The sequence below is a fragment of the Pipistrellus kuhlii genome, unplaced genomic scaffold (genome assembly GCF_014108245.1).
Source record: "Pipistrellus kuhlii isolate mPipKuh1 unplaced genomic scaffold, mPipKuh1.p scaffold_m20_p_6, whole genome shotgun sequence".
Taxonomy (NCBI): Eukaryota; Metazoa; Chordata; class Mammalia; order Chiroptera; family Vespertilionidae; genus Pipistrellus; species Pipistrellus kuhlii.
Genome location: NW_023425562.1, coordinates 75,055,253 through 75,126,754, shown reverse-complemented (window position 1 = coordinate 75,126,754; position 71,502 = coordinate 75,055,253). Strand labels below are relative to the sequence as shown.

The window sequence follows — 71,502 nt, the reverse complement described above, 5'->3', positions numbered from 1 at the left end:
TAAAGGCATTGATCCAACAAGAGGATATAATCCTGGTAAATATATATGCACCCACTATAGGAGCACCTAAATATATATATATTTTTAGAAGATTTTAACAGAGATTGACAACAATACAGTCATGTTAGGGGACTTTAACACACCACTGACTTCACTGGATAGATCTTCCAGACAAAAAAAATTAACTAGGAAATGGTGACTCTAAAGGACACTCTGAATCAGATGAATTTAACTTACTTTTATAGAACATTTCACCCCAAAGATGCAGAAAATACATTCTTCTCAAGTGTACATGGGTCATTCACAAAGATAGACCACATTAGGACACAAAACAAGTCTCTACAAGTTCAAGAAGATTGAAATCATATGAAGCATCTTCTCAGATCCTAATGAAATGAAAGTAGAAATCAACTACGGTGAAAACACTCAAAAACATTCAAACACATGGAGGCTAAATAGCATATTATTAAACAATAAATAGGTTACCAATGATATCAAGAAAGAAATAATAAAAAAAAACTTCCTGGAAACAAGTGAAAATGAACACATAACCCCAAATCTCTGGAACATAGCAAAAGCAGTCCTGAGAGGCACTATGGGCCTACCTCAAAAAATAAGAAAAATTAATAACAGACTATGTAACCTTACACTTGAAAGAATTAGAAAAAAACAAACAAAGAAACAACAACAAGAAAAGCCCAAAGTACAAGGAATGAAATGATAAAGATTAGAACAAAAATAAATTACCTAGAGACAAACATACACACACACACACACACACACACACACACACACAAACACACAAAAAACAAAAAAACAAACCAAAAAATCAATGAAACCAAGAGCTGGTTCTTTGAAGAAATAAACAAGATTAATGATCTGGTAACCAGGATCATCAAGAAACAAAGAGAGAGGACTCAAATAAATAAAATTAGAAATGAAAGCAGAGAAATAACAATGGACACCATAGAAATACAAATGATTGTAAGAAAATACTATGGACAACTATATGTCAACAAGCTGGATAATGTAGATAAAATGGACAAATTCCTAGAAAAATACAATCTCCAATAACAACTGATGAAATAGAAGCAGTAATTAAAAAAACTTCCACCAAACAAAAGCTCTGGTCTGGATGGCTTCACACTGGAGTTTTACCAAATATTCAAAGAAAAACTAACACCTATCTTCCTCAAACTAGTAAAAAAAATTCAACAAGAAGGAACACTTCCAAGCTCTAAGAGGCCAACATTATCTTAATTGCAAAACCAGATAAAGACAATACAAAGAATCAGAATTACAGGCCAATGTCCCCCGATGAACATAGATGCCAAAATTCTCAACAAAGCATTAGCAAATTGGATCCAGCAATATATTGAAAAGATCACACACCATGACCAAGTGGGATTTATGCCAGGGATACAAGGATGGTACAATATTCACAAATCAATAAATGTGACACATCATATAAACAAATTGAAAGACAAAAACCACATGATCATATCAATAGACGAAGAAAAATCATTTGAAAGAAATCCAACATTCATTTTTTATTAAAAACTCTCAGCAAAGTGGGAATAGAGGGGTCATATCTCAACATAATTGAGGCCATATATGACAAACCAACAGAAAACTACAGGATGTTGAAAAAAGAGATAAAGATATAAACAAGTGGAAGAATATAATAGGTTCATGGATTGGTAGAATTAACATAATTAAAATGTGCATACTACCCAAAGCAATCTAGAGATTCAATGCAATCCCTATTAAAATACCAACAGCATATTTCACAGATCTAGAACACATACTCCAAAAATTCATATGGAACCAAAAAAGTTCCTGAATAGCTGCAACAATCTTGAGAACGAAGGACAAAGTTGGAGGAATCACAATACCAGATATAAAGTTATACCTCAAAGACACCATCATCAAAACAGCTTGGTACTGGCACAAGAACAGGCATATAAATTAATGGAACAGAACAGAGACCCCAGGATTGACCCAAGCTATTATACTCAATTAACATTTGACAAAGGAGGCAACAGCATACAATGGAGTTAAGACAGTCTCTTCAATAAATGATGCTGGGAAAATTGGACAGATACATGCAAAAGAATGAAACCAGACCACCAACTTACACCATATACAAGATAAAAGTCTTAAATATAAGTAGTGAAACCCTAAAAATCCTAGAAGAAACCATAGGGAGCAAAATCTCAGATATCTTTGGTAGCGATATATTTAAGGATACATCTCCTAGGATAAATGAGGAAATAAACAAATGGGACTACATCAAAATAAAAAGCTCCTGCACAGCAAAAGAGCCCATCAGCAAAAGGAAAAGGGAGCCCAACATTTGGGAGAATATATTTGGCAATGATACATCTGATAACGACATATATAAGGAACTCATACAACTTAAAAAAATTAAGACAAACAATTCGATTAAAAATGTGCTAAGAACCTAAACAGACACTTCTCCATAGTGGACATACAGATGGCCAAGAGACTGTGGCGAGCCAGCATGGCCATGGCATACTCAGCCCCATGTTGGGCGCCTTATGTACCGCGCCAGCTTAGCCAGGTTTGGTGACCCTGAGAGGGGGTGGTGAAGGATTGAGAAAAGACAGACAAGAGAAGAAAGCTGGGTCTGGGTGGGACACTGTCCTCTCTGATGGAGAGCTAGCGACAGCGCCACGGACTACAAGCCGTGTCTTTATTTTATAGCCAAATGCCACGAGGCAAAGTAAGGGCTGTGCACAAGAAGTTCACAACATTCCCGTGGGTTTCGATCTACTCAATGACATGCACCTGAACTCGATCAAGCCCACATCACTCAGACACATGGGGCCTCGTGTTCAGACCATAGGCTTAAGCTTACAACTACAGCTGTTGGCTATAATTGTGCTGGGAGGGTTCTGCCCTCCAAGCTGGGACTTGCACGTGGCCATGAGAGGACTGTGCCCTTTCAGCAATCCAAGGCTTGAACCTGTCCAAACACTGTAGCCATTCTCCACAGAGACATATGAAAAAAATCGCTAAAGTCACTGATCATCAGGTATTGCAAATTAAAATGACAATGAGTTATCACCTCACACCTGCCAGATTGGCTACCATCATCAAATCAACAAATGACAAGTGCTGGTGAGGATGTGGAGAAAAGGGAACCCTAGTACATTGCTGGTGGGAATGCAGACTGGTGCAGTCACTATGGAAAATAGTATGGAGTTTCTTCAAAAATTAAATATGGACCCAGTTGCTAAAGATCTTAAAAGTTCTCAGACAAGAAAAAAAAATTTTTAATTATGTATTATATGATGAAGGATGTTAATAAGACTTGTGCTGACCATATCACAATATTACAAATCATTGTGTTGTACACTTGAAACTCATATAATGTTATGTCAATTATAGCTCAATAAAAATTAAATGAAATTAAAAATCTTTTATAATTGGTTTGTTTCCCCGCAGAGTTCTGGTGTGACCTCTGGGATCTACCTCTGAGCATTTGCATATGCTGTTTCCTCTACCTGTGTAGCCCTTCCGGCCCTCTTGGCCCAGTTAATACCCTATTCCCAGTCACATATCAGCTCCAATGTCACCGCCTCAGGGAAGCCTTCCCTGATTTTCCAGACAAGATTTGATGCCCCATCCCACATCCGTACGTCATTCATTCATTTATTGTTTCTTTCCGTCACTTAAACATTCAACCACTTATCCAACTCGGCTCTAGCCTTTGTTTCAGGCCCTGGGACACACCCTTGCCCTCACGGAGCTCACATCTGAGGATCATTCAATAAATAAGTAAACAGACAAAATAAATTTAGATTGATATGAAGTAAACAACCAGATTTAAGTGGCAAGAGAGTGACTGGGGGGAGGCAGTAAGGGGCCTCCCTAAGCAGGTGATGTCTGAATCCAGATTTAAGTCAAGAAGGAGCTGGCTGTGGGAAGGTCTGGGAAAGCACACCAAAGAGAGGGACCTGAACGTGCAAAGGCCCTGAGGCAGGAACCTGACCAGCACAATTTAGAAACAGCCAGGAGGCCATTGTGTCTGGAGCACAGTGGGAAGATGAGCCCAAGGCAAGTAAGGTGGCGGCAGGTCACGCAGGGCCTTTAGGCCACAAGAGAATTCTGCATTTGGACCTGGAAGCAGAGGACAGCTCTTGGCGGGTTTTAACAAGCTCTTGTGCTTCTTCAAGGTCCCAGTCTTCACCAGCACGTGTAATCCTGTTTCTGCATGACTGTGAATCAGAGAGGTGTCTGGCTTTCCACCTGATTGTGAGTTCCCAAGGGGTGGGCAACTATGTCCTGTCTGGTCCCCAAATATGTGTGTATCCGGCTTACAGAACGTGTAGGCCGCAGGTTGGGTCCCCCCAAAAGTAAGGTGACCAGACATCCCGCTTTTGGCGGGACAGTCCCGATTTTTAACAATTTGTCCCGCGTCCCACTGGGTCATTTTTTTGAACAAAAATCGGGACTTTTTAAAAACTCTGTGGGACACGGGACAAATTGTTAAAAATCGGGACTGTCCCGCCAAAAGCAGGACCTCTGGTCACCTTACCCAAAAGCCAAACAAGGATTTAAGTCATTTGTGTGGGAGTTGTAAGGGAGCGAGGGCCTGAGACAGGGAAGGGAAGGCAGCCATCCTGGGTACATCACAAGCAGGTGACTGGGCTCATCCCAAGGGAAGTTCTGGGGCTCGTGTTGAACATGCCCCCAAGAGGCGAGGAACTGGGTTTCCATCCACCACCTCCCACAACCCCTGGGCCAGGGCTGCTGCCAGGGGATGAACTCGTGGGCACCTCCGGCTTGCCTTGCATGGGCTCCCTGGGCTTTGGTGGCCAGAGAGAGCCCTCAGCAAAGGGATGCAGGCACTGCCAACCGGAAGCCATTGGGCTGGCGAACAGAAGGGTGGGCGCAGTCTATATTTAAGTAAATGAATGACTGCTTACCGGTAGAGAGAAATGCCTCTGAACACGTTAACGTGGGCGCCACTTCCTCTTGAATTTTCAGTGAATCCCCTGAATTGCTCGGAGGGGGGGGGGGGGGGTGGTGGCTTTTGCTCCAGTCTGCTGGTTTTTGTGTGGCCGGGATAAAAAGTTCTGGAAGCCTGCCCCGCCATCCCAGGAGGCTAGGGTTCACCACATCCTAGGAATTTGGGGGACAGAAATGTGGATCTTCCTCTAGGAAGCAGTTTCCTCAACAGTGTACAGGCCTTGATCAGCGTTCAGCCATCTCTGGTTCGGGCATCCGCTCTGGTGTCGTGGGGCCTGCATTCCAGGAGCAAAGCCCTGCTCTCCTCCCCCCGCCTGGGAACACTGGACCGCATTCGGGTGGCACCGTGCCCTCCGCCCACCACCCGGAAACTGGTCTGGCTGGCCACAGGGTGGGTGGGGAGGAACGCAGAACTGTTGGAACATGCCCTCGGCCGCCTCAGGAGACGGGGGAGACGGGAAGGACTTCGCTGCCTAAATGTAATGAGGTTATAGGTTCCCCTGGTGCAGATCCCTCTCCCCATGAATGGGCCTGTGCAGCCAGAGAGGGGGCGTGGGGGCCTGTAAGACCCAGTGGGGTGGAGGGACACCGTTCAGCTAAGGAAATCAAAGACTCCTGCCCATTAGCTGGAGCTCCTGAGGCCTCCCACCAAGGCTGGGCATCACTCCTTTAGAGCAGGCTCGTTCACCATGGCACTGTTGGTATTTGGGGCTGGTTATTTAATTCTCTGTGCTGTGAGGCTATCCTGGGCATTGTAGGGTGTTTGACAACATCCCTGGCCTCTACTCTCTATGTGCCAGGAGCAAGTCCCCTTTCCCAGCCATGTCAATAAAAAATGTCTCCAGACATTCCTTAATGTCCCGTAGGCTGCACAGTAACCCCTGACCAGGAACCACTGCATTGGACCCACAAGTACTTACATAAGAGCTTACTTTGCTCCAAGCCCTGTGTTCAGTGATTTACATCTGTGGATGCATTGAGTCTTCACAGCAAACTTAGGTTGGGGCTGATATGGCAGCTCCATATTGCCACGCCCCCGCTGCTACTGTTGTTCTCCCCTCCTTAAGGTGTTGCCTGGTCTCATGGTGCAAGATGCCTTGACCTCACATCCACATTCCAGCCAGTGGGAAAAGGAAGGGGGGAAAGGCTTAGCCCTTCCCTTCAAGTACAACCTGGGAGTTGTCCACGTTGCTTGATCACATGCTATTGGTTAACACGTGGTCACATGGCCATAACCAACTACAAGGAAAGCTGGGAAATGTAGTCTTTATCCATATAGTCCCATACTCAGTTATGGGTCCTTTACGATGGAATAGGGCAGGATACTAATTGACACCTCACTGTCTCAACCACATCCTATTTTATAGATGGGGAAGCTAAGGTACAGGGTGGTTAAGCACTCCTCCGAAAACACGGAAATAAAGTAAGAAAATGTATATAAAATGCTAGCACCCCATAGGAGTGTAAAGTGGTCCTGCTTGCTACATCCTTTTTAGTATCACCCATTGCAATTTATCGAGTCTCTTTCAGTGGAAGATGCTGGAAGTTTTCCTGCACCTCCAGGATTCATGCGTCTCCTTTGACCCCTGAAACCTATTGCCTTTAGGTCTGTGGTCAGCAAACTGCGGCTCGCAAGCCACATGCGACTCTTTGGCCCCTTGAGGGTGGCTCTTCCACAAAATACCACGGCCTAGGCGATTCTACAATATTTTGAAGAAGTGGCGTTAGAAGAAGTTTCAGTTTTAAAAATTCGGCTCTCGAAAGAAATTTCAATCGTTGTACTGTTGATATTTGGCTCTGTTGACTAATGAGTTTGCTGACCACTGCTTTAGGTCATCCAAAGTCACTCAAAGGTTTTCTGGATCATTTCTCAAGCAGAGCAGAGGACCTATGGCCCCTACTTCCACCCATGCCAAGATTCCCCTGCACTTCCAGAGAGGGAAGGCACTGACCCCAGGCCACACAGCGAACTCCGGGCAGAGCCAGGACTAGGACCCCCGAGGAGGAGCCCGGGAGAAACGCTGTCTTCCAGCTTCTGACACCTGGACCGCGTTACTCCTCCGCCTTCTCATTGCCTATTGTGGACCCTTGTTTTAATCCCTTTACTGCCGTGCCACAGATTTCTGGAAAAAGCTGCAGTTTACACTATGAGGACATGTGTTGCCTACCTGCAAGCCAGACCCTCTCGTTCTTCAAAGCAGAACCCTGCTTTGTTTAGGAGTGGGAGGCAGTAGGGAGAGATGGGGGATGCGGGGACCTGGAGCATCCCTTTGGTTGCTGTTCAGACAGAATAGGGACTCCGCACAGTCAAATCTTCCAGTGTTTTAAAGGAGGTAGAAACCTGGATTTTTATATAAAATCTTTTGATTTGTGAACATTGGCTCACATTTCATTAAAATGCCATGAATGCCAAAGAAAACGTATCTGAAGGCTTTTGGGCAGCCAGGAAAACCCTCAATTGTTTACCTTTGAAAGAGGAGGCTGCAACAGCTACAAAGAGGGAAACAGAGGGCAGGCCGGGCTGGAGGCATCCTTGGCAACTGCGGAGTGCTTGGGGCTAGCAATCGCAGCCAGTCCCAGGTTCAAGTCTCCTCTTGTCCAGGGAACTGCTGTGTGACCCCCGATGGGTTAGGTTGCTTCTGTTTTCCAGACCGTTTAGCCGATGAGATTGTGTCCATCTCACTGCACGGTTGTGAGGATTCCACTGAACAGGCTCACAGAGGTAAGGTGCCTGACACATGGAGAGCACACGCTGCTTCCTTTCCCTCACCTGGGAAGGGCTCACACTTAGAAGTTCCGTTTGAATTAGTCTTTCTCAAGCTCTTCCTTCTTTCCCTCCGCGCCTTCTTCTCCTTCGTTGTCTTGTTTTTAAATTAAACAGAGAGACATTTTAGGGCAGGATTAGGAGAATTGACACACCAGGGCTTGACTCTATTCCAGTCTTGGAGTGAAGCTTCAGGGAAAGGTTTCTTCCTCATGGGGACTCAGTTTCTCCCTCTGTGAAATAGGCAGGTCTGATGGGAGATTTAGATGCTCTTCTGAGCACCAAGGTCATGCAATTCTGTTCAGCCTTGGAGAGGAGGGATGGGGTGGGGATGGTGGCCTTAGGGGTGAGGGGAGAGGGTCACCGGGCAGAAGTCTGAGTCAGGGTGCTTGTGGCTAGGAGCAAGAGAGGAACATCCCTACACAGAGCCCAGTGACTAGCAAGCCACAGGAAGGCAGCAGCCATGTCATCAACGAGCCTGTAAACACCCTCCCGGTAGAGCTAGGTCCCTGCTTGTCTTGGATCAGGCCACAGGCCCAACCCATGGATTTGGGGTCAAGCCTTTTACTAAGTCATCCAGCCCACAGCATGGAAACCCTGAGTCCCTCCTTCCGGTTTCCTGAGATCTGACCTCTGCTCACTTCCCCCTCACCGTCCTCCCTCTCACCAGGCCAGAGTCTGGAGAGTCTCTCAGACATGCAGTTCTCTGCTGCCTCCAGGCCTTTGCACAAGCCGTTCCCTCCACCTGAATGTTCTCTCCCTCTTCTCCGGGCCTCGCCAAGGCAGTGCTTCCTCGTGGTTCAAATTTCAGCTTAAATATCACTTCCCATGGGAAGGTCTGTCCCCCAGATGAACTCAGGCCCTTCGGTGGCCCTGGTCTTCTCAAGAGTGCCAGCCACCCGTGAGCTGTGCTGGTATGTGTGTTTGCTCAGTCTGCCTGCCCTTCTCCTGAGGGTCATTTCTGTCACCAGATCCCGTTCACTGAGTGAACGAACAAATGAATGAAGCTCTCTGAAGGGCTCCAGCTAAAATTTGCAAACCCAGGGAGCTCCGCGTCCTCTCCACGGGATATCAGAGCAGATCAAGCCAATCCTCAGGTCAGTCCCCTAGTATCTCCCCCTTCTACTTAGGAAAAGACCCAAACTCCACTCGGGGTCTCACAGTGTCCCCCAGGATCTAGCCGGGCTGACTTCTCTGACCTCGCCTCTCCCCGGGCTGTGCATTCCAGCTCTAGCCACAGTGGTCTCCTTTCTGTTTCTGCTTGTTCCTGCCTCATGCGGTGCACTTTCTGTTCTCCTTGCCTAGAATGTTTCCCCCTACCCCCACCCCCCCAGGCCTTCCCATCACTTATATCTCAGCCATTCTCCCTCAGGTTACCCTGTGTGATTCCTTCGCAGCATACATTGTTATCTGAATGTATCTAGTTTATTGACAAATGTTGGATTGACTTTCAGCTGAGTTCATGGCTGTGTAGAATTAAAGACAGCTTTTCCCAGCTTCCCTTGCAGCTACATGTGGACATGGAACCAAGTTCTGGCCGATGAGTTATAATCGGGAGTGCGTGTGCCAGTTTCTGAAGATTCAGCTGTTGCCTGCCCTTTACTCATCCTCTTTTGTTGTTTCTCCTGCTCCCTGGTTGGCAGATGTGGAGTTTGCACTATAACCTCCGTCTTGGATCTTGAGGAGGAGAGCTGCAACCTAGGAATGGCAAGGCGTGAATGGGAAGGAGCTGGGACACTGGGAGCTTTCTGGAGTCTCCCAACCAGCCCAGAACTGCCTACATCTGGACTTCATTCACAGAGGAAATAAACTCCTCTTGTGTTTATTGCTGATTTTTAAAAATTAAGTTCATTATATTTTATTATGACTACATTTATATGCCCTAAATAGTACAAGGTAATATAAAATATCAACTGGAATACACACTGAGTCTTTTATTTTAAAATGTGCTAGAGCCCTAGCCAGTTTGACTCAGTGGATAGAGCGTCGGGCTGCGAACCGAAGAGTTCTGGGTTCGATTCTGGTCAAGGGCACATACCTTGATTGCAGGCTCCTCCCAGGCCTGGGCCCTGGTCAGGGCATGTGCAAGAGGGAACCAATCAATGCCTGTCTTCCCTCACATCAGTATTTCTCCCTGTCTTTCCCTCTCTCTAAAAATCAATGAAAAAAATATCCTCAGGTGAGGAAATAAATACATACATACATAAATCTATATACACTGAGTGGCCAGATTATTATGACCACCTGACATTTGTAAGCAAATTAGCCGTACACTGCATCTTATAGGATATGGAAGCTGAAGGCCTGTTTGAACACCTTCGCTGCCTGCATTTACCAAGATAAAATGTCTCCAATTCACACAGGAACACAAGGATTGGACAGTCAAGCATTGGAAGGAAGTCATGGGGTCTGATGAATCATGTTTCCAGTTGCATCATGCAGATGGCGGAGAAAGAATTTCGCAGAAACAACATGAAAGGATTCACCCCACATGCATGAGTACAACCCTTCAAGCTGGTGGGGGCAGTGTTATGGTTTGGGGCATGTTTTCCTGGCATGATTTGGGCCCTTTAATTCGTGTGGAACAACGTCTGAATAGCACAACATACCTAAGTATCGTTGCTGATCAAGTTCATCCTATCATGTTGATGGAGTATCCCAATGGAGATGGCTTCTTCCAACAAGACAATGCGCCCTGCCACAGTGCTCGTATTGTGCAGGAGTGGTTTCAAGAACATGAAGGAGACTTTACCTTGTTAGGTGGCCCCCACAATCACCAGATCTCAATCCAATTGAGCATTTGTGGGACGAAGGTAAAAGAGCCATCAGGCAGCTGGTTCCACAAGCATCAAATCTCACAGACTGGACAGTGCTATTCATCAGGCATGCTGTCAGATTCCTCGCATCACCTTTCGACATCTCATGGAGTCAATGTCAAGAATCGCCGCAGTATTGAAGGCAAAAGGTGGCCCAAGAAGTATTTACTGATGGGGTGGTCATAATAATCTGGCCACTCAGTGTATATAGAAGCCTAAGTGACCATTAGGCCTGGTCAACTGAATGAACACTGACCACCAGGGAGTAGACACTCAACGCAGGAGCTGCCCCCTGATGGTCAGTGTGCTCCCACAGCCAATCTCCCACAACTGGCCAGCCTCCCTTGGTCCTTCCCCTCTTCCCCCCACTCCCAGGCCAATCTCCTGAGGTCCCTCCCATCAGCCCCGAGGACTGGGCACAGATCGCTGGCCAGGCCGAGAGAACCCCCCCGCATGAATTCATGCACCAGGCCTCTAGTAAATAAACAAAATGTGCTCTATAGGCCTTTATCTATTCTGTCCAGGATTTTTGTTGGAGTGCCCGAAAGAGCCCTGGACCAGAGAGGGGAGGCCACTTGCCTGAGGTCACACAGCAGAAGAGAGGCAGAGATGGAGTTTGACCCTGTAGCACCCATCCTAACCTCCAACCTTAATTTCTCCGAAGCTCCTGGCTCAAGGTGTTTGCTGACTCCTCCAGTTCAGGCAGGACAATAGGCTGTGTGTTTGTAAAGCCAAGAAGGTCCTTCTTATATCTCAGGGCCCAGAGCATGCTGTACGTGTGAGAGGAGACCCAACTGTGGGATCCAGAGGGGGCTGAGTCCCAGCTCTGCCACTGGCAGGCTGTGCACCTCAGGGAAGATCTCAGCCTCTGTCTCCCAGTCCAGTAAGACCCCCAGGCAGGCCAGGTGCTCTGCAGGTGACAAGGTGCTGAGTTTAGAATGTCTGGCATCTCAGAAAGGACAGAGTGCTACACCCCACGAAGGGGAAATTCCTGGAGCACAGGCAGCGTCACTGGTGTTAAGAGGAAATGGGATACTTATTGCAAACTTTGGAATCAGTTTGGGTTCAAATCCTGGCCCCATACTCAGCAATTGCGTGACCCTACGCGAGCCAGTTCCTTTGCTGTCACTTTCCTTAGTGTCCTCGTTGCAAAATGGGCATTCATTCATTCGTTCCACAACACATGTGCTGAGCCCCTGTCATGCCAGACTGAATGCTCCTAGATGCTGGAGATTTGGAAGTGAAGAAATTGAACCAAATCCTTCTTCTCACAGGACTGATGAAGTGAGGGAGCCAGACAGTAAAGAAACAGACACACATGTAGCCTATAGGGTAAGGATGAGACTCACAAAGCAAACTAAAGCGGAGGAGGGAGGGGAAATGGAAGGAGTTCTCTGAGACAGGGCAGTCAGAGAGGCCTACCTGAGGAGGTGACATCAGGAGAGAGACTTGGATGGTGTGAGAAGTGAGGTTCCAGGGCAGCTAAGCCTGGTTGCTCTCCCATCACCCTCTAACTATTTCTGGGCCTCCTCCAGCTGGATTCTTTCAGAGCAGGAACTCGTGGTGGCCAGCTCTATGTACTGGGCATCAGCCTAGGGATGCCTGAGTGAGCCAGACACCCCAGCTATCTCCTCCTCAGCTCCCCCCCCCGCCCCCCCCAATGTCAGCCCAGCAGCAAGGCTGCCTGTTCTGGCTCTGGAAGCTCTCTTGAATCCATCACTTCTCTCCATCCACCCCCAATTCCTGCCTGGACTATTACTGTAGTCCCCTGTTCCTGCCTCACTCTCCTACCATCTGTCTTTCCCACAGCATCTTCATTAGTTCCCTCTGGCTGCTGTAACAAATTAGGACAAACTTAGTGGCTTAAAATAACACATTTATTTTCTTTTTTTTAAAAATATATTCTTATTGCTTTCAGAGATGAAGGGAGAGGGAGAGAGAGATTGAAACATCAATGGTGTGAGAGAATCAACAAATCAGCCTCCTACACGTCCCCTTTTGGGGATCGAGCCTGCAACCTGGGAATGTGCCCTGACCAGGAATCAAACCGGAACCCCCTAGTTCATAGGTCATCACTAAACCACTGGCCCACAGGGGGCAGGCATACATTTATTTTCTTCCTAGAGGCCTGATGCAAGAAATTTGGGCATTCAGTGGAAGGGGGGTCCCCCTCAGCCTAGCCTACATCCTCTCACAGTCTGGGAGCCTTTGGGGATGTCCAACTGATGGCTTAGGCCCGCTCCCTAACAGTGGGACATCCTTTTATTTTATTATTTTTATTATTTTATTAATTTTTTTACAGAGTGGAAGGAAGAGGGATAGAGAGTTAGAAACATCGATGAGAGAGAAACATGGACCAGCCGCCTCCTGCACACCCCCTACTGGGGATGTGCCCGCAACCAATGTACATGCCCTTGACCAGAATCGAACCTGGGACCTTTCAGTCCGCAGACCGACGCTCTATCCACTGAGCCAAACCAGTTTTGCCTACAGTGGGACATCCTTAATGCTGCTGCAGAGGCAGGAGAGGCTCCCGCCACCACCGCTGCGCTGCCTGGCTCCTGGCTGAGCTGAGCTCCCCCTGTGGGAGCCCACTGACCACCAGGGGACAGCTCCTGCATTGAGCTTCTGCCCCCTGCTGGTCAGTGGGCATTATAGTGACCGTTTGTTCCGTGGTTCAGTCCATTTGCATATTAGCCTTTTATTAGATAGGATTGTTCTGGAAGTCAGAAGTCTGATTCTCAGGAGTCAGTCTCACTTGGTTAAAGTCAGTGTGTTGCCCTTTTCAGCTTCCAGGGCTTTCCTGCATTCCTTGGCTTGTAGCCCCTTCCTCTGTCCCTCTGGTCTGTTTCTGTCAGTCTCTTTCTTGTCTCTGCCTTCCCCTTTTTTGTAACCAACCCTCCCTCTGCCAGCATCTTAGAAGGACTCATGTGATTCCATTGAGCCTGAATAAAATTATCAGATAACCCAAGATAATTTTCCCACCTCAAGATCCTTAAAGTCACAGCTGCAGAGTTCCTTCTGCCACATAAAGTAACATGGATTGGTTTTGGGGAGTAAGATGTGGACATCTTTGCTTTCCCATCACCCTCTAACTATTTCTGGGCCTAAAATCCAGAGACCTTGTTTGAATCTAAGTCAGATCCTGTGCCTCTCGTGCTCAAAATCCTCCATGATTCCCACTTTCCTCAGAGTACATGTGTCACCCTTTCAGTGGCCACATGGCTGTGCCCATCGGTGAGTTATTATTTCTCCATTCTCCTCTCCTCCTCTCTCACTTGACTCCAGCCACAGACCTTTTTGTTCCTCAGTACACTGAAGCTCCTGCCTCAGGGCCTTTGCACACACTGTTCCCTCTATTTTGACTCTTTCACCCCGCCTCTTCCTAGGGCTGGTTACTTCAGGCCTCACCTCCTCTTGGACACCAGTCTCTCTGTAATAGCCCGTCCCTCTCCCTACGGTCACATCTAGCACACTCTGACATTATCTTGATCATCTATTTGTTTTCTTGTGCATTTTCCACTTTCCCCATGAGGCTGTCATTTCTAAAGTCCCAGCAGGTCTTTGATGTATCTCCTGCATGAAGGACAGGACCTGGCACATAGTAGGTACTTAATGCATCCATGTGTGGCCGATTTCAAATGTCATTCAATGCTGCTGGAACAAAACACAAGTTCTTTAAAGGTATTTCGATCTTCCTAGTGACTTTTTGCCTGGTCTATTGTCTCAGTCAGTGATTAAAACACTGTCTTCATATGTAAAAAGGAGTCGAGGCATCATTTATACCAAGCAAACAAGGACCTAGAAGGGCCTGGAATAGAGTTAGTGTCTCCTAAGAACTGAAACCACCAGAAGTCACAGTGGGGTCTTATGTGAAGAACAGGGGCAAGGAGTGGGCTACTTGGGGGAGTGGTCTCTCTCTCTCTCTCTCTCTCTCTCTCTCTCTCTCTCTCTCTCTCTCTCTCTCTCTCTCTCAGCAAAGCTTCTGGCTCAAACTCGGCATTGGGAAGCTGCTCAGAAAGTGGGAGCTGCTAACTGGTTAAGAGGGTGGCCAGGCTAGGATCCTGGCTCTGCCACTTGTTAGCACGTGGCCTTGGCCAAGTGACTGCAGCTCTCTGAGCCTCAGTTTCTTCATCTGTAAAATGGAATAACAATAGCGCTCATTCTCTTGGGGATGTCAGGAGGACTGAGACCATGCCCTGTACACAGTAAGTGCTCAATAAATGGGAACTTGGAAGTTGAGGATGAGGAAGACTCCTGGAAAAAAGTGGGAACAAAAGAAAGGATGCTTTGCCAGCGCTACCTGGCGTCTCCAGAACGTGTGTCCCCACATTAGTGGGGGACACGCTGGCACCGCTGTCCACACTGGGAGGGCAGCCGGCTCGGCCCCTCAGCCCTGCAGGGTCACTTAATGATTAAGCTGGATAAGGGATGATGAGGTTGGAAGGCCGGCAGTGACCAGGGCCCGGCCTTGTTTGGCTCTGGTGACGCGATGGCCCTGGGACCACGGCCTTCTTCAGCCCATAAACTGGGGGCTGGGCCCTGAGACAGGCAAGGCCAGGCCAAGGTCTGAGCCGATGACCTCATGCTGAGTCCTGCAGGGGTGGGAGGGGGCACGGCGGCTGCATGAAAGAGAGCGGACTGAGGGCTGTTTTGCAGAGTCAGTGCCCACTTACAGGGTCTCTTTCCTTCCTTACCCGACTGACACCCTCGATGCTTACGTCCAGTTTATTGAGCACGTACTATGGGAAGGCTCTGGGAAAGCTCAGCATGTAGATCGACTCTCCCCCCCGCCCCCATCATGAAGGAGGTCCTCTCCCCACGTTAGTGAGGCTGCCGTGGCCCAGGTAAGGAATGGGGGTGAGTCACCAGCCACGAGGGCAGCGCCACGTCCCGGCCCAGGCCTGGGGTCTCCCAGCTTGCACCTAATCCCCTGCCCCACCCATGGTCTTTCCGCCTCTCCCTTCTCCCTTGTTCTCTCTCTCTCTCTCTCTCTCTCTCTCTCTCTCTCTCTCTCTCTCTCTCTCTCTCTCCTTTGGCTTTTTCTCTCTTCCTGGTTTCCTCTGAACAACTTTTTGTTTTCTCTATCTCCTTGTCTCTCAATTTCTCTTTTTCACTGTGTCATCACCTCTTCCTAGTTTTCTGTTTCCTTGTCTGTTTCTGTATTTCTTTTTTTGCCTCTCTCTCTCGCTCTCTCCTCTCTCTCCTCTCTCTCCTCCCCTCCCCTCTCTCTCTCCTCTCTCTCTCTCCTCTCTCTCCTCTCCTCTCTCTCTCTCTCTCTCCCCTTTGGCTTTTTCTCTCTTCCTGGTTTCCTCTGAACAACTTTTTATTTGTTTTCTCTATCTCTGTGTCTCTCAATCTCTCTTTTTCACTGTGTCATCCCCTCTTCTAGTTTTCTGTTTCCTTGTCTGTTTCTATATTTCTTTTTTTTTTTTTGCCTCTCTCTCTCTCTCTCTCTCTCTCTCTCTCTCTCTCTCTCTCTCTCTCTCTCTCTCTCTCTCCCTCTCCCTCTCTCTGTTTTTCTCTCTTCTTCTCCCCCTCCTCCCCCCCGGGCCTGTCTCCCTCTGACCGCCCCGCCTCGCGGCCCTGTCTCCCTGCAGCCAGCCCTTGTCCTGACGCCAGCACATTATGTCCCTGGTCAGACCCTGACGTCAGGCAGGGCCTGGCAGGCGGCCACAGGCAGCTGTCGGGCAGGCGGAGGGAGGGCACGCCTTCCCGGTCCCCGTTGTGGTGGCCGCCTGCCCAGCCTCGCAGCTCACAGCTCAGGCTTCAGTCCCCAGGCCTGACCTCAGCCGGCTGGAGAGTGGTGGGCACTCGGGGGCGGCCTGCCCTGTGAGCCGGGGCTGCGGGTCACTCACCCCTCCCTCCCACCACCTGATCCCACAAGAGAGCTCGTGCTCGGTCCCAGAGGGGAGGCAGGACAGAGAGGGGGCGAGACCTGGAGCCACGTTCCGACTGTGTGACCGTGGGCCAGTCACCCAGCCCCTCTGAGCCTCATCTCTCCGTAAAAACGAGGCCAACAGCGCAGCTGGGACTCCAGCAGGGCGGCCAGCCCACGGGGAGCTCGGCGTCCTCGCCGGGCCCATGCGGCCGTCCTCACGGGGAAGGCTCAGAGAGGTGCGTGCATCTGGGTGGCACCTGACTGGGGGCCACACTGGTGTGGGGAGGGCAAGACTGTGCCATGGGGAGGGGGCAAGAACAATAAACGGGCGCCTCTCCCAAAATGCAAACAGTGTCTTTGCCAGGAAACCCTCCCCAAGCCCAGTTGGTCTCAGGCCCCATGAGGGCTTGAAGAAGTGGTTGCAAAAATGTAATATTTCTTGTTTGGTCTGTTTGCTTTTCTCCCCCCCCCCCTCCCGCCCCCCCCTCCCGCCCCCCTCCCCCCCCCCCCCCCCCCCCCCCCCCCGTCTCACCCCTCACCATTTTCAAAGCAATGCAATTTTCTTAAAAGCCATTTTGAAGGGCACCTGAGCCTCCGGGTTTACAGCCAGACTCTGGGGTTAGCGAAGCCTGGGTTAGCTGTGTGACCTCGGGCCTTGGCTTCCCTGCTGAGCCTCAGTGTCCTCCTCTGTCAAAAGGGGATAATAATCATATCTATCTAAGAGAATTAAGCAAAACAACGTCTGTAAAGCACAGTAGCCTTTTTCTTGTCTTTTTATTCTTCCTATCTATCTATCTATCTATCTATTTTTGTTGTTGTTAATCCTCACCCAAGGATATTTTTCCATTGATTTTTTAGAGAGAGAGAGGGAAAGACGGAGGAACACATCGATGTGAGAGAAGCACATCGATTGGTTGCCTCCTGCACCAGCCCTGACCAGGGCCCCAGGCCGGGGAGGAGCCTGCATCCAAGTTGCGTGCCCTTGACTGGAATCGAACCCGGGACCCTTTGGTTTGCAGGCCGACACTCTATCCACTGAGTCACACCAGGTAGGGCTATTCTTCTAACTTTAAATATAGGAGATACAGAAAAATACAAAGAAGAAAACAAGGTCACCCAGAGAGAAAGCATCCTAAGATTTTTGTGGAAATTCGGCTCAGTTCATGTTTTTATATTGCGATCCTACCGTTACCTGCTTTTTAATTTTTTTATAGAACTAAAGCCCAACTCGAAGTTTCATCTAAAAAATACCTTTGCATATTTTACCGTTATTGTTTTTTGAACGCACACACGTGGGACAGGTTCGAAGGGCGTCCGGTGAGAAGCGCAGCTCTTTCCCTCCACGGCCCCTGGCTCCCCTGCCCGGAAGCCAGCACAGGGAGCAGTTTCTTACGTGTCCTTCCTTTCTTTCCTGGCGTTAAGTCATCTTTGGACACATGATTTCCAACCCCTCTATTCACTGTGGGGTTGTTTGTGTTTTTAATTCTCTCAATTATAAAGCATGACATTCTAAAAAAAAAAAAAAAAAAAAAAATTAGAGCCGCCAGACAAGCAAAAGAAAAGGAAACGGGCAGAATCACCTGGAATGCTACTACCCCTTTAACATGCTGGAGTACATCCTCGCCGCCTTCTCCTGCCTCTCCGTGTAGGTGCACATTCTTCAGGCACTGCTATCTTCTCTTCTCAGGCTGATCCGAGTCTGTGATGATGTCTGTGCGGGGATCTCTGATCCGTATCTGCCTTCCCCGCTGTGCGGGAAGTTCCAGGAGGCGGGGGCCGTCCTGCCGGTGTCTCCGCTCCCAGCAGCGTCAGCACACAGTAGGCCTGTAAGGAACGAACGAGTGAATTTCCAAAAGGGATTGCACAATATATCACACTGTCCCGTGATCTATTTTTTTTTTTTTTCCTACTCAACATATCGGCAACATCTCTCTTGCTAGGCAGCAAATCCTCATTTTTCATGTTTGCACGGAGGCACCACAATAAACGTCTTTTTGATGCTGGCCAGAAGCTTCTGCCCCTCACTGGGAAATTCTTTTCCAAACCAGATCTGTTAACAAGTTCCACATGATGTGCCCGTCCCTGGGCCCTTCGGCCATTTACTGTCAGCCCCGACACTTCACTGGTTCCGAGGGCCCATTGTTTTCCGGGACAAGCCAAGATTTACGGCCTGTCCCTGACATCATGTTTTTCCAGAGAAGCTTGAGAGTGCAGAACCCATCCCACCCCCACGCCACCCCGTTTCCGCCTGCGAAGGGTTCTGTAGATTTGCTGAGGTTGGGAAACTTGGCGTAACCCTTACCTCCCTGGCTGCCTTGTCTCAAAGAGCGCACACCAAGCTCCTTCCTACCCCAGGGCCTTTGCACTGGCTGCCTCTTGAGCCTGGAATATACTTCTCTCAGACGTGCATCAGGCCTCCGCTCAAATGTCACCTTCTCGGAGAGGACTTGCTCAACCACTTTTCAGCATTAGCATCTCTAAGTCACTTACCCAGTTTTACTTTTCTTCGTAAGGCATTTAACAGCACCTGGTGTCCTATCATATTATGTTGTGGCACGTTGCTATTTTGGGGTTTTCGTATTTATCGACCATCCCCCCCACTATGAGGGCAGGTTTGTTTTCTCTCCGCAGTATCCTCGGCACCTAACACAGGGCCTGGGGTATCACAGATGCTCAGGAACTATGGGTTGAATCAATCAATGTTAGTCCCAGGGCTCTAAGGTTCCTTCCTTCATTTATTCCTTCAAGATTTACCGATTGGCCCGGCCAGCACGCTGAGCACCTACTGTGTGGCAGGCCCACCTGAAGGCTGTGGCCAGTGGTCCAGGAAACACATCTACATCAGATAACGGCATCCACTGGCTTGCTGGCGGCTGGCATGCCGGCGAGAACAGGGCTCAGGGCCTGAGGGACGTGGGTTCCCAGCTCTGACTCAGCATTTGCCTCGCCGGGTGAAGTGCATGGGAGACACAACGAGAGTGATATCCTTGTCATCTGTACTTCTCCCTGCTCTTCTTCCACCCCAAGTGGAGGAGAAATAAAAAAGCAAGGCCAGAAACCTGTTTGGACTTCTCCCCCAAGCCCAGCATCTTCACTTGGCTGCTAAGCTTTGCCCTTCTCTCTGGCTGCTCCAGACTTTGCATACCTCCTTCAGGGAAGTTCCTATGTTAGTAGCTACACCTTCCAAAGGAAGATGCCGGGAGACTCGCTTTCCCAGCCTCCCTCGCAGGCTGGTGCAGGCGTGGGACTTGGGCTTCATCGGGCGGACATGCCTGCCAGAGATGTGCCATTAGACAAGCAGCACAGGACAAGAGCTGGGAGGAGCGTGGGAGGGGCCCTCTGGGAAAGGGCAGCTCCTCCATAAATCCTGGGTCTCCTGCTAGAACCACCCCATAACCTTGGGAAGCAGCCAAGTGGTGGATTCTCCCGCTTGTGACTCAGACCCCCTGACTGACAGTAGATGATCCTAGGTTCTTCAGCTTCATGGCCAATTATTTCTTATCATTCTCTTTTATTCAAGAACTAGTAGAGAACGACTATCCATGATTCCACTTCGGTGACTGGAGGCAAAGGTTTTGGAAGTTGGAATTGTTGCCCTGGCTCCACAATGGAGCCCACTTCCCCTTCTTTGGGGAAGGGGTGCGTGCATGTCCCTTTGGAAAGCAGTTAGGTCACAAGCATTAACAGGTAGTAAGAATGCTTGTGTTCTTTGACCTCCAAATCCCTTTTCTGGAATTCCGTACCAAGGAAATAATCAGAAATAATGAAAATGCACAAAGATGTTCATCGCAGAATGATTTATAGTGAGGAGTCAGAAGCTACCTAAACGCCCAATGACCCAGGAATGGTTATGTTAGTCAAGTGATAATCCCTAAAGAATGTTGGTGACGATTCCCCTGGCAAAATATCAGTGCAATGCTCAGGATTCGGTTCATCTTGGCTTGATTGTGAAACCAAAATACTAGAAACAGGGGCTTAAATAAAATAGAGGTTTGTTTTTCTCTTATGTAAAAGAAATGTGGAGTGGGTGACTTCATACACTCATCAGGGATTCAGGCTCCTTTTCTCTTGTTGCTCCACCATAGCCCAAAAATAGCCACTTAAACTCTGGCCATTACATCTGCATGACAGCCAGCAAGGAGGATGGGAAGAAGAGCAGGTATCCTCTCCCTAAGGACACTACTTAGAAGTTACTTACATTCCATTGGCCAGAATTTAGTCACATGGCACACCTAACTGCAAGAGGGTGTGGGAAATGTAGTGCTTTTTTCTTTTTTCAGGGTGGATACAGGCTTAACCAAATGGGCATGAGATTCCTGTTACTAAAGAAGAGAGAAAGATGAGAGAATTGGGAAGAAGCAGGGGTCTCTACCACAATAGGCAACAAGGTTATCTAATAAAGAGGGAATATGCTAATAGACCATCACGCCTTCACAAGATGGTGGCACCCACAGTCAATAAACAGGGAATATGCTAATTGACTACTCACAAGATGGCGGTGCCAACAGCCACAAGATGACAGTACCCAGTCCCTTCAGCCCCACCTCATCCAGCCTCAGTCCCCCAGTCCCCTTAGCCCCACCTCATTTAGCCGGAGTTCCCCAAGCCCTTCAGGCCTACAGGGAAAGGCAGTTGGAAGCAATTGGGTTGGCAGGGGAGGGCAGTTGGTGATGTTCATACCAGCATGGGAGCAGTTAGGCATCAATCAGGCTAGCAGGGAAGCTATCAGGCTGGCAGGCAGAGTGGTTAGGAGCCAGCAGTCCCGGGTTGTGAGAGGGATGTCCTACTACCGATTTAGGCCTGATCTCTGGCAGTCGGACATCTCCCGAGGGGTCCCAGTTTGGAGAGGGTGCAGGTGGGCCAAGGAACACCCCCCCCCCATGCACTGGGCCTCTAGTTAAAAATAATATTGAAGCAGTTTTGTAATAAAATGAAAATATGATCTTGTATAGTTTGGGAAAAGCGAGATTTGAAATTGTACATGAAGTGTAATTGCAACTGTGTCACAAAATTTCAAAGCAGAGAAAGCTAATCAAAGGATAAAACTGCTAGCGAGTTGGCCTTAGTGGGCAGCCCAGTAACAAATTTCATTTTTTCCCCCTCTTTCTCCTATATTTTCCAAATTGTTGATAATTGAGCAAACTTAACTTCCCAAAAGAAAGCCTCTGTGCAGATTACAGAATCTGCTGGAGCTATAATTTGTGCCATGTAAGTTCTGTCCTCAGTTGTGCCAAGGCAGCCAGATGGTGAGACACAAAATGAAATTATCTCTAGTCTCAGACGTGATTGTGAATGAAGTCTAAGGAGCCCACAAAGAGACTAGACAAAGAGAGATCTGGGTTATTACAGGTTCGAGTCTTGGCTTTGCTGAAAGGCCGGCAATGTGACCTTGGTGAGACCACAAACGTCCCTGTTCCTGCATCTGCACAGGGGGAGGACCAACAGCATCTGTCTCCAGGTGTGAGGCGGGTGGGAGGAGGTGGCGAGGGTAAGGTGCATGCACAGATCAAGCACAAAACCGGAGGTCGTCAGCTGGGAGTGGTTTTGCCCCCCAGGGGGCAGTTGGCAATGTCTAGAGGCATTTTTGGTTGTCAGCTAAGGGCAGGGGAGGAGGGGTGGCAACTGGCATCTAGTGGATGAGGCCAGGGATGCTGCTAAACACTACAGTGCAGGCCAGGCACCCCCACCTCCCAAATACACACAAAGCAAAGAATTAGCTGGCCTCACATTTCAATGTGTCGAAGTTGAGAAAACCTGCTCTAAACACACATGAGTTGTTACCACGATCAGGCTTCCTTCTTGGCTTTTGCTCAGTAGCGGTCACCTGGCCACACGTCTGTGGACACATGCACTCATGCAAGATGTATTTCCAGAGTCACGTCAGCACCCCTATGCTGCCCTCAGATGCTGTGGCTCTTGAATGCCCTGAGAGGTCTTCTCCAGCTTGTCTCAGTTTTTTTCTTTCTTTCTTTCTTTCTTTCTTTCTTTCTTTCTTTCTTTCTTTCTTTCTTTTCTTTTTTTTTAAAAAAATATTTTATTATTGATTTTTTACAGAGAGGAAGAGAGAGGGATAGAGAGTTAGAAACATCGATGAGAGAGAACCATCAACCAGCCACCTCCTGCACACCCCCCACCAGGGATGTGCCCGCAACCAAGGCACATGCCCCTGACCGGAATCGAACCTGGGACCCTTCAGTCCACAGGCAGACGCTCTATCCACTGAGCCAAACCGGTTTCGAGGTTGTCTCAAGTTCTTAACGAGGAGGCTGAGACATGCCTGCACCCAGGGGAGCTGTGAGAAGGAGCAGGACGGCCATCGGCCCCCAGTCCAGTGGCAATGCTGCTGCTGACAGCACACTCGCAGGCTGTCCCCCATGCTCACTGCCCAGCAGGCCCTCTATTGAGACCATTTCATTCGCCGCAACCCCCCGAGGCAGGCGCTGCCGGCGCCCCCTGTCACAGGGGCAAACAGACTGCAAGGCAGTACGGGAGCCTGACCGCCCCGAACCAGATGTTCTCCCTTCACTGCTCTGGCCGAGGGTGCACGGCAGACTCTCAGGGGGAGCACTGACGAAGCCAGACTCCCAGTGCTCCCTGGCCCAGTCAGCCAGCCTTGGTTCTGGAGTCAAACAGATCTTGACTTGAATCTTGGCTCCTCCACCTCCTGGTTGTGTGACCTGGGGCCAGTGACCTTACTTCTCTGAGCCTCAGGCGTGTCCTCTGGAAAAAAGAGCAGCATTAGTTACTATCGCAGGCAGTGGGTGGCCAGGAGGGTTTACTGAATGCCCTGCACTGCAGGCTGAGCATGGGGCCTGGTGTACAGTACGCACTCGTCAAATATTGGCTTTATTTTTATTTTTGAAGCAGGGCCTACACACACACGTGTGTGTGTGTGTGTGTGTGTGTGTGTGTGTGTGTGTTTTTAAATTGATTCTGATGTGCCCAGCTAGTTATCCATCCATCCATCCATCCAATCATTCAACCATCCACATTCATCATCAGTCCCTCTACCCTTTCACCCATCCATCCATTTATTCGTCTAATAAACACCTGCCAAGTATTTCCTTTTTGGAAATGCTATGCTGGACTCAGAGGCACTTGAAACAAATAAGACGTGGTCCTTGACACCACAGAGCTCCCCGCACAGAGGGAGAGGCAAATAAGACGGAGGGCAAGGACTCATTCATTCCCTTCTCCCACACACACTCCCTGCTGCCACCAGCGTTTCCACCCTGCTAGGCCCAGGGGAGCAAAGATGAAGGTGACGAGGCCCCAGGCCCCCATTCTAATGAAGGACAGAAGTAAAGATGAACCAACGCAGGAAGTGTGTGCTCTGTCATCGTCTCCTTCGTTCAGCACATCCCCCGATGTCTCCCACAGCCTGGGCTCTGGGGACACCAAGACGTACAGGACTTGGCCTTGACCACCGGGAGCATCGTCTGGGGCGGGGTGGGGGTGTGGGGGGGCAAGTCCAGGGGGGCGTTTCAGCAGGATGGGACATGGGCTGCCCCGAGGAAGAGGGCAGGGCCCATAGGAGCAAAGAAGGTGGTCACGGGAGCTTTCTGGGGGAGATGGGGCCTGGTCCAGGCCTGGAGGTGGACCTCACAACCTGTTTGCATCCCTTCCCTTTCCCTCCAACATGAAGGTCAGACTCAGGGAACCCCACGACACCCTCACCCCCCAGCCAGCCCTTTTGAGGACAGAACTCAAACCCTGTCTCAGGGCAAGGCCCTGGGCAGCTGGCCGGTGAACCTTGGAGACGGTCCCACAGTGGCCAAGGTCCACGGGTGACATTGAGGCTGTTTGTACAAATGTGCCCCGCTGTTCCAGGCAGTCTTGTTCGCAGAAAACAACAACTCTGCTGGCACCCTTATGGGGGTGCAGAGGGGGCTCAGAGTGTCCGCCATGGCCAGGGCCCCGGGGAATGAGGACATTGGTACGAGTGGGAGGGGACAGAGATAAAGGCAGAGGCTGGCCTGGAGGTGGGGGCAGGGCCCCATCAGGCAGGGCCTCCTGGGCCTTGGGAAGGACTCCGGTTTGGTTCAAATGGGGAGCACTTGAGCCGGGTTCGAAGGGATTGAAACATAAGATTCCAAACCTCCAGAATGCTTCCTCATTCACTCAACCCATATCTGAGCACCTACTCTGTTCCAGGCACCATTCCAGGCGCCAGGGCAAACATGACAGACACAGACTCTGCCTTCCTGGGAGCAGAGGGGACACAGACCCTCAATCAGTGACTCCACATATAAGCAAGATCAGAGAGGGTTTCTTTAAGGTGTTATCTAAGCAGCTGGTTTCATACTTCATCCAGCCAATCTTTATTGAGCACCATGTCAGGTACTGTACTGGGTTCAGGGTCTAGCAATACAGACCCAACCCCTGCCCTCAAGGAGCTGGCATTCCAGTGCAGAAGACAAAACTATAAGTAATCAACAACCGGGGCTGTGGCAGCAGGGAAGGCTTCCCGGAGGAAGCGGGCGAGCAGGAGGTAGGTGGGAACTTGTGCAGGTGAGGACAGGGAGGGTGTCTCCGATACTCTGCTGGGCTGAGGAGGGAGTGGGGGGAGGAGGTGCTGCAGCCGGGAGAGAAGGCCAAGACCCGTTGGAAGGAGACCCAAGGATGTGGGCACTGCCCTGGAGGAGCCTCGGAGGGCAGAGGGCATCTGGAGGGCTCCGCGGCCTCTCCATCTGGGTCTGGCTGCCTCCCGCTGCCGTCTCTCTCTGCGTCTTTGTCAGAGTCTGAGTCTCAGACTCTCTCACTGTCTCTCCCAGCCTCCCAGTTCCTCTTCGACTCTCTCTCTCTCGGCTCCAGTCCTCTTCGCGAGATGTCAGTAAGAGACAAGGATACTCGGAAAAATCCCGGGCTGGGTGGGCAGGAAGCGAGGTCAGGGGCACAAGGACAGCTGAGCACAGGGACAGGCGGTGACTAAATGTTCTGTTTTGGAAAGACGGCTCTGGTCAGGGGCGAAGGTGGCTGACCATGAAACCCGATAACCTGGCCAAACTCTGCTCTCGCCAGCCCTCTCGCCAGCAGCCCCATGACCCGTGGATGCGGCACAGAACTTTCCCGCAGGGAGGGGGGACGGGGTGAAACGGCCCGGGGGCGGCTTCTCCTCCGGCCAGCGGGGCCCACAGGAAGGGACGGAAATAAGAGCAGTGAGCTCTCCAGCGAGCCCTCAGTGTGATTTAGAGTAGGAAAGCCCTGCTTATCTCGGCATGCTTTTCAGAGGTTTCACAGTTTATTAAGCACCGTCTGTGAGCCAGGCACGGTGCTGGTACTCATGGCTGAGTCTCTCACGTAGAGCATTGTGGTCTAAGATCATGGATGCTGGAGCCAGGCAGCCTGAGTCTGAATCCTGGTTTTGTAAATGACTAGCTCTGTGAGCCTGTATAACTCACTGAGCCTCTTCCTTCGTGCATAAAACGGGAAGAAAATTGCACCTGTCCCATACATCGGAGATCCAGATTAGTATCAGCAGGTACAGGTCTAATGCCAGGGCTGTCGCGTGGCACAGAACAAGTACTCAACAAAACTCATGTCAGCCTTGTGATTGGGGAACGAATGCTAAGGAGGCAGAGGAAGTGAGGAAATCCCTGCTTCGTGGCTTCCTAGCTCCGTGGCGTTGACTAAGTCTCACCATCTCTCTGAGCACCAACTTCTTACCATTCAGTGAAGACGGTGTTGGTACTCATCTCACCACGTGGCTGAGAGGTTCTGTGTACATGCCGGTGGACAGCATTGGCTTCACAGGTGAAGGAAATAAGTCTCAAAGATGTTCACTAAGTGGATTCCATGATGTCCAGCAGGCCCTGGGCTCCCAGAACACCTATGATGCGCTGGGTCCTGTGCTCTTCCTGTCCAGCTTCGGTTATTACAGGCATGATCAACCCATTTCACAGAGGTGGAAACTGAGGTCTGGGGCGGTGAAGAGGTTCCTGAGGTGAAAGGTTCGCGAGCACCTTATCCTCTGAGCTGCTCTTGATCTGAACTCTGATGACAGCGCCACCACTTCCTATGCTGTCAGAGGCGACGAGATAGAGCCTTCTTCCCTCTCACACACTCAGCAGCACGCTCCTGCCTCGGTGTCCCTGGCGCCGGCCCCAGAGCTGGCCTCAGGACTGGTGGCCCTGAACAGAATTCACAAGCCCTCAGAGCTGTGCTGGTCCTCAATGACCTCTCCCCAGGCTCCGCCTGGTTCCCTCTCCTCCGACAGCCCGTTGGAAAACTCATCTTGGCCATCAACCCCCTGAGCACTCCCCTCGCCACCAAGAAGCTGGGGACAAGCACAGGCAGCGCAGAGGAAGGGACAGAACGAGGTCTGGAGCCCCAGAGCCCCGGGGTCTCAGGCATGGCTCTGTGGCTCTGGGCGTGGGCACGTCTCTCTGAGCCTCAGTTTCCTCATGTGTAGAATGGGTGCAGTCATCACAATACCCACCCCTTCAGTTGATGAGCAGAATGGAAAGAGCCTGGTTCAGCCCTAGCCAGGGGGCAGGTGCTAAAAAAATGACAACTGCCCCTACTAGGCGAGCCCTCTCCCTCCACCCCAATCCCTGAAGCCCAGTTTGGCTCCTCATGGTCAATGGCGAGCTTCTCATGAGACAGTACAGCGGTTAAGAGCATGATGGAAGCCAAATCCTGTCTTTGCAGCTCAGGATCCCGGACAAGTGACCTAACCTCGCTGGGCCTTTGTTTTTCCATCTATGAAACAGATGTAATAACAGTTCCCATATTTCGAATTGTTGTGACGATCAAATGAGTTCACAAATGCAAAGGCTAGAATCTTCCAGGCACGTGGTGAGGGCTACAGAATGCCTGCTGCTTCTCAGGGATGGGGAGAGAGGCCCTGGCTTCTGTACAATCAGCGAGGGACTCAGGGCTGAGGATGAAAAGAGAGGGATTTCAGAAAGCCAGGCCTATCGTATTGGGGAAGGTCTTTGCCCAGGTCCCCCACGGGATCCGGCACCGTGTGTGGGCATCTCTGAGAGGTGGATGCTCAGCCTGAAAGCAGTCATCATGATTTTTATTTTCATCACATGTGGTCCAGCAGGGTGTCCTGTCAGCTCCGCCTTCAAAGCAAATCCAGAAGGTAGGATCATGGTCTTCTCCCCACCTTCCCCCTGGGCCCAGTCACCGTCATCCTTTGCCTGGGCCATTGCAGTCACCTCATCTCTGGCTGCCCCCGTCCCTCGGTGCCCCTGTGTTCTTTCCACACACAGCCAGGTGTTCTTCCAGAACTTAGCTACCCACGCTCTCCTCTGCTCAGGACCTTCCATGGCTCCCATCGACCCCGGAGAAAAGCCCAGGTCCCTCCGGTGATGCCAAGATGCTGCACCATCTGCCCCTTCTCTACCCTCACTTCCTCCCAGGTTGCCCTTGTTCATGCTGCCAGGCTGTGCTGGCCTCCTGTCATCACCACACATGCCAGGCAGGATCCAGCCTCGGGGCCTTTGCACTTGCTGTTTCTCTGCCAGGAACGCGCTTCCTCCAGTTACCCTCATTGCTCAATCCCTCATGTCTTTCAAGTCTGTCCTCAAATATTTGCTCGACCAGGTCTCCCCCGGCTCCCGCATTGAGATCTGTGCCTCGCCAAGGCTCTCTCCATCTCCCTCCTGGCTAATTTTTTTTATTTCTTAAAAATATGTTTTTTATTGATTTCTAGAGCGAGAGGAAGGGAGAGGGACAGAGAGAAACATCAACAGAGAAACATCATCGATTAGCTGCCTCTTGCATTGCCCCGATCGAGCCCATCACCTGAGCGTGTGCCCTGGCCAGGAACTGAACCAGTGACCTCTGGGTCAACATGTTCCCTGACTGGGAATCGAACCAGTGACCCCTGGGTCAACATGTGCCCTGGCCGGGAATCGAACCTGGGTCGATGCTCAGCCACTGAGTCACAGCGGCTGGGCCCGGTTTGTTTTTCTCCTTAGTACTTACTGCCGCCTGAAACACACTATATTTAATTTACCTGCTAATGTTTACCTACCCCTCTGCCCCAACGCCAACGTGTCAGCCTCGTGAGGACTTCCGTTGGGAAGCCAGAGAGAGGGGCCGGTTTGGGATGCGGTCAGCGGGAGCTGCCTCTGAGAGCCCCACACAATTCCCGGGACCTGGGGCCCAGCAGTGAAACACTGAGCTCCGGCTTCCTAACCTTCTTCGTTCAAATGCCGGTGCAGCCACGGCCTCACCAGCAAACGTTATACTAGTGAGTGGCATCCCTCCCCAGCCTCAGTTTCCCCCCAGGTAAACGGGACGGCGATCCCTCCCTCCCGAGCGCCTGGCACCCAGTAGGCACTCAATCAGAGCTTGTTCCTCCCGCGGCCAGGCCCCCACCCCCTCCGTGCTGGCTGTCCCCCAGGGGGCTGTTCTGAGAGCCTTATTTTTAACCTTGGCTCCTGCGGGCCGGACAGCAGACCACCAGGTGAGCAGCATCCCCAATCACAACCCCAGCCGACCGCGACAGCGGCGTGGAAGCGCCGGGGGAGGCCGCCCTGCGGTCATGCTCTGCCCGGTAACCCTTTATGCAAAATTGTGCCATGTCACCCGATGCTGTTTATAAACTTAGTGCTGACCTTTCCCAAGCAGGCCAGCGGGGGTGGGGCGCAGCCCAGGCTCCTCACCCCCCCAGGAACGGTTGGTGGCCCACATTCACACAAAGCAGGGGTCTGGCTTCCAGCCAGACGTTGCCCACTCATTTCAACACCTCTGAGTGCTCGCAGCTGACCAGCCCCGCGGTATTTTTAAACCCTGGCCTTGGCCAACCTCTTTGTTACATTCCGGTCAGTCAGGGCTTGGATTGAGTGCACGCGGCAGTTAGGGGAGCTGGGCAGTGCAACAACAACCATGTAAGCCGATTCCAGAGCCTGTGGGCCTACTGTGTGCCGGACCCTATAGAAGGCATGGAGCCCCAGGGGCGGGAAAGCTTAATTCACAGAGCCTGTCCTCAATCTGGTGGGGACACCACAGCAAGGGTTAGAATGGAGGCTAATTTGGCAATGACAACTCAAATCTCTGCAGGGCCCGGCGGTAAATGCACGAAGACAGTCCGGCGTGAGGCAGCAGGGAGGGGTGGGGACCGTGGTGAACTGGGCAAGCTCCTGCCCTGCCTGAGGGGGTGGCTGCCCCTCAGCCTGACCTCTGTCATTGTGAGAGAATCAGGCCCAGGGTGCCCAGAGCCTCTGACTTTTCAAGAGAGGCTGCAAATCTAGGTTTATGTGGAATTCCATGCAAAAATCTCTTGACTTTTAAATTTTGGCAACACATTTTTTTTTTTTTAAATGTTAAAAACATTCTGAGAGCCAAACGAAACCCATTTGTGGGCTGGCCTCAGCCCACAGAACCAAGGTGATGGAGGCGAACAGTTTGTGCTTTCTGAGGCAAACAGATGCATCACAACATGTTCAACAAATAGCGGCGGAGCACCTACTGTGGCTCCTCCTCCTCATGGAGGGAAACAGCAGGGGACGGGATGGACAATACTCCTGTCTCCGTGCTGCCGCCATCCAGGCTGTGCTGGAGCTGGCTCGAGCTGGCTCACACTGGCTCGCGGATTCTGCAAACTGGCTGTTCTACACGGCCATCATTTAGAAACTAAATTATATGAACTTACAAGGTAATAATTAGAATAAAATTTAAGGTAACAACTACTCAAAACTCATCACTTCCTATTTTACTATTGTCTATGTTCTGAGGTTATTGACATCTATTATATCATATTGTATCCCAGACCACATGACAATGTGAAAACAGGACAGGACTCTGTGCTGCCGCCCATCTCTTCCCAATTTCACCTTCAGTGAGTCACGTTGGTGGCTTGAAATCGGCCTTGGTGGGAGTCTTTACACCACGGAAATTGGCAAAGGTAAACATCAGAACGCCCCCTGTGCCGAGAGCCAGTGGTTAAACATTTAGCGGCAAACTTTAGGATAAAACAAATGTACTGCGAAGATGTAATGGATAGCCATGACTGCAATGAAAGAAAATAAGTAAGTCACGGGATAGGTGGTGATGGAAGGGAGAATTTTAGACAGGCAGGTCATGGACGTCTTCCCTGGGTGGATAATAGTTGAGCAGAGACCTGAATTAAGTGAGAGAGCGAGCCAGAGAGATATCCGACAGAAGAAGGTTTGGGCGAAGGGAACAGCAAGTTTCTGCCTAGGAACAGAAACAAGCTTGCTAGTTCAGGAACAGGGAGGAGGCAAGTGTGACAAGAGCAGAGTGAGTGAGGGCAGGAGGTGGGCAAAGGTCAGATCATACAAGGTCTTATAGGCCACATTTGAGGAGGAGGAATTTTATTCTACTATGAATGGGCAGTCCTAGAGGGTTTTGAGCGGAAGTATGACATGGTTTTCTATCTTTTAATTTTTTTTCTCTCTCTGACCATGATGAATGGAGTGGAGCAAAGCCAGAGCCAAGAGACTAGGAGGGACAACTGGCACAGTCCAGTAGACGAAGATGGTGGCCATCTGCACTGTAGTGGTAGTTGGGAGGGAGGGTGGTCAAGGGGATATTCTGGAACCTTTGGTTTCTGGGTTCCAGGCCACTTCCCAGGACTAAGGGATGAGCAGGTTGAGCACAGCATGGTGGGGACTGGGGTGTTTGTGGTGAATGATTAGCCATCCTCGGAGAGGCGTGGAGGACGTGAGGTCTGGCCCTGGGACGTGGGCCAGCCCGGTTCCCTCTTACGGTCTGAGTTCAAAGGCATGCTATTCTGCCATATACGTGCAACATGATCTTGGGCAAATCCTGTATCTTTCTGAGACTCCATTTCCTTATCTGTACAAAGGGGTAACATGGGCACCTGTACCGGTGTATACTGCCTCCTGGAATTGTTGGGACAAAGGAGAAAGAACAGATCAATAATTTAGCCCAGTGTCTGGTTCATGCTATACTCCTAACAAATGTCAGCTGTCAATCATTAATTACACAGTTAATAATTTTTTTCTTTTTTTAATTAAGGTATTCTATGTGTACATATCTTACCACTGCACAAAGTTATTACTTATTGAGCCCGTACCGTGCGCCAGACTTTATGCTGCATGCACAATCTCGTTAAAGCTTTGTGCCTTCCCTGTGAGTGAGGGTTAGCATTACCAGCTCCAACCCACAGACAGGGAAGAGCCTCGGAGAGCTGGCCCGCCTTGCCCAAGGTAAGATTGCTAGTAGGGAGCACAGCTGGGTTTGACTTCAAAACCTGCTCTAGCATTCATTCTGGATTCTGCCTCCTTTGAATTGAATCAGCTCCAGGATTTTGGGAAACAGCAGTCCACGTGACCCCCAGCATCTGTCCACACCCGTGGAGGCCCCTGCCTTCCCCAGAGCCGGTCAAATCAGGGTACACCCTTGGTGTGGGGTGTTGACAGGACACAGATGGTGGCTGCCTCGGGGCAGCAAAGGGTCTGGAGAAGCAGCGCCATCCTAGGCCAGCCTCGGGCCTTCCTCTTGAAGCAGGAGTCCAGCAGGCACTCATGTCCCATCAATAAACGTGCCCCAAAATAGCTCATTGGGCCCGTCCAGGGCAGCAGGACCAGGACGTCCTGTTCCCACTGGCTCTGGCCAGAGAGAAACCATGTACTTGGCCTTCCCCAGTGCCGTCTGCTGGGAGGGTGGGCAGAGCTCCTCCTGCCTGAGGACTCATGGGAATGAGCTAGGTCCCCAGGCACCAATGCCCCGACCAGGGACAGTGAAACTTCCAGAATATGCTGCTGGTGCAGATGACTGTAGGTGGAACTGGGCCAAAACCTTTTATCTTAGTAGACAGCCCCCCATCCTCCCACCCTCTGGGGGCAAGGGGGAGGGTGGTTAAGAGCTTGGGTGCTGGAATCTGACCGATGTGGTTCAAATGATGGAACGCTTGGCCATTTCCTAGCTGTGTGACTTTGGATAAGTCACTTCCCCGTTGAGCCTTGGTTTTCTCGCCTAGAACATGGGGGTACATATCTCATAGGCTGCTGACTCGGTGAGTTTATGTGTACAAAGAACAGTTGGTAGGTGTTGCGGATTTATGCACCTGCTCCTCTCCCTCCCTTGCCCCTGCAGTGTGAGCCCCACCAGGGCAGGGACCTTGCTCCGTGTTTACTGATGAGCTCCAAGGCACACAGAGGTGCCCAGCAACTATTTGTTGAGTGGATGGATGGATGGATGGATGGATGGAAATGCCAGGCACATAGCAAAGAGCTCAAAAACACATAAACTTTCTCATTGTCTTCACGGGCATTTGGAAAAGAGAAACCTGAGCATCAGCTGTGACTCACAGGTGGAGGAGAAAGTTAAGGTGAGTCAAGGGGAAGAAAACCGAATGCTGCACACAAAGCTCAGGAGCCACCTGCAAGGGAGCTGGGGCTGCTCACGCTGGGGAACGTGGGGACGGGAGACGCTGGAGGCACCTGCCTCTTAGCACCATGGCCTGGCAGGCAGCAGCTCTTCACCTGCGGCCACTGGGCTGTCCCCAGGAACAGGGACAGGGACTCCAGGGCTTCTACACGAAGGAGCTGATTGGAAGGGGAGAAGCTGGGTGACTCAAAGGTGCGTGTTTGTAATAATCATAGCAACAAGGAGGATTCACCCTCCTCAGCCCTGCCCATGCCCAGCACTCATGCACTGCATTCCCAAGACAACCCTGGGAGACGGGTACCATCATGATTTCCACTCTACATATGATCACACCATGTCCAGACAGGTGGTGTGGGCTGCCCAAGGTCACAGGGACAGTGAGTGGCCGAGCCCCTGCCCAGTGCCCCACCCAGGTGACCACATCCAGCTCTCCAAGCGCACTGGCGACTGCTGCCCCGGGCCTTCCCGCACTGTCCCTCCCTCGAAGCATCTGCCCCGTCTTGTCATTTCACCAACATCAGCGCTTCCTCGGGCCCCTCCTCGCACACCCCTCCTCTGGGAGCGTCCCCTGCCTCCCCGCAGGGCTCCTCCCTACCCCCCCACACCTCAGCCCTGCTGTCTTTTCTGGGCTGTGACAGCTGTACCCTGGTCTGTCCTCAGGATCTGGGGGGCAGGAGGGAGATCTGCATTTTCTCTGGAACCCAGAGGCCAGCACAGTGGGCTGTGACGGAAATTGTTTAGGGAGTAAACACACCCGTGGAGACTGCCGTGCACCAGGAGCCAGGACCCTCAGAGCCTCATGTCCAGAATCGGCGATGGGTGGAGGGGTCGCTATGATCACCATGGCTCCGGCCACACTCTGGTTCTCAGTGCTGCTCTCTGCTCCGTTCACGGAGGCCGGGCAGCGGGGAAGGGCAGACCTGGGAAAGAACCTGGACCCAGGGCCATTCTCTCAGGCCCCCTGTCCCCCTCCCCTAGCCTCCAGCCGTTCGGCGGTCCCGGGGAAGCTCCCACAGCCACTGGCCGGGCTTCCTTGAGAGTAACTCGAAGGAACGTCCTCTGTTTGTGCTAATCTTTGTCTAGAATTTACCTCTTCGCAACATCCAATGGGCCCCGGTTTCTGGCCTTGAGGCCTGCATGGCCCTTGGCTCACGTAGAGATTTCGAACAGCTGTCCTTTTTCATCTCCCTGGACTTGAGGTCGGGGCATTTTTTGGTCTTTGCCTGAGGCTGTCCTGAGACTCCCCAAGCCATGGACAACCACAGCGTGCAAAGATCAGACCTACCGGTGCCAGGCCCTTTTAACCCTTAGCGATCCCTCAAGGCGGATGCCAGGGCAGGTTCAGAAGCTGAAGGTAAGTCGGGTGAAGTCACTCACCCAAAGTCACACCGCCCTGAACAGATGGCTTCAGAGCCACATGTGAGCCCTGCGCCACGGGTTTCTCTCCGTCAGCGGCTGGGCGGGGAGGTATTTCTGTTCTTCGGGAGAAACTTCACCTCCTTCCGCCCGTTCACGGCCAGGGCAAATGCCCGAGACTTACACTTCCCACAGTCCCCAGCCCGGGCTCCTTCCTGAGCTAGGGGCTGAGTAAGTAATGTGCCAGCGGCCCGGGCGTCCAAGCCCTTGGCTCAGTCCTTGTGTGGGGTTCCTGTGGGGACATCTTTGCATCTCTCTCCCCTTCAAGTCTCCAAGGAGAAGGCCAGCGGGGGAGTAAGGTGGACGTTTCGGGCAGAGTTCAGGCTTTGGGGTCTGAGATTCCACCCGCCCAGCCCAGGGGAAGGGTGGAGTTGACCAACTCGAATTTGGCTGGTTCTTATCAGCTCCAGAGGCAGGCAGCGAAAACAGAGGAGGCCAGGGCTGTTTGCTGACTTTTTTCCTCCTTTTAGGCAAAAGGAATCAAAACAAAGCCTCTGCCCTGCCCACATCCTCTCTCCTTTTCTTCCTCTTTTCCTTCTCTTCCTCAGGAGCCTGACAACCCAAAACCCTAAAGTTTGAGAGGGAGGGTTTTTGTTACTCCCACGCGATTGCCATCATTTCCCTGGTGTGACAGCTGCGAGCCCCGGGCCACGTGTCTTGTGGGAACGGGGGGCACAGATGCCTGCAAGTGACGAATGACGGCTCTTATTCTCTCCATCGACAGAGGAAGAAACTGAGGCACAGAGCAGGGAGCTCACGCTTCAGAGATCATTCAAGGTTCTTTGCTTGCCAAGGCCATGCTCTTCGCCATTCCTCAAGCTACACCCCTCCTCCAGAATTGTATCTCCACCAAAAAAAATGAAAACGTGCAAAGGCGACTAAGAGCAGAACTCGAACTTCAAATGCTCCCTGAGTTCAGGGGCTCCAAACTCCAATGACTGCAGGGCCCAGGCAAGACACAGGAATGACTGAAGGCGGTCCGGGGGAGGCAGCAGGGAGTGGTGGGGACTGTGGTGAGTTGGAATGCCCCTGAGTTTCGAACCACCACCAGCCCGTGGCTGCCTTGGGAAATGAGGGCCCAGAGTTGCCAAGGTTTTCAGGCAAGCTAAAAATACAGATGTTTTCTGTGAAATTTCTGGATTTTTTTTTTTTTTTTTTTTTTTTTTACATGGTGGAAGATAGAAGTCTATTTTTATTATGGTGATAAATAAAATGAATGGACAGTGTGCTAGGCTGGTCTCCTAGGTTAAACATTCCATTTTCCCAGTGAGTTGAAATGCCACTTTTGTCATAATCCTCCCCACTGTTCTTCTACTTCATACTTTCCTTTGTCAACTCCAAGACCATCTTATCCAATTAAAAAAAATCCCACAGGTCACTACCTGAAATTACATTCAGTTTATATATGTTGGAAGACTGGTCCTTTTAAGGATGTAAAGTTTCCCCATTTATTTACTCTCATCCTATGTTCATGCCCTCAGGGCAGTGGTTCTCAATCTTTCTAATGCCGCCACCCTTTAATACAGTTCCTCATGTTGTGGTGACCCCAAGCGATGGTCTTAGGCTCTACAGCAGCGGCTGTCAATCTGTGGGTCATGACCCACAGGTTGAGAATCACTAGCAGGGTTGCCTAAGACCACCGGAAAACACAGATATTTACATTACGATTCATAACAGTAGCAAAATTACAGTTATGAAGTAGCAACAAAAATAATTTTACAGTTGGGAGGTCACCACAACATGAGGAACTGTATTAAAGAGCCGCGGCATTAGGAAGGTTGAGAACCACTGCCTTGGGGGAAGATATTTTCTCTTTCTTTCAAACTCTATTGACTTTTAAATGATGATGAAATTCCAAACTATTGGAGCTGCAGCCAAGTCACACCTCTTGTGGGCTGTGTTTGGCCTCGAGGCTCCCCCGTGTCCCCTGAGACTCAGGGTGGCCTCCCCCGGAGGTGGAGATGGAACATGGATACGAACCCTGTCTCGGGGCGGGGGGGGGGGGGGGGGGGGGATCTCCAGAGCCAGAGAAGTCGGGACAGGCTGGGCTGAGAGACTCCGGGATGCCGGCTGCTCGGCCCCCTCTGCGCCAGGCAGGGCACCGGCTCAGAGGCACCGTCTTCCTACAGAGGCTCCAGCTGCCTCGTTCCTGACGGGTGCTGTAAAGCAACAATTTTAAATAACCCATATGTCTTTTTGTTTTTAAAAAGCAAATTTAAAACAAATAATAAGAAAACACAGTCAGTTGTCAAGGTATATCTATGGAGGCCTACTAGTGCCAGGAGCTGCTTAAGGGGTCATGGCTGGGTGCACGGACGGGGGGCCCGATTGGTGGTCTCCTGCTCCAGTGGAGAGCATGGGCGAGGAGCCCAGAAACAGAGAAACCAAAGAACATTCCAGTGATGATCCACCAATGAAGTGAACAGGTGTCGGGATAAAGAGGGGCTGGAGGGCCCCTGTATCCAGGCGCCTGGAGAGACCCTCTTGGCTGAGGCGACGTTTTGCTAAGACCCGAATGATGGGAAACTGACAGCCAGGGGATCCCTGTCTCAGTGGCAACTGCGACACCCAGCAATAGCACTGTGACATTTGGGTGTCTATCCTACCAAACCCTACTGTCCACTTACATTTTTACTAGTGGCCTGGTGCATGAAAGTTGTGCATATTAAAAGGGAATTAATTAGAGGAAATATTTTAATACTGCTACTTGCCCTTTCTCTATAATAGAAGCATCAGAGATGAAAGAAAATTAGGAAAATGCATATGAAAATCTTCCTCCTGTCAGTCTGGGACACGACACGAGAACCAGAGTCAAGTTCCTGCCCACTCACATGCGCCTCAAAATCACATGAGACCCAGATCTGGCCAGCCGGCCCCACCACGGTCAAGCCCTGCAAGGTGGGGGGCATGGCCTCAGGTCACCTGGCCCGGCACTGGGGCAGGAGGGTGTGCCCTGAGGTCCCCCGTCTAGCTCTGCCAGGTGGGGAGCACAGCCTGAGGTCCCCCGTCGAGCTCTGCCAGGCAGGGAGCACAGCCTGAGGTTCCCTGTCAAGCCCCACCAGGTGTGTGTCGGGGGTGCAGCCTCAGGTCCCTGCTGATTGCTCCTTACGGCTTGTTACAGGGACTCAGCCTCCACTTGGGTACAGCCGTTGTGTGTTATGGGAGCCCCGATTCTGCTGTGGGTACAGCCATCTTGTTACAGCGTGACAGTCAAACATGTAAATATGTAAATATTGACATGTAAATATGCGTATTCTCTCTTTATTAAATAGGATATTTACATGTTTGCTTATTTAATTTCTATTTCACGTGCTTGCTAAAAAACAAAAGTGGCCCCATAGTGTTTTGTAGCCACCTTCTTTTCCTACTCGAAGCCTCAGTTTCCCCATCTGTAAACTGGAGATGATCCTTGTAGCTGCTCCAGAGGGGAAAGATTATCCCAAGTAGATGGCCTAAGGGACATGATTGATCCCGAGATTAGCCATTATTAGCCTGTCTATCGAATCGCTTTTCAGTGGCAGCCGTGAGAGGCGGTGGTTAGCGTTTCCGTTTTGTGGGGAGACTTTAAGACTGAGAGTGAGCCAGCTCGCAGAGGGCGGCGCGTTCTCGCCCGGTCCCAGGCTCTGCACCGTGAAACCTCAAACACGTCGCACAAGAACTCCTTCCTCCTGGGAGAGGAAGCCGAGGCCGAAACCAGGGGCTTCTCTGGGGTTGTTTGTTTTCCCTCTCTGTGATGTCGTTCGTTTTTGTGAACCTCGCACTTATCTGATGTCACAGGTTTTGGGAAACCAAACCACAGACAAAATACGCTGTGTTATTCTTTGAAGGATTGTGCAGTGAGATAAGGGAGCTTGGTGCTGGCGGACATGGCGTGCGAGGACACAGGGCTTGTTTTTGCAGAGTTAGGGGCGTCAGGATTTGTTCTTGGGTTCAACGTCGACAGCATCCCTGCTGGGAGCTCAGTCACCGGCACCCAGGCCACCCTGCGTGTGCGGGGCCCTCACACCTTCCACAGCGCGGTGCGGAGCGGCAGGCCCGGCACAGGGGAAGTCAGCCCAGCACAGCGCACGCCGCATGTCCTGAGGATGCTGCAGAAACGCTGTGCTGCTGGGCTGCCCGGGAACGGAACGTGCCGGCCCTGCCCATCTTCTGCTAGACTCTGAGGTCACCCCAAAATCCTGTTTGGTTTTCCTGGGGCTTTTTGCGAATGTCACTCGAGCACCTGAGTCCCCTCTCTGACCTAAGTGCCACGAAGCCTCTGAAAGCCCACTTCCTGCTTCTGCCCCGGCCCCATGCAGACTGTTATCCACACGCTGCCAGAGGGATCCTGTAAAAACCTAGGTAATGTGACCTCCCTCCTCTGCCCAAACCCTCCCGTGGCTCCCACTTTCTTCAGGGTCAAAGCCAAGTCCTTACTGTGGCCTATCAGGTCTCTGCCTTCCCAGATCCTTCCCTCTTCCCCTGCACCGGCACCTCCTTCACCTCTCCCACCCAGTGCACTGGCCTCCACCAGGACCCCTCTGCCTCAAGGCCTTTGCACTTGCTGCTCCCTTACGTCCTTTACTGCAATGTCAAAATATCAGAGAAGCCACCCCTGACCCCACAAAAACAGTGTCTCTTTCCCAAAATAACTCTCCCCTACCCTGCTTTATTTTTTTCTCCGTTGCTCTTTGTCACTACCTGACTTGTCCCCAGATACCAGAGGAGCACAAACGTCCTCAGGAACCTAGGTCCAATGACGATAAACAAAAGAATAAAAGGTTTGGGGTATTTTGTAAAGGTTTGGGGTATTTTGTTACACAGCATTATGGCCACCACAGATGACTGATGCATGTAGTGTGAATGGAGATGAGATTACAAGTGAGCTCAGGAGAGAAGAGAATGGAATTTTAAAAAGTACTTGTTAAAAGGGTGTGGCAGACACTGTCGATGGCCCAACCACAGACATTATCAATGTTCTTCCTGGCTGAGATCATCCTCTTTTATTTGAGGGATATCAGTCTATGTGCTGGAAGAAGGGGCCCTCTCCCTTGCCTGAGGACATAAGCCAGGTCTCAGGACAGAAGCCCACACATTGGTGATGGCAGAGTAGAGAAGGAGAAAAGCACATGTCCTTGATAATGTCCTTGAGTCACACTGTATTAACAATCCTTGAATGACTTATGGAAGACACTGCTCGGTGCCTCCTCAATGCCCACTGCCCCTTTTTGCTTGTTTACAGAACCCTGATTTTATTTGGAATGGCAATGGGCCAGCTAAAGGCACTCACTCTCCTAGACTCCCTGACCACTAGGAGTGGCCATGCAATCCGGGTATAATCAATGAAAATTAAACCAAATTTGCTGAGCAGAAATCTCAGGAAAGCTTTTTAATATATATATATATATATATATATATATATATATATATATATATTTGATTTTTTACAGAGAGGAAGGGAGAGGGACAGAGAGCTAGAAACATCGATGAGAGAGAAACATCGACCAACTGCCTTCTGCACACCCCCTACTGAGAATGTGCCTGCAACCAAAGTACATGCCCTTGACTGGAATTGAACCTGGAACCCTTCAGTCTGCAGGCCAACGCTCTATCCACTGAACCCAACTGGATTCAGCAGGAAAGCTTTTTGAAAACAGACAAACATGGTGGGCACACTGCTCACCCCATATCCTTTTTTCCTGCTCATAATGTGGATAGAAACTGGCGGTAGAGTGGCCATCTTGCAACCATAACCAGCCAAGAGGACAAAAGCCACATGTTCTTGATGGCTGAGCAAAAAGTGGGAAGGAACTTGGGCCCCTGGTGGCATCACTGAGTCATCATCCTCTTGGCTCCTGGGCCTGGATTTCTAGTAGTAGGAGACAATGGTCAGGTTTTGTGTTACTTGCAGCTGAATGCATGCCTGACGGACCTGCCACACAGTCTCTGCATTTTGAACATATAAGAAGGATGCATTTCCTTAATGAGGAAGACATTTTGTGTTGGCTTTTCCTGTGAAAAGCAGCCTAATGAATACCTGTGTTTTGTAACGAGTTGACTTCTGATGAACTGAGTTTTTTAGTGAGTTGACTTCTGTTAAACCTGATCTTGGACTTGAGTGAAATGGGGGACAGAGGGTCATTCTTGCTCTTCTTGGAAAATCAGAGGATGAAAGAGAAGCAGTCTGATTTCCTGAGTGTGTTTTTGGCAAGATCAAAAGGACTAAGAACTCAGGTTCTACTTCCACTTTAAATATGTTTGAAGAGTCCTGACTAACCTGTTTGTTTGTTTGTTTGTGTTTGAAGGAGTAGCTCTAAGGTTTAAGGAGGCAAATTTACCACGTAAGGCACTCAGCACAGTCAGGTCTGCCTGAGTCTGGGACCATGTTTTTCCCCCCCTCCTTTCTGGGTCTCTGTCTTCTTATCAGTAGAATGAGATGATTCAAGATCAAAGCTTTTCAAACATTTTGCTTCAAAGTAGGCAAAACTCCTTTTCAGCTGAACCTTTACTTGCTGTCCGGCCTATAAAAAAAGACAAAAGAGAACCTGCCCAGAGTGGAGGTCAGGAGGCCTGCCGTTTCCTCCCCTAGCCCCGTGGCCTGCAGGCAACTCCTTGTAATCCTGGGCTTGAGGGCAGGCTTTTAGGAAACACCAGCTTAGATTATCCCGAGGCTTTTGGAAAGAGCTCTGAAACCAAGAGGGGAGTCTCCGATCTTTCCAACATTATTAAAATGTTTCTCAGAAGACAGAACCAAAACAAAACCAAAACAAAAGCTTTCCAACAGCGCAAAAGAACAAGGACAGGGAATTTACTTCCCTTCCATCTCCCACTTACTATTCCCACCCTTGACCCCACTGCCCACAGCCCCACTGCCACCAGGACCTTGTGTCTCCCCCAGAGATGGTCTGTGTGTCTACCAGCAAATGTGTACACAAACACACACACACACACACACACACACACACACACCCGTGGTATTCCATAATCATTGTTTTGCATCTTGTTTTTCTCCGTTAACATTATATCCTAGAGGTTTTTCCGTGTCCAGTACTCAGAAATCTGCTCACTCGCTTCAGGGACTACATGACACTGGAATACTACGTATTTGTTGAAAAAGGCCCCTATTCTTGGATACTCAAGTTGCTTCCAGTCTTTTGCTAGACAAACCCTGCAGTGAAGGTCCTTATGTATGTATCTTGGTGCACACATGCTCTTTCAGATGGTTGGTTTTTTTCCCCCTACCCCCTACCCCTTCTCTCTCTGCTTTTTGGCCTATTTTATTTATTTTTTTTTGCCTATTTGCATTTTCAAATTTTTATTCCATGAGCATGTCCCACTTGTGTAATAATTAAAAGGATATGTTTACAGGCCCAGGCCTCAAACTTCAGCCAAGTTAGATAAACAGCCCCACGCATAAGCACAATTCAGAAAGAAGAAAAAACACAAAACAAAACAAAAAAAAAACGGCCTCTGTTGCCGAGGCCTGTCTGGCTGGGAGGTTGCATTTCTGCAGAGTCATGTGCCAAGGCCCAGGCCAGCCTGCCGGGACACGTCCTGGAGCGTGGGCTCTGGGTTCCAGTCCAGGCTGAGTGGTAACTTGCCAGATGACTCCAGGTAAGTCACGGAGCCTGGCCGGACTGTCGGGAGAGCGTTTCCTGCGGGCCAGGCTCTGAGCGAGGGATGGCAGGGTGACCGGGGAGGCCGTGCTCGATGAGGGAAATGACTCTGGGTGATGAGGCATTTGCCAGCCTCCTCACATCCATCCAGCCCTGGAGTCAGTCCTGGTTCCTCCCACCTCCCCTGCGAATATCACTTCACCCTCAAGAACCATGGACTCGACCTCCAAAGCACAGCTGACCCTTGCCTGGGCTGATGGGGCTCAGTGGTCCCAGCATCAGCCTGCACACCAGAGGTCTCGGGTTCGATTACTGGTCAAGGGCACATACCTGGGTTGCAGATTTGATCACTGGCCCTGGTTGGGGTGCATTCAAGAGGCAACCAATCAACGTCTCTCTCTGTTTCTTTCTCACTCTCTCTCCCCATCTCTCTCTCGCTCTCTACCCCCTCCTTCTTTCCCTTCCAGTATCTCTAAAAATATCAATGGAAAATATCCTTGGGTGAGGATTAACAAACAAGCAAAACATAGCTGACCTTTGAACAACGCGGGAATTAGGGGTGCCTACCCTCTGGGCAGTAAAAATTATAACTTTTGACTCCTTGCAAATTTAATGACTAAACACCTACTGATAACATAAAGCCGATTAACACACATTTTGTATGTCATGTGTATCATATACTGTATTCTCACAATAAAGTAAGCTAGAGAGAAGAAATGGCATGAAGGAAATCATAAGGAAAGGAAAATACATGGACAGCACTGTACATATTTATTGAAGAAGTCTACACATCAGTGGACCTACTCCACTCAAACCCATGTTCTTCAAGGTTCAGTTGTATCTCCCTGTCTCTCCCCGAGTTCTCACCATGGCCCGGCCTTCAGGGCCCTCTGTGATTTGCACTGGCCACTTCTCCCACATCACCTCCCCTCCCCACTCCTCCTGGCGCTCTCTGCCCCATCGCACCAGGCTCACTCCCAACCTCACGGCCTTTGCACTTGCCCTGCACCTGTACTTGGATTCTTTTCCTTCCCAGCAGGTTCAGAACCAGGTTGAGGCAAGTGAGATGCCTAGGATGAAAACTGTAAGAAGACATGCACTCTCAAGGCTGAAACCAAGACCCCCCCTCTCATTTTGTGCCCGGGTCACTTGCTTGCCTCACCCTTATCCTGCTGTTTCCCAGAATCGGTTCTTATCATTTGGGTCTTGCTTCATCGACCCCCTCCTCAGAGAGACCTCCCTGATCATCTCAGCTCCTGGGGTCTCTGCCACTATATAGCCCAGCACTTCAATTTATTTTCATTATTCTTATTAAAAAGTTATTTGCTTTGTGCCCATCTCTGCTCACTGGGTTATAAGTTCTATGAGAATAGAGACTTTATCTGCCTTGTTCTCAGGTATTTCCCCAGCACCCAGTATAGTGCCCCATTCAGGGGACAGTAAATACCTTGGGATGGATAGGTGGATGGATGGATGGATGGATGGATGGATGGATGGATGGATGAGCTAGTTAGTGGCAAAGCCAGGATTTGAACCCAGGATTGCCCGTATCTGAAGTCAGCCCTCCTATTCCTGACTGAGAATTGAAAGGTTTAGATGCAATCAGGGGAAACCCTTGAGGGGGGCTTGTGTCGCAGCCTGTCCTGATGGAAACCCTGTGTCCCAAGGACAGACTCCTGAGGAAGCTTCTGGGCGGGGGAGGAGCTTGGCCACACCACAGGGCTGCTCTCCGCCTCGGGCCTTCCTGGGCCAGCTGTGCCCGCCCCCCTCATTCTAGTTTTTATTTTTAGCGGCGCGTTTTTGGGCACCGTGGACTCTCCTTAGGAAAAGTCCAACAAGAGGATGAGAGGGCGGTTTTGAAATCTGGTGGGAATGTAGGTCAGGCTGGGCTGCTGGCGGGCGTCCAGACGATAAGGCCTCTGTGGAAGCTTAATAACGTGAGTAGCCGTATCCATGACACAATTCATAACTGAGAGGAAATAGCAATTAAGAGGCTATTGTGCAACGTGGGACAAGCCTCCTTCTCAGCTCATAAAAGCAGGAGGAGGAAGAGGCAACGCTGTCATTCTGGGGCCACCGGAGGCCAGGCAGGCAGCCTGCGAGGATGGGGGACTAAATCTCTCTACGGACGGGGTTTGCACCCATCTTCCTCCCCCGCCCAGGCCTGGGAGGATGTGAAAGGCAGAGACCCTCCACCCCCTCATCAAACACCTACTAAGCACCCAGCTGGGCTCAGGATGCGCTCTGAGCCGCAGAGCTGGCTTTGGCTGCTGCGGGGCGATGTGGTCACAGCTGCACTATTTTGCTGCTGCCTTGTCAGAATGGAAAATCGCTTTGATTGCCGGGTGAATTGTACCACAGACACGCCTGGTCCTCAGCCCACCTCCCCGCCCCCTCCCAGTTACTATGGATGTTCAGTTTCTCCTTTATTCATTCTCTATCATTTGATCTTTCCATCAGCACCCTTTGCTTTATAATCAGTACACACACACACACACACACACACACACACACACACACAGCATGAAATCCACACTGGCACCTTTTCTCTTCCTGAACAAGCTAGGCATGCCCCGGGCCCAAGGCCTTGACAGTTGCTGAGCCCACTGCCCAGAATGCTCTTCCCCTCGATCGCCACAGGGTGCACCCTTCACTCCCGCAGGTCTGCACTCAGCTGTCACCTTCCCAGGGATGTCTTAGCTGACCAACCTTTTAAAAATGGCAAACCCATCTGGGGCTCTCGCCCCAGCTCTCCTGGTCTATTTTTACCTACAGCCCTTACACCAAGTAACCCTCTCCGTCTGCTGCTCACATAGTGTACCGTCTGCCCGGTTCCACCAGCGCGTTAACACCACCAGCAAAGGGGTTTTTGTCCACCTTGTTCTCCACTGCCTCTCCGGTGCCGGGAACATGGCAGGCGCTCAGGGAAAATTGGTGAATGGATGAACGAAGGCATGAATAAATGTTTACTATTACATTACCATCAGCTGATAAAAAGGCTATTTGCTGGACTGGTTTGAGGGCTGCCTCAGAATGCCCACAGGTCAGACCTTCTTAGACGCTGGTGGGATCATTGGAAGTTGGGGTAACAAGAGCCGGTTTATTGGCCCAAGTATTGGCAGCTGGTCCCTGTTCTGATTGGTCAGTGGTCAATCTGAAGAGCATATCTCCTCCTCCCTGGAAGCTCCTGGACACTTCAGATTCTAAATGCAGCCCTAACCGGTTTGGCTCTGTGGATAGAGCGTCAACCTGCAGACTCAAGGGTCCCAGGTTCGATTCTGGCCAGGGGCATGTACCTTGGTTGCGGGCACATCTCCAGTAGGGGTTGTGCAGGAGGCAGCTGATTGATGTTTTTCTCTCATCAATGTTTCCCTCTATCCCCCTCCCTTCCTCTCTCTGTAAAAAAAAATCAGTAAAATTATTATTTTTTTAAATTCTAAATGCACTGACTGAACCCACCAACAAACATTCCCATGCAAGGGAGCAAAGCTGTCTGCAAAAGGGGTTCCTTATGGGACCTTTCACAATAGTGTGCATGCACACACACTCACACACTTGCATGCTCACACATACACTCAGTCAGACCTGACCTCGAGATTCAAGGACACACGCACACACTCACATCCTCATTTTGTCATTTACACGCCCAGACACACACCTGCTCAAACTGGTTTATACACTCAGTAATGACGCTGCCCCCCACCCGGGCACCAGCACACACAGACTCCTACTTACTCACACCCATACACAAACATGTACATGTACACACACTCACTGGCTTTCTTAAAGCCCTACTTTCACTCACTCATCCTTAGGCACGCAGTCCCCTCATGCACCCCAGACACACCTCCTGGGACACATCACCTTCCTGCAGGCCGAGCCCCAGGGAGCCGCCGTCGGCTGTGTTTTGAGGAGTGGGGACAGAATGTTTGCTCCTGACCCCAGTTTACCCTGAATCTTGACTCTGACCTAGGACAGCCTCAAAGCCGCCTGACATGGGCCAACTGGGGAGGGCCTGCTCCGTGAGCAGCGGGTGCATGTTGCTCACATCAGCCCTGAGTGTGCTGCCTCGGGGCACGTCTGCCTGGCTCATCAGTGCCCAGGGCACCCGCCCACTTCCTCCCAATCCGAAGGCAGGCCAGCCCCGATGACATCAGGCGGTCTCTGGGCCTGCCTGGCACCCAGCACAGAGGAAGGAAGCAAGCTGCCTCGGCTGTGTGGCCGACTGAGGAGCCCAGGACTTGCCAGGGGCTCTGTGACCCAGGTCCACTGTGGCTGAGCTGCCTGTCCCCAAACCCACAGGGGCACTGTGTGACATGGACTGGTTTTCATACCCAGAAATGACCATCACAGTGACTCATATTTCCTGAGCACCTACTGTGTGCCAAGCACGGCTCCAGCTCATCATGACTCTTCATTAATCTTCAAACCAACTCTATGGTAACCCTATACATCATCCTAGGTGTACATATAAAGACACATAGAAAGGTTAGGGGACTAGCTCAAAGAACATGATTTGACCCCGGTGATCTGGCTCCAGACCCCTACCCTCAATCACCCCCTCTGCAGCTTGTTGGTTTGTGGCTTGTTTTGGTGAGTCTCTGATAGTTTTGACCTCTGCACCTCTCACCTCTCTGAATCCTGGCAACAATCTCAGGAGCAGGGTGCCAGGTTTAGGCCTGCTTAACAGTGAGGAAATGACCCGTCTGAGACAGACAGCAAGGAAGCGGCAGAGCTGTTTGTCCCCGGGTCCCAGGGCCCTTTCTGCGATGCCTGGTCTTCTCCCTCCCGGGCCAGAGGTGCTGGCAGGACCGGAGACGGGGAAAGAGAGCGGTGGGCCTTTGGTGGCCATAGAGCAGTCAGAAACGTAATCAGACATTTATGTCAACAAAACAACAAACATTTTGCTTCTTAAAACAAGTGGGAAACAGCGAGCATACAAGAGAATACACAGCCTCACAACAAGCTTGCAAAGCAGATGCTGTTGAATTCCATTTCACAGACGAAGAAACCGAGGCCTTCAATACCATCCCGGCGCTCGAAATTTCCAACGCACATCGCCTGCCAGGAGTCTCACCTGAATGCAGGGTTGAATATCCAGCTGTGGCTCGACACGCCAAATGGGCAACTCAGAGTTCCAGGTAAGAAACGGAACTTCTTATCCTCCCTGCCTGCCCCTCCCCTCCGGCAGCTCCATTGTGGAACACACCACCTCTGTTTTCCCAGGGCCGCAGGCCAAAAGCCTTCCCGTCCTCACTGACTCCTCTCTTTCTCACCCGTGGACTGAAGCAGGCATCCGGATCCTATCACTTCACTCCCCCACCCCACCCCCACTCCCATAGCCCCACCCTGGGGTGAGTCACCACATGCTCGCTTGTATTACTGCAGTGTCTTTCAAACCATGTCGCCCATCCTGCCATTTCTCTCTACCCGGAGGAAGCCAGGCCGTGTTTCTCCTCCGCTTCACACCCTCCTGTGGCTCCAGGTTACCCAGAGTAAAAGATAAGGTCCTGGCAGGGGTCCACACGACCAGCGTGGCCGCCCCATCTTCACTCCCTGACCTCCCCCCTCCATCCACTCCGGCATGCTCCCCGATCCTGGAACACACCAGCCACCCGCCAGCCCCAGAGCCTTTGCCTTTGCTGTCCCCTCTGCCTGGAACTTTCTGCCCAGAGATAACAACGGGCTCCTCTCTCTCCAGCTGCAGGTCTTGGCTCAGACAGGAATGCACCCGGAAGCTTCCGTGAGCAGCCTGTTTAAATGAATAAGCCGCCTCATGAGCGCTCTTTGCCCCCCTTCTCTCCATGGCAGCATCACCGCCATGCCCACAGGGCTGGCCTGGTTCTGGGGTGTCCATGGCAGCATCTTCAGCATCTTCATGTCCTGCGCAGAGCGCTTGCTTAATAAATAAATGTTTGTTGAGTACGTGAGTGGGGATCTGCAAGGGGTTAGCTGACTTCCCCAGGCCTCCAGGTTAGGACATGCTGGAGCCAGGATTTGAACCCAGGGATCTGAGTCCCAAAGCTGTGTCCTTAACCTCCCAGGGCCTGGTTCCAGGTCAGCACCCCGGAGATGGTGGCTGTCACTGTCAATGATTTTTAGGGTGACATATCCATATCGCTTCCTCCACCCCTCCCTCCCCCTAATGAAAGGAAAGGTTGGGGAGGGGGACAAAAGGGAGAAGCCAGGCCTGCTGTGGCCTCCAGCCAGTAGGAGGTGATTCATCAACCAGGTGACATTCCATCCCCTTCCCCTGAGGACTTTGGCCTGAGATAAAGGGAAGGCCCTGCTTCTGGGAACAAGAAGACAAACCAGCAGAAAGGTGGCCAGGCCAGTGCCTAGGGGGTTGCATGTTTGGGCTGGAGAGCCACAGGGTCCAGTCATGAAGTGGGCAACCCAGTCTGGGCCTCCAGATTGGCCCCTGAGTTTCCCTGCTGGGGCCAGAGGCACATCCTGAGTCCTATTATCAGGCGAATGGAACAGCGAGCCCCTCCATCTTCCCTTCATGGTTTTACGTGGGTCAGGAGAACGTGTGCCCATCTGCAAACACTTCTGGAAAAGGAACCTCAAGGGGCCATGCCCTCTGACCAGATGAGCTATGTTTGATTTCTATTTTAATTTTTAGAAATTCCAACTACACAAATAATACTTGAATACAGTTCTGTTGCAGAAGGCTCAAGCAACACACTGCCTACTGCATCTCTGTGGTTGCGTTTGGCTGCAAGTAACAAGTAACTGATTTGGTTGGCTTTGCCAGCTAGAGGCTCCATTTTTCTTATAATGAAAAAAGTCCAGCTTCCTGGTCCCCCACTTTGATGTGTGATGTTCAAACTCAGGCTACAGAGGGCCTCACTGCCTGGCACTGTATACTCAGCCCAGACAGGAGGGCAGGGAACAGGCTAGCCATGTATCTCATGACCCTTTTAGATCAAGGACATGTGGCTTAGGAGAAACGAAGATGGTGGCATAGGTAAACACCTGAACTTCTGCCTCGCACAGCCACTTTAAAACTACAATTAAAAGACAAAATGGACATCATCCAGAACCACAGGAAGGCTGGCTAAGTGGAAATTCTACAACTAGAAGGGAAGAGTAAAGCACACTGAGACTCAGAGAAGCTGCATAAGTAAAGTGTATAGGTATGGAGGCGCGCACATGGAGAGGGCTGACAACTGAGTACGCGGCTGTCTTTTTCAATCAGCAGGGAGACACAAGCTCCCTACTGCTCTGAACTCCAGTTCTGGGTGAGACTCTGAACTGTCTGGCAGTGGGCGGAACTCGAGGGTGGCTTTCTCTCAGAGGTGCTTGCAGTGATTACCAAGGGACACTGAGACCTAGAGGCCTCTTAGGGCAGGGCTGACGGGAAGCCATTGCTGTTTGCTCCATCCTGAGACTCCGCCCCATACAAGCTGTGTGCAGAGGCTTTTGCATATGAGTGACCTGGTCCTTTGAAATCTAAACTTACCTAACAGACTGCAGCTGAGTAGAGAAGAAGGCCCAAGGACCCACAGCAGCTTGCATTGCTTCACAGCTGGGCCTCATCTGGGAACTCCAAAACCCAAACAAAGAAGAGTAATCTGCAGATCTCTCCATAGCTCCTGCTGGGTGGCCTCAGGCAGAGGCTAAATTAGCACCTCCTTGGAGATCCAAGAGCCAGTGTATCCAGGGGCCAGAGTATGACCATCCAGATTACAACTCCTCAGATCCATAAGGGACACACTCAGGGGGCAGACTCAGTGAGCACTAAAGCCCCACTGAAGCAAGTCTTGCCTCATAAGAATGTCTCCAGCACAGAAATTGTCCCATCATAGACACAGCTGATCCTCACAGCCAATTGGCCTGGAGGTCAGTTCCTCCCAGTGATACCAATAACAATCAAGGCTTAACTACAACAAGACTGTGCACACAGCCCACCAAGGGGTGCACCAAGAGTGTCCACCTCAGGTAACTGGGGAGGCTGAACCACCAGGTCCTATAGGACACCTAGCACACAAAACCACTTTATCAACTCTGGGAAGCAGCCAAAATGTGGAGACAAAGAAACAGGTTACAAATAGAGGAAATGGAAAGCAAACTACTGAATATAGAGTTCAAAACCATGGTTTTAAGGTTTTTCAAGAATTTTTTAGAAAAGGCCGATAAATTTAGTGAGACCCTCAAGGATATGAAAAAGGACCAACTAGAAATTAAGCATACACTTTCTGAAATAAAAAATAATATTCAGAGATGCAACAGCAGACTAGAGGATCATAAGAATAAAGTAAAAAATTTGAAATACAAAAAAGCAAAAAACACCCAACTGGAAAAGCAAAAAGCAAAAAGAATCCAAAAATATGAAGATAGTGTAAGGAGCCTCTGGGACAACTTCAAGCTACCAACATCTGAATTATGGGGGTGCCAGAAAAAGAGAAAGAGCCAGATAATGAAAACCTATTTGAAGAAATAATGACAGAAAACTCCCCCCACTTAGTGAAAGAAATAGATTTACAAGTCCAAAAAACACAGAGAATCCCAAACAAAAGGAATTCAAAGAGGACCATGCCAAGACACATCATAATTAAAATGCCAAGAGCAAAAGACAAAGAGAGAATGTTAAAAGCAGCAAGAGAAAAACAGTTAGTTACCTACAAGGGAGCATCCATATGATTGTCAGCTGATTTCTCAACAGAAACTATGCAGGCCAGATGGGAGTGGCAAGAAATATTCAAAGTGATGAATAGCAGGTACCTACAACCAAGATTACTATACCCAGCAAAGCTATCGTTCAGAATTGAAAGTCAGAAAAAGAACTGCACAGATAAAAAAAAGCTAAAGTAGTTCATCAACACCAAACCAGTATTATATGAAATACTGAAATGTATTCTTTAAGAAGAGGAGGAAGAAGAAAAAGGTAAAGATAAAAATTATGAACAACAAATACATATCTATCAACAAGTGAATCTAAAAATCAAGTCAATAAAAAATCCGATGAATAGAATAATCTGGTGGATATAATAGAATCAGGAGCATAGAAAGGGAGTAAACTGACAGTCCTTGAGGGGAAAAGGGTGTGATGGGTGCAGGAAGAAACTGGACAAAAATCATATACCTATGGATGAAGACAATGGGAATCAGTTGGAGGGGAGCTATGGGGGGGGGGGGGGAAGAGGAGCAACTGTAATAGTCTAATAATAAAGATTTAATAATAATAATAAAAGGACATGTAGTTTTCCCAGAGCTCCACATGTATCTTTCTATTTAGATCTTATTGGCCAGAATCAGGTCACATGGCCACCCCTGTGTATCTATGTGTCTGGGCGTGGGGCTGGGGAGGCAACTATTTTATTTGGGCCCATTGGCACCCCATTCAAAATCAGAGTCCTGTTAGTGAGACAAAAAGGTAATGGGTGATGGGCAGACACTGAGAGCTCCGCCTCAGATTTGTTTTTTGTTACCTGCATGGTGTTGGCCCTGCTTTTGTTACTCACCTGATGATGTGCATTTAGAGATTCTCCTCGGCATTCTGACCTGCTGCATGGTATTCCATGGGATGGCTGTACCACAGTTTACTCACCTAATCCCCTGCTCGTGGACATTTAGCTTCAACCCAACAACACCTCAGGGAACGGCGACAGAACTGGAACTGCGGGTCCACGCGCATGTCTGTTTGAATTGTTGGCAAGCGTTCCCAAATCAACACGAGGGCTTGGCCAGTTTACACTTCCTCCCACTGTGTATGGGAGGGCCTGCTCCCTCCACACTCCTGGGCCAGGGCATTGGTGCCACTTCAATGTTGATGGGGGGGTGGGAGGGTGGAATTGTGGTGGGAGGAAAAAAATCATTATTTTTGTTATAGTTTGCATTTCCCTGATTAGGATGGGAGAGAAGCTCTTTATCATTTATGTATTGGCTATGGGTATTTTCTGATGTCCATTTACCTTTTTAAAAATTTATTTTTTAAATATATTTTTATTGATTTCTGAGAGGAAGTGAAAGATAGAAACATCAATGATAAAGAGAATCATTGATTGGCTGCCTCCTGCATGTCCCCCACTGGGGATCGAGCCCCCAATCCAGGCACATGCCCTTGACCAGAATCGAACCTGGGACCCTTTAGTCTGCAGGCTGATGCTCTATCCACTGAGCCAAACCAGCGAGGGCTAATTTACCTTTTTAAATGATAGGGCCATTATTTTCTTTCTTTCTTTTTTAATATATATTTTATTGATTTTTTACAGAGAGGAAGGGAGAGAGATAGAGCTAGAAACGTCGATGAGAGAGAAACATCGACCAGCTGCCTGTTGCACACCCCTACCCAGGATGTGCCCACAACCAATGTACATGCCCCTGACCAGAATCGAACCTGGGACCTTCCAGTCTGCAGACCGATGCTCTACCACTGAGCCAAACCGGTTTCGGCCCGGCCATTATTTTCTATTGAATTGCTTTATCCTTTTTGATTGGCATGAGTCTTTTTCTATTCAGGGTATAAATCCTTTACAAAAATCAATTTTATTGAGGTCTAATTTATGCACAATAAACCGCATGTACCTACAGCAAGGTACCTCGGTCTTGGTATCATTGGCATTTGGGGTGGGTAATTTTCATCTGGGGGCTGTCCTGTGCATCACAGGGTGTTTATCAGCATCCATCCCCCCACCCCAGTGCTGCAGTACCTCCCCTCCCAGTCACAGCCACCACAAGCGACTCAGGGCTTTGGTGAATGTGTCCCGGGGGGAAATTATCCCCAGCTCTGAGCCTCTAATTTAAAATATACAGCTGTTGTACTTTGAGAGAAGTGTGCACCCCAAACCTACCACTACCTTCAAGATCTTTGTATTTAGGTTGCAAATGCTTCCCCAGTCTGTAGGCTTGGCTTCAAATCCAAGACTTGCCCCTTTCTATTGGGGTGACGTTGGTAGAAGCACTTCGTTACTCTGTGACATGGGGATAGTTCTGACCAGGCAGTGAGGTTGTGAGACTGGAAGGGAATCATGAATGTGGCTGTCATGTCGTAGGTGTTCAGTAATTCTAGCTCCCCATCCTTCTGTATATGCACACATTCACTTAGTCAATAAATACTTACTGAGCACCTACCATGTGCCAGGCCCTGTGCTCGGCTCTGGATACCATGAAGAACTAGACAGACAGGGCCCAGTGTTCAGTTGGAGGGCACGGAGAGTAAATGAGTAAACAAGTGAGTGAACAAAAACAACATTCTTGTAATGATGCTGATCAGTGCCGAGAAGTCAGTCAGAGGGTGCAGTGTGATAGCCACCTGGGGTGGCTCTTTGGGGAGAATAAGGGGTGACATCTAGGTGAAGCAGTAGGGAAGGGAGATCCAGGCAGAGGGAACAGAAAGCACAAAGGCAGCAAACACCTTTGCAGAACAGCAGAAAGTGCGGTTGGCTGGGACAGAGCAATGGGGGCAGAGGCGAGACTCAAGGTCAGGAGGAATAAAGAGGTAGAGCAGATCATGCAAGGCCTTGGCCACCAGGATAGTTCCATTCTGACATGCAAGGAGAACCCATTGGACAGGTATGTATTTTTTAAAATATGTTTTAATTGATTTCAGAGAGAGGAAGAGAGGGGGAGAGATAGAAACATCAATGATGGAAGAGAATCATTGGTTGGCTGCCTTCTGCATGCCCCCTACTGGGGATCAAGCCCACAACTCAAACATGTGCCCTGACCCAGAATCAAGCCATGACCTTCTGGTAATTGGGTCAGTGTCTAGCCAGGGAATTGGACTGTTCTTAGCTGGAAAGAGACAGCCCTTCATTCACCAAGCTCTGAGGCCTAACTTCCCACCTAACCCTAGAGAAGACACATTGGACTGTGGTCCACCCAGCTCTCCTGGCCTCTGCCTGGCAGTCCCCTATCAATGACACTAATAACCAACCATTCTCTATAGGACCCAAGGCCTCAAAGCCTCTTCACATTCATTTTCCTATGTGAGTCTCATACCAACCCTGAGAAGCCAACTTGGGCTGCGGGCACCCATTTCACAGACAGGGAAGCTGAGGTGAAGACACAGAGCTGGAAACTGTGAAGCTGGGACTTGAACCCAGGGTTCTTTCAACTAAGCCTGCTTCTCCTGGATCTCAGGTCACAGCCCCCAGGATAGAGAGTGAGAAGAGCATTTTCTCTCCCTGCTTAAGACACCCTTGGATCTGGGACTCAAATCTACAGTGCTCTTATCAGGCCTTCCCACAGCAGCTCCTGGCCCATAGGGAGACCAGCCTCATCCTACCTGCCTTGGGAGTGTAGTTAAGGGTCCAGGAGGCCTAGCTCTGGGCCCAAAGCCAGAAAAAATTGGGGCGGGGCAGGAAGTGCAGTGGGCCCAGAGCCAGGTGGGACCAGGAGGCCAGACCGGCCCCACCAGTGGGCCCTCCGGACTCTGCCCTGCTTCGGAACCAGCCCTGGGACTGCTCAGCTCTCCCACCAGGCAAGATCTTGCAGCCCCACCTCCAGTGTTTCTTGGAATTCTGCTGGGCTGGGCCAGGCCGGCCTTACCACCCCCATCACCTGGACCAGGCTATGAACCCCAGGATTTTATGTGGAATAGGAACTCAGAAAATGTGTGGGAAACAGAACTGGGGCCTGCCTCAGTTTCTCCAGCTTACACTCGCCTCTGCCATTCTCACCATCCATGTGCCAGGCAGGCTGCTAGATGCTGGGGACATGACAGTGACTACCAATCGCTCAGGGGGAGCTCACAGCCTGGCTGGGCTGATGGGTAGGAACCAGATAGCACTGTGCTCAGTGCCAAGGGGGAGTGTGGCAGGGACTACCGGTGTCCACCAGCCTCCACAACCTTTCTCCTCACAATGTGAGAGCGTTGGAGTGTTAGCAGGACACGTTCTGCCCAGCTAGTGATCCATTTCCCAGCTTCCTTTGCAGTTAGGTGTGATCATGTGACTAAGTTCTAGCCAATGAGGTAAGCAGAAATGATATGAATTCATTCTTGCCTTTAAAAAGAATGATCCTTTCTCTCTTCCTGCGGACTGGAAAGGCCATGAGATGGAGGGGCTTGAGTAGCCATTTTGGACTTCACCGGAAGCTGTGAAGTGAGGATGATAGAGCAACTAAATAGAAGGAACTGGGATTTCTAGAATAACCCTGCAGAATGAAACCACCAACCAACCTTGAGCCGACCATGCTGGAAAAAATATTCTGTCCCATTAAACCACGGTGGGCTCTGTTATAGCAGCTCAGATGGTGGCCTGACTTATGTGGAGGAGTAACACATGTTAGCAGAGCCCACAGGTGTTTAACCTGGCCTGGGGGGGGGGGGGGGGAGTGGTAAGCGTGGAGGGCTCCCCAGAGGAGGCAACTTGTACATGGAGGCTTGACCCTGAGAAGGGGAATTTTTCTAGACAGTTTCCAAGCAGAGGCATAACATACTGAGTCACATGGAAATCAAGAGGCAAGTGAGAACATGGGGTTCTGCGGCACCTCAGGAAGCAAAGGATGGCTGCAGTGTAGAGAGTAATGGGGTGCAGGAGAAGACGGGCTGGATGGTGGCAGCACCCGCCTCCGAAGGCCCGGAAAAGCCAGGTCACACCCTCTGGAGTTTGCCCCGAGGGTGAAGGGAGTCCTGGGAGGCTTGAAGCAGGAGGGTAGGGTGCTTAGAGCTGCTTTTCAGAAACACCTTTCTGGCTACAGGATGGAGAATAAAATTTTTTTTTTTTTTTTTTTTTTTTTTTTAATAAAAAGTTGAGGCTCTGCTCTGTGCCAGGCGCTGAGGATTATCAGTGAACAAAACAGACCTAGTTCCTTACCGAGTCTGCAGCCTGATGGGGTGAGGCTTGGTCAAATAACCACACAGATAAATAGAGAGTGCGATAAGGGCGATGCAAGGCTGTGATAAGGGAAGGCATGCGGGCTGTGAGGGGCTGTGAAGTGGGGGTTGGCCTGGGGGAAAGGAGAGAGGCTTCCCTGAGAAAGGGAGGGGGAACAGCAGCGGGAAGAGCTCCAGGCGCAGGGAGCAGCACAGGTGGAGGAGCCCAGGGAGCTTCAGGGAGAACAAGGAGGTTTGGGAGGCAGAGGGTGGCAGACATGGAGAAACACAGGCACAGACGGCGAAGGGAAGCGGGAAACCTTGGGGTCCAGCAGGCTTGAGCAAGGTGGGCAAGGCCAGAGGATGTCAGCTCCCCTGAGCCATCCAAGCAGAGAAGGTGAGCCGGTGGTTTGACGTAGAGGTCCAGTGTGCAGAGGGACCCTCTGGCCAATCATAGTTGTCCTACCATGCATGGGCTCCCAGGCCAGAGCGCGCCAAATCCTGGCCTTTGGGGACCTAATGCCTGCCAGGGACGATGCCTGTGGGAGGCGCACTCACACCTTTGTTACGGGGTCCGGTTTTGTCGGGTGTGCATCTACCCTAAGTGTTCAGAGCAGTGGCCCTTCCCCGCTCTGTCCTCAGGGTGATCTGTATTGCGTCCTAGCCAGTTGTGGTCATTCTATCTCCCTTGCCGGTGCTTAGTTTGGAGTTAGGCATGTGATGTAATTTTGGCCAATGGGAAGTCTTCGAAGGGGCTCCTGGGACAACATCCTTCCTTCTACAGGGAGATACATGGGAGGAGACACCTCTCCTGCCTTTATTTGCCACCTGTGTGTGATGGCTGGAGCTGCACAGCCCCCTGACACCATGGGAATAGGCAGATCCATAAGTTGCCGAGAAAGGCAGAGCAGGAAAACAGAAAGAAGGTGAGTTTTTGTTTACATCTTCATGCCTTCGAATTCAACAGCTGTATTAGATGAGATTATGAATTCCCCTTCCCCCCCCCCCCCTTTTTTTTTTTTTCTATTTTTCTTTTTACTCGTCTGGAGGTGACAGTGAGGGCTGAGTTAGTCATGCTGCAAATTTATCTCCAAAGGTTTGTTTAAAACATCAGAGCTATCTTTCCTCTTGACACAGAGAAAAAAGACAATGAAATGTGCACCGCCTTTTTTTTTTTTGCCACCTTTAGTCAGTGGTTTTATTCCTCGTGGGCACATTCTAAGAAAAGCCTCTACTTGCATTGTCTCGTTTAATGCTCTCACGAACCCTCTGAGGTTGATGTTATTATTATTATTAATTATTATAGCCGCTTTTTGCAAATGAAGAAACAGAGGCTCGGGTCTGGTGAGTGACTTTCCCAAAGTCACAAAGATAGCAAGTTACGGAGCTGGCACTGGAGTCAGGGTTGGTCTGACGGGCGAGTGCATCAGAGCTAAAGCCACGATCTCCTTTTACAAGTCTTCCCCTCAGCACATTTTTAGTAGGAAACCCTGGCCTATTCTTACTTTTCCCTGGAAAAGGGCGATTACGTTTGGTGGGAGATTCAGAGTGGGCTGCGTTTCTTTGCACACAGTTAATGGCTTTGATTATATGTTTCTGGCTTCTTCTTTCTGAGAAAGGCTGCCATTGGTTATACAATATAATCAAATCATTTCTTATGTAAACAGCCGTCTGGCCCGGAATCAGCGGCGGTTCCATCAGCGGGGAGGTGAAAATGAAACTGTGTTCCCAGCCCCGGAAAGCAATCTGCTATTCAGCAGGAAGAGATCAAAGGTTAATGACATGGAGTTGGGCAAAGGCTGCCGCTGAGGCTCTGAGCATTATCAGGAGGCGGGAACAAAGGATGGTTGTTAAATGTAATTCATGAAACTGCTTGCCAGAACATTAGGCACATCCTTCGAAAGCACAAGGGAACTTAAAAAAAGAAAGAAAGAGAAAGTCGAAAAGAAAGGAAAAGTGGCTTCTAACGTCAAGGATGGAACTCTTAGAAAGGGTTAATGCCCTTAATACACAAAGAGTTCTCGCAAAACAATAGGAAAAGGTACACACATTATTATAAATGGGCTATTCGGAAATGAAGAACAAAAAGCAGGCAAACATATGAAGACAAGATCCACCTTGTAAGCATGATTACAAGATCCAGTAATCAAGGAAATGCAAATAAAAGCTACAGTGACTTATCATTTCCCAACTATCAGATTGGCATAGAATGCCAGTGTGTGCATGGCGTTCAATGGGCAGAAATTTTAAAGCAACTCCGAAATTTAACCTTGGGGCATTTCTCCTAAGGATGCAACAGGCCAAGCAGTCTCTATGGACAACCGTGTTCATGGAAGCATCCTATCTAATAAAGAGGAAATATGCTAATTGACCATCACTGTCACAAAGATGGGTGCACCCATAGCTGAAGCCAAGTTCCCATAAGGAGCCTTAACGAGCAATCAGCAATCAGCAGGGACTTAAGGCTACACCCTCCCCTGCCCTGATGGGGCTTGGCAGGGGACCTCAAGGTGCACCCCCTGCCCTGGTCTGGGGTGGGGGGACCTCAGGTTATGCCCCCATCCTGGCACCGGGCCAGGGGACCTGAGACTATGCCCCCTGCCCAGCAGGGCTTGACAAGGGTGGGCCGGGTCTGGATCTAGCCCAATGGGGGGAGGGGTGTGTGGCCAGGTCTGGGTCTCATGCAATATTGAGGTGCATGTGGGTGGGCACATGACTTGACTCTGGGTTCCAGGGTGAGCCCCAGACTCTGACAGGAGGAAGGTTTTCATATACATTTTACTAATTCTCTTTCATCCCTGACACTTCTGTTATAGAGAAAGGGTGAATAGCAACATTAAATTATTTCCTCTAATTAATCCCCTTTTAATGTGCACGAATTTTGTGCACCGGGTCACTAGTTGTTTATAATAGTAAGACACTGGGAGGGGGAAACCCAAAGGCTGAGCTACAGAGGCTTAATGAAGTAAACAATGGCAGGCTTCCATAATAAAATGCTAGATTAAAAACAGATTGTATTAAATAAATATAAAACTTTATCAAGTTGCATCTAGAATACTAATTGAAAATGGCAATATAGAGAGATGTCACGGCACACTGTGGAGAAAAGTATTTTCATGAGTCTGATCCAGTGTGCACATGCAGGTATATGATACCAGAGGATGTGCAGCCCCATGTCAGCAGGGTTTGTTTCTGGGTGGCGGAATTTTCAGTAATTTTTACTTTCCTGTAAGTCAGAGCTCCTCACCCTGGGCCCCGATGACATTGTGTGCCAGATAATTTTCTCTCTCTCCGGGGACTGTCCTAGTCACTGTACAATGGCTAGCAGCGTGCCTGGCCTCTGCCCACCAGATGCCAGCACCATCCCTGCCCCTCTGCGCAGTCATAACAACTCAAGGCCTCTCCAGACTCCGCCTCGTCTCCTGGGGACAAAACCACCCTCCGTGGAGAACCACTGTTTTAGACGTTTCTCTGCATTACTTAAATATTTTAACAACAAGCATGTATTGTTATCATAATCAGAAAAGCAAACACATTAAAAAATATTCAGGAAAGTCATTAGTGGCTTCATGAATTGGCCTCGGGTTCTGAATGGAATTCAACCAGCGAGCAGGAAAATCTGTTCTCGTCTTGCCTTCGACACAAGGTTCTCGTGAAGAATCCCCGCGTCTGGCAGCGTTTTTCCTGGCTTTCTCTTCGCTCAGAGAACAGCTTGTGTTTCCCTCCGGGTTTTAATATAATTAAACTTCCAAAGGGGATAGCTTCGACTCTCCCGCCCCTCTGCCTTCCCTGGGTGACTGCTGGGGACAGTCACCTTTCCCTCAGGCAGCCCTCCTCCGAGGGGAGTGACTGGCTGTCCTCCTGGCCCCAGACCTAAGCCAATTTTATAAATCTCACCCTCCGGCCATGGCTGCTGGCTCAAAGATGGACAGTGCCGTAACCAGTTCGGCCCATTGAATCTTCAGGCGACTCCAAATGTTAGGGCTTTGGAAAAGAGACATTTCAAGTACTCCTCAGAGGGCACTCAGACCTCTACATCTGCACAGAGCGAGGCTGGAATTGCTGTTCCCATTTTAACACCACAAAGAAAGCCAGCCAGAGAGGGAAACCAACTCATAGAATCCCAGCGCTGGGGGAGACACCAGGGAAAAGCTGGCGCCCTGATCGAACCAAGCCTGAAGCTCACATTCTGCTATGTTTTCTGTTTATGGGAGCCAATAAATCTCCTTTGTGGTTCAGCCCATTTGAGCTGAGTTTCTATGACTTGCAGCCCCAAACTAACTGATACAACTCCCTTAGATGACAGAAACCCCTCCCAAATTCCTGCTTTCGTGCCATTTCAGCAAATATGTATTGGGCACTTCTTACTGATCCTGGAGGGGCAAAGATAGCATAATCCCTTCCGGACAAGCATGCAGCCTGGCGGGGAAGAGGGACATGGGAATGGAGAGAGGACAACAAATAGGCAATGGACCTGCTGTGATCACAGGGACACAGAGACACGGTCCAGACATGGGGATAGGAAGAGGAAGTCCTAAGGAGAGTGAGGAGAGGGAGCAGGATGTGTGGACCGATGGGGCAGCCTGGACACCAGGGATCCTTATGGGCTCAGGGAGGGGAACCACCCGAAGAAAGAGTAGAGCTGTTGAGGGAGGGTGGTGCGACCCCAGAGGATGTCAGGGGGCAGTGCATAAAGGGGATCCAGGCAGGGGTTGGGCCCCCAGAGAGCCCCACAGCGTGGAGCATGAACGCTTGCCTCCCCTGTGCCTTGATGCAACCCAGCTGTTAGCAGAGAGGTGGAGGGCTGGGGAGAGAACGCTTGTCAGAGCCCAGCTTTTCCATCCCAAGGACAGAAAGACTAAGGTAGAAGTACAGATGGCACATTGTGACTGATGTTCTTCAGCAACCTTCATTCCACACAGGTACTACTACAGCAGCAGGCGAAGATCAACCTGTGCTCCTGGCCTGGTGGGGGAGATAGACAATCACCTCATGATTCTAAAAACTATAAGCTCTAACCAAGCTTTGGGGTCTTCTGGGAGGTCAGGGAAGGATTTCTAGAGAAGGTAGCACTTGAGCTGCGCGCTGAAAGCTGAGAAGAAGTTCCCTTGGCAAAGGCAGGAAGAACGGGATTTGGGGCAGAGGGGACAGTTTGTGCAAAGGCCCTGGGGCAGGAAGGCATGTGCGAAGATGAAGGACTGATCTGAACAAGGCCTTTGCATTGACGCTATGCTTTTCATGGCTCCTGGAAATAAGCATGCATTCTTACCCTGCTGTCAGGTGTTATTATCACCATTTTGCAGATGTGTAAACTGAGGCACAGAGAAGCAAAGTGACCTGTTCATGCACATACAGCCAGGAAGCAGTAAAATGGGAATGGAAAGCACGTTCTCCATCCTTCCCTGGCATGTTCTCTTGGGAGTCAACCAGCAGCTTCCTGTCTGATGGCATTTTTCTTCGTTCAGAACTCAGTGGTTCTCAAAGTGTGGTCCAAGGCTCCCAGGAGGCCCCCTAGGCCCTTTCAGCTGTGTTCACAAGATAATTTGCCTTTTTTTACTCTTATTCTCACGTGAGTGTAGAATGTGAAAAGTTCATTGACAGGTATTTAGATTCCAAATTGCAATTGAACTTTAAGAAACTCCCACTGGTGAGTTTTGTCTTAGCATTGAAGGTTACCCCCCACCATGGCCTTTGAGAAGCTGAGTTTTCTGCAGACACTTCAACCAAAACAGAATATCACAAGGGACTGAAGGCAGAAGCGGACGTGAGCATCCCCTGAGGAAGTTGCAAAAACATAAAAAACAGCGCCTCTGCCACTTTTCTCACCTCCTTTTCCTGATTTGAAATTTAGCCATTTATTTCAAAAATATGTTCAATCTATTAACATGTACTGAATTTATTCTGATTTCTAAGTTACTAAACTAAATATTTTATAAATTTCTTAGTATTAATTTCTCTTGGGATCGTCAATCATTTTTTTAATAAATATATTTTATTGATTTTTCACAGAGAGGAAGGGAGAGGGATAGAAAGCTAGAAACATCGACGAGAGAGAAACATCGACCAGTCGCCTCCTGCACACCTCCCACTGGGAATGTGCCTGCAAACAATGTACATACCCTTGACCGGAATCGAACCCGGGACCCTTCAGTCCGCAGACCAATGCTCTACCCACTGAGCCAAACCGGTTTCGGCCAGTCATTTTTATTAATGTAAAGGAATCCTGAGACCAAATGTCGGGGAATGCTGTATTAAGTGGTGTTTCCTCCCACTTCTCCCCTGGCCCTCCCCTCTCAGCCATGCCCCTCCCCCATGTAAGGTGGCCTGGGCCAGTCTGTGCCCAGTGCCTCTGGGAAGGGGTGGGACACCAGGCCCAGCAATCCCAGGAGACTTCCTGGCTTTAGATTTTCAAAAGCCAGGCAAGCAGGAAGAATTCCTATTTATGAAACAGCGTCTCACGGAGCAAGGTTCCCCATCCAGAAGCAGAGGCAGGGTTCCGGCGTGAGAGGGACAGGGGTGTCCCCAGGCCTGAGCCCAAAGAGTCTCGAGCTGCAGGAAGGAAAGGCAGTAGCCAGGATCCTGGAAAGGCAGCCTCCAGCCAGCCCCTGGGAGTGGCTGGGCAACAGGCTACAGGAAGGGGACAGCCCTGGCACCATCTGGGCATCACAGGTGGAAACCAGCCTGCCCCAGACCCCGGTCCCCCCTCTCACTCGTGTCCCTGATCCCCTGGCCTCACAAAAACTGGGAACCTGGAGATGCAGGGAAAAGTCCGCGGAGAAACGAGAATCAACCACCAGATGAAGTTTCCACCGGCCTGGCAGAAGGACGGCACGACATGGAAATGAAGTTCAATTTGGGAGGAAAAACAACAACAGAAAACAAAAAACCGCACCGCTCCATGTGCGACCTGGGACTCATACCCACTGCACGCGAGAGTCTCATTGGTGTGGAATGTGACCTCGGCCAGGCCTCCTTCTGGGGCATGAGTAAGGTGACCAGGCGTCTTTTAACAATTAAACAAAAATTTAACAAAAAAAAAAGACAGTCCCGACTTTTAACAATTTGTTCCGCGTCCTGAGGACGTCTGATCACCTTAGGCATGAGAGTGGTTGAGTCAGTTGCCCGAGGTTGCACGGAGGAAGGGGCAGGCTGGGATGTGCACTCAGACCCTGACTCCAGCCCCCTTGACCTTGATCACCAAGCCAGGCTGCTAGTGAGGCTGCTGGTCCCCAGGGCCTGGGCAGCTTCTGCTGCTGGGCCCGGCTCACAGCCCGCTGGAGGTTTGGACTTAAGGGTCCTCCAGTGGGCAGAGGGCTGGTTGCAGCGTAGGGCGTGCAGGAGCTGAGCCAGGCCCTCTTGCCCAGGCCCTGCCCCAGGTGCCCCTTCTGCCTGCGGAGTACCCAGGAGGGGCGGGCGGGGCCGGCAAGACAGGTTCTTCCAGGCTTTCCACCTGAGCCGGTGCTTCCCGAACCCTCTTGCTCTTCCTGGAGAGGAGGACCGCAGAGGCTCCAGAAACCGGCCCAGAAGCCAAGCCACTGGCCGAGGGTCACACAGGGAGTTGTGGGGGATCCATGCCTCGCCTGAGAGAACCTGGCAGGGAGGCGGAGGCCCAGGGGACAGAGCTGGGCCCCTGCCCCTGCCCCCCATAGAGGGCCCTGCGAGGAATAGGGACCCGGGTTCCAAAGGGGTCTTGACCTAGGCTACTTAGTCACTATCCTTGATGCCCCGCCCCCTCCCCTATCCAAACCACCATAATTATCTGTTTTATGCCCTGATTCTCTCTCAGATCAGACCACACTCCCCACTTCCACGGCCGTGCCGCAGGCCAACCCCCACTGTCCCCTCCCCCCCAAACGGTGGCCGTAGCCTGCTCTCTACTCCACCTGTTCCCACCCCTGCCCTCCAATGGGCTCTTCTCCGCATGCAGCCACAGAGATCCTGGTAGAACCCAAGTCATATCCTGTCCTTCTTCTGCCTACAGCCTTCCAAGGCTCTCAGCTCACCCGAGAAAAAAACACAAAACTCCTCACAATGGCCACAGACCCTGCCCAGCCCTCCTGTCTTATCACCATTGGCCACCACCATCACCCGTCCCCTCCGGCCATGGCTCCAGCCGGGTGAGATGACCTTGCCATGTCTTACTGCCCCATGCTCTGCCCAGAGTCATGCCTGACTCTCTTCAGTATCCCCGGCACCTGCCCATTACCTGGACTTGGGGCGTGTTTGTTGAGTGACTAACCAACTGCGAAGATGAACAGGACCGAGAGGCAGAGATGGGGCGAGGCATGTGAAATGTGGACTGAGCCTCCGCTCCACGAACAGAGCAGAACTGTGCCTGGGCCGGGGTGTGAGCTGGGGGTGGGGAGGACCAGCCTGACAATTATGAGATGGTATCATTGGGCCGCGAATGCAGACTGTGAGAGCACCTGGACAGCTCGGACCCTGCCCGAGGCTGGGAAGGCTCCTCGGAGGTGGCGTTGAAAGGACCTGGAGCACAGATAGGAGTGAGCAGGATGAGGGTGGAGGGCTGGTAGGGGATGTTCCCGGAAAAGGAACAGCGTGAGCGAACCCACTGGCTCCCTCCCAGGAGTTCTCTGCCCTTCTGGGGGGAATTCGGCAATGCCGGAGACATTTTTGCTTGTCTCTACGGGGCAGAGGGATAGCAGAGGAGGCCAGGGGCACTGGGAAGGCCCTACAGCGCACAGGACAGCCCCCACGACAGGGCATGCTCAGTCCGAGGCTGAGTGACCCTGGACTCGAAGAGAGCTCAGTATGAGCGGCTGGGAAGAGGTCCGGGCAGCAGTGGCCTCCTCCGGGGCTTTGCATTGGGGCTGGGGGCAGGGTTTGCAGCCAGAGAGAGGGGGCAGGGTTTGCAGCCAGAGGGAGGGGGCAGGGTTTGCAGCCAGAGGGAGGGTTGAGGCAGGGAGGACCTTGCTCCAGCCAGGGTCCGAAAAGCCACCTGGGGCCACAACGTGGACTGCACACTCAGGGTGCCCAGGTGGGATGTGGGGGAGACAGGTTGTACATCAGCTCCGGGGGGTCAGGATGGCCTCCCTGGGGTGGTGACCTCTGAGCCAAGGAGGAGGCGGCTGTGTGATCTGGGGGCTAAGAAATCTGGCAAAGGGCACAGCAAGTGTAAAGGCCCTGAGGTGGGAACTAGCGGAGTGGGTTCTGGAGATGGGGAGGCCATCGTGGCTGAAGTGTGGAGAGTGCCCGAGAGATGCCGTGTAGGTAAGGCGACCAGACGTCTCACGAAAATCGGGACTGTCCCTCCAAAAGCGGGACGTCTGGTCACCTTACGTGTGGGGCCTTGAAGGCAGTGACCAGACGTGGAGGTCACTCTAAGAGTGAAGGAGTCTGCGTGGAGCATGTGTCACCAGGCCAGGGACAGGGTCTGCCTTAGGGTCTAACAGGACCCTCTGAGTGAATTGTTGGGGCGGGACGGAAACAGGGGCCCAGGGGGCTGAGGACAGTTATTCAGGAAGAACGGGGTGAGGTTTGATGGGGGACAGGAGAGGGATGGAGAGCTGCCAGAAGCTCCCAGCTTGCTAGCCGGCCTGGACACAGGTCTTGTGGCCCCATCAGACAGTAGTAACGCGTAGTGGCTCCTGCGGGCTGAGGCCTCTGCTGTCCGTGCCTCCTCCCCTCCCTGTGGGTGTGTGTAACCCCAGCACCGCTGGCCCAGGACACTTGCTGTCGGGATTCCCCCGGTGCTCCCTCCCAGGGTCCACGGCTTCTAAAAGGGGACCCAGACCCTTGCTCCTCCAGATCAGAAGACGGTGTCACTGAAAAAATGTCCCACATCCCAAAGACGGCTCTCGGGAGCACGCGTTTCTACTGTCTGATGGGCCCGGGTTCGAATCCTGCCCCTGCCACAGCCCAGCTGTGTGGCCTTGGGCAGGCCCTTTATCCTCAGAACCTGGGGATCCTCCCAGAAGCTCATGTGAATTCTAACATAAGATCATGTGTGGACAGTCCCTGCGGCATAGCGAGGGTGTTCAGTAGTTGTCACTTTACGTTATTACGACTACATGATCGTCGTCATCATCATCATTCAGACACAGGAAAACATTATTTGAGCTCCCATCCCCAGCTGGAAGGGCTGGGCTTGGCTTCAAACCCCCCGCAGCCCACAAACAGCCCAGTGCCACGCTCCCAGGGGACGGACCCCGGCGGTGCTGCCGTCACAGCAACAGCCTGGGAAGAGCTGTGTTCGCGAGGCGCTGGCGTGGGAAGGGGAGGGCTTTGGAGTGGGCACTGAGCTGGCTCCCTCCTTCAGATGCTATGGGCCCCGGGCAAGCTCCTGAGTCTCTCGGGGCCTCAGTGCCCCCTCTGCCACATGAGAATCTCTAAGACTTGCCCAGGCTGCCGGGCAGTGGAATTGCCTCCCTCGACTCTACTCTTGAGACACGGGAGGCGACAAGCCTGCCTTCTGGGGACAGCATCTCATCTCTCTGGGAGCTGAGGGCCCCTCGGTGCCCAGCACGTGCCACTCTCGTCTCAGATCCTCACATCAGCTCCTCCGCTGCAGAGCAGGACACAGAGACCAGGCCAGGTGCAGACACAGTGCCAAGGCCATGCCAACACGGGCACCCTCCCAGGCCAGGTTCCCCTCTCAACGCTCCGGGATAGTCACTGGGTTCCCGACATCCCACACCAGGAAGTGGGGCCAGATGGCGGCAGATCCACGGACGTCTGTTGCATAATTAAGTGAGGGCAAAAAACGTTGTTTGTAATTAAACGAGGGAACCAGGACCGCAGCAGCCCCCGCAGCAGCTTGGATGGCTTGGCGAGGGGAGGTCGCTCTGTAGCAGCCCGGAGACTCTGGCTGGGTGCGGGGACAGGGTGCCTGCAGAGGTCCCAGCCCGTGTGTGCCTTCTCCGCACATCCTCGGCCCCCTCTCTGCCAGCTGCGCGGCCTCGGGCATCTCCCCGCCTCTCTCTGTGCCTCGGTTTCCCAGCCAGCAGCAAGGGGAGGGCTTGACCCAGTTCCATCTTGCTGGTTCCCACCTCAGGGCCTTTGCACGGGGGGATCTCCCCGCCTGGAAGGTGCTTCCTGAGCCCCGATCTTCCCAGAGAGGCCCTTCTCCTCCAGGACGCTGCTGAGGCGCCCCCTCTCCCAGAGGCCTCTCCTCCACCCAGCCGGGGCCCGTGATCTCATCCTATCTTCCCTCAGCACTCACCGATGGGATTATCTTGTTCATCTCCGTGTTGACTCACGTGTTGCCCGTCCCAGTCCTGGAATGCCAGCTCCCAGAAGACAAGGGAGTGTGTCACACCCACTGCTGGGTTCCCAGCCCCCAGCTCGGTGCCCAGCACACAGTAGGTGCTCAGGGGATGTTTGTTAAATGAACAGAAGCCCCTGCATCACTTTGTCCCCTTTTATCTCTCTTTGTCCCACAGCTGTGAGGCCACTTCACAGATGAGAAAGACTGAGGCCGGGGGGAGGGGACACACCTTGCCAGGGACAGCCTCCACCTATAAGGCACTGACTACCCGATCCGGCTGGGCCTCATACATAATCCACAGTTCTGGGGCTCTAAGGCTCGCTACCTAGGTTCACATCTCAGCTCCGCCACGCCGAGGCTGGGTGACCTTAGACGAGTGACTGCACCTCTCCATGCCTCGGTTTCCTCATCTGTAAACATGGGTCGGTTATACTTCATTCCCATGGTTATTATTGCCAGGGCCAAATAAGTTCGTACACAAAGTACTGAGGCTGGGGGGGGGGGGGGTGTTGGGGGCGCGGGGGCAATCAAGGTCAGATAAAGTCTTCCATGAGAAGTAAGGAGGAGCAATCATTGTCCCATTGCACAGATGGGGAAACAGAGACACAGAGAGGTGAAGCAGTTAAACAATGGAACTGGGTACCAAGCCCATGACCAACTCTAAAGGCCGCCTTCATGCAAAGAAGGCAATACGGGGGAAATCTAGGCCTCAGGACTCGGGGCAGTAGAAGAACACCCAGTGCTAGAGTGTAGGGTCCTCCTCGGGGGAGGCGGGATTGGGAATGACTCCATCACGGCCTCCCTGGGGATGGCTGTGCCCGGCCAGCCCCCCGTCCCTGCTGACCAGCCCCATTCTCAGTCCGTGGGGTTCGAGTAGAGAGCTGACTGCACCCCTAGCCTCAGGATGGTCCCAGAACCCTATGTCATAGGACCCGCTGGTCACAGAACCTGGCCATGGCCCACAGGGTTTGGTTCGGAGATGGCCACACAACCTAACCTAGGCCGATGAGAACCAGTCCTGGGACTCTGATAAGAACAGCTGAGAAAAAGCATTCACGTTTTCTGGGTTGCTAGCTGATAGTACCTAGCAGTAGTAAAGTAATAGCTGATAGTTTGGAGCATTAGGTGTGCTCGGTGCTATTTCGTGGTTCACATGGATCAATTAGCTCAGTCTTCCAGAGACATGGAAAACTGATGTCATCCAAGCACCTGGATCCAGCTATGCCTGAAGCAAGACATCGCTGGAATTGTCTTTCTTCCTTTTTTTTTTTCTTTCTTTTCTTTACATGACCCAATAAATTCTCTTTTGCTTAAACCGGTTTGGGTTTCTGTCCCTTGGAACTGAGAGAGCCCTGCCTAATCCACCTGCCTCTGGACGGTATCTCAGCTTCTATCTCTCCGTCGTTACTGTAGCTATCCACAGAGGCACACCCGTTAACTGTTTTGTGCCCGTCACTGACTCACAGGTTTCCACTGCAGTTCTGGATCGGTCCTGCCCATACGGAGGCCACGGGCCGGCCCCCTTTCCCACGCGCCCACAGCAGGAGAGTGGGTGTGTGGGCGTGAGTGCACACCCTTGTTCCAGGAAGATGCTCCGTGGGGCTTGCTTGGCCCCAAAACAGACCTCATTATTAGTGTGATGACTGTTAATAAAGAGTCCCAGTTCCCAGGCCAGGCCAGCTGCTTTGCATAGACGGTGATCTCAGCCGGTCCTGCCGACAACCCCGTGAGGCAGGCATTGTCATCCCCGTTGTGAAGATGAAGAAGAGGAGGTCTAGAGAAGCAGGGCCTGAGTCACAGAGGGCCCGGGCAGAGAGTCCGCACTCCCTGAGGAGCTGTGCCCCTCTGGGACACAGGCTCCTGAACCCGAGCATTAGTCCTCAAGGCCAACGCGGCTTATAACACATGTGCTGAATCTGTATGTATGGAGAACACATATATGTAGGTATTATACAGGAACAGAATATATATTCTACAGGTGTAGAAGGTGTCTAATATATGTGTAGATTCTGTATATAGTATATGTGGAATTATGTAAAGGTAGAATATATGTGTGTATGTGTAGATTCTATCTGTGTAGAATATATATATATATATATATATATATATATATACACACACACAGGTGTGTGTGTGTGTGTGTGTGTGTGTGTGTGTATATATATATATATATATATATATATATATGTATATATATTTGTGTGTGTGTTTATAATATACATGTAGGATCTGTGTGTATATGGAGTTCATGTGTACTATATCCCATATAATAAAAGGCTAATATGCAAATTGTCCCCTCAGGAGTTCAATCAACTGGGAGTTTGACCGCTTGCTATGACATGCACTGACCACCAGGGGGCGGTGCGGAGTGAAGAAGGCTCTGATCAGCAGCTGGCAGCTGGGGGAAGAAAGGCCCCGATTGGCCCTGACCTCCGGCCAGGCCTAGAGACCCTACCTGTGCACAAATATTGTGCACTGGGCTGCTAGTAAAATGTATAGAGTCTACATGTATGTAGAGTGTGTGTGCCTCCTATCTGTATAGAATCTCCTTGGTTTCACCCATCCTGTCTCTCTAAGCGGAGGGTATGTTGTGCAACGAGAGAAAACAGTGACCACTTTTTCCCATCTGCCCTGGGCCAGCCACTAACCTCTCCACCGACTATTGTGGTCCCCTCCTCCCTGGCTTCCCTGCCTCTACCCACAGTCCTCTCCCCTGGGCCAGAGGATCCTGTTAGAACCTAGATCGGATCAGGGTCTCCTTCATCCAAACCCTCCATGGCTCTCACCTCACTCAGAGTCAAGCCCACGTCCTCAAAGCAGCCGCATGGCCCTGCCTGGTCTGGCCCCTCGTAGTCTCCCCGACCCATCCTTCCCCTCCTTCCGCCCAGCCTCAGTGGCCTCTATCATGCCAGGCAATCTCCGGGTCTTTATTCTGAAGTTCTGCTACCTCAGATCTGACTTCACCCAAGTGTCAGCTGAATCATCACCTCCCAAGCGAGGCCTTCCCTGACCCCCTCATCAAAAACACTGCCCCGGTTCCTTCTCTCTTCTCATGCTGCCGTGCTGTCCTCAAGATCCTCCCGGTGGCCTCTGTGCTCGGTGCATTGCTTACTGGTCTACGTGCGGAGACCGTGTCGCCCCCACCGCCTAGCACAGAGCCGTGGTCTGTGAGTGAAGGACTGTTAGCCAGTCACAAGCCCAGCCAGGAGTCAGTCAGCCTCCTCTTTGCATCTCCTCTTCAGGCCTCACCCGGTGTCTCCCTCCACTGTCTTCTCTCACAGCCCCTCCCTGGCCTCACCCCCGGGGGAAGCTCAGACCTCCTCCTGCTGCGCTTGTGTCTCTCCTGACTCCGTGGAGCTGCCTGGCTGTGGCTGTCGCCCTTCAGGTCCTGGGATCAGAGAGCGCCATTTCAGAGGCTCCCAGCCTGGGCCGCCTCCTGGACCGCTGCCCTGGTTCTCATGCTCCGTGTCTGTCTCACCCGCACTCTGCAGAGGGGAGGCAGCGAGAAGGGAGGGGAGGAAAGCGGCCCTACCCAGCATGCCCATGCACCAGCTTCCAGAAACTTCCCAGAGGGACCCCGAGGAAGTTGCCGGGCTTGTGCTGCGGGACTCCGAAGCGGACCTGAACCACAGGCTCTGCTCTGTTTCCTTCTCGTTTGGGCCCAGGAGGGAACAAACAGAACCCTCCCCGGCCTGCAATCAGTTTTGTTTATTTTTAAAAGGAGCAAAAGGGGAAGTGTCAGAGCAACCCCCACGCCAGAGGTTCACTCTGAGCCCCAGGAGGAAACTCTGCCGGCGGGGCAGTCCCTCCACGGGCTGTTCCAGGTAGCTGAGCGTCTGGGTGAGGGAGGATGACCTCCTAACGGGGCACGGAAAAGCGTGGCCTGCGGCTGGCCCTGACCAGCGAGGAGCTGTTAGGACAGCATGTTTCTGTTGTAACAGCTTATTGAGGTATTACCCACCTGCCAGACAATTCACCCACTGAAAGGGCACAGTCAGAGTGGTGCCACCATCACCACGGTCCATCTTACTGCCCCAAATACCCCGCACCCCTCAGGAGGCACCGCACCCCTCAGGAGACACCTCCCACCTCCCTCCAGCCCTGGCAACTCCTGAGCTAGCCCCTGCATCTGTAGCTTCGCCTCTTCCGGACATCAGTGGAAACGGAATCCTACATCCTCTGGCCTCCCTCATCTGGCTTTTTTCAGGGTTCGCCCACGATGCAGCGTGTGTGCGTCCTTCGCTCGTGGCTCCTTTTTATTGCCAAAGAGTGTCCATTGCACAGACAGACCACGCTTTGTCTATCCCCGCATCGGCTGGCGGACAGTTGGGGTGTTCCCACTTTTGGGCTGTCAGGAAGAATGCTGCCTCGAAGTTCTGTATGGACAGATTTCTGCTTTCCTTGGTATCCACCCAGGAGTGGAATCGCTGGGTCTCTTGGTGACTATGTTTAACCTTTTGGGGAACCGCCACCCTGTTTTCCAAAGTGGCTGCACCCTTCTGCAAGCCCACCAGCAGTGCGGGGTTCTCCTGGCTCCACGGCCTCGCCAGCACTTGCTCCTGTCCGTCTCTTTCGCTGTAGCCAGCCCAGAAGGCGAGGGGTGCTAGGCCAATGCTTCCTCTTCATTAGTCAGAAACACTGAGAGTTGGGAATGTTGATAGAAAGATCCGGGCTTCAGGCTCCTCTGAGGATAGCGGCTCAGTGGCCTGAC

At 51.2% G+C, this 71,502-nt stretch overlaps 2 long non-coding RNA genes across 2 annotated transcripts; one reads left to right on the top strand and one right to left on the bottom strand.

Moving 5' to 3' along the window:
• Window positions 1–17,727: 17,727 nt before the first annotated feature.
• On the bottom strand, window positions 17,728–47,431 carry LOC118708050. Its single transcript, XR_004984451.2, has 3 exons — window positions 46,880–47,431; window positions 40,525–40,707; window positions 17,728–18,283 (listed from the first exon to the last, which is right to left on the bottom strand). It is a non-coding gene; the product is annotated as an uncharacterized LOC118708050 (long non-coding RNA).
• Window positions 45,276–57,498, top strand: LOC118708051. Its single transcript, XR_006740302.1, has 2 exons — window positions 45,276–46,943; window positions 57,232–57,498. It is a non-coding gene; the product is annotated as an uncharacterized LOC118708051 (long non-coding RNA).
• The last annotated feature ends 14,004 nt before the right edge of the window (window positions 57,499–71,502 follow it).